Below are 60,948 nucleotides of genomic sequence, written 5' to 3'. Positions count from 1 at the left end.
AGACCATCGTGATAAATTATATCCTGACACCACCAAACACAATACAAACTAGAATACTTTTTTCCTTTTGGGAAACAGAAGTTGGACTAGAAAAGCATGTTTGAAGTGCAGAAACAATGTTTAAGAAAGATGGCAATTTAAACACTGTTGGCAACTAGCTATACAAGCCATTTGGATATCAATAACATTGCAGTCCTAGCATGTAGGATCTGCAGTAAACATGTAAGAGCAGATCCATATTTGATAGAGTCATAACACATTATACGTAACTGGCAGTCTTTCAAGGTACAATTATTGAGACTAAATCCAAGTTCGTGACAATTTTAATGTGCCGTTTTCAACATATCCCCTTCCGTAAGATGAAACTGTATTGGGGCACTTTTTTACAGTACTTACCGTGGTAAGGTAAAATCACCACATGGTGGTCAAAGTGTGGAAATATCGATAAATGAAATCTCATAACTAAATTAAACACATAATTAGCATGCCATAAATTGAACTGCCCTCTAATAAAATGTGCCCTAAACCAATAATCACTTTGAAATTCTTAAGTGTTGAATATACCTCCACCATTTTTCTTTTATTACAAAAATAGTCATGATCAGCTGCAATCACCGTGACTATGCATTTGATTAAGGTATAATATTCATAAACAGTTTAAGATATAATATAACAGAACAAGCAGGAAAGTCATCTTATTTAAAAAGATACAGTGCTAAATATGCACTACCGAAGAAAGCAAATCAGCAGCAGCAGAGCACATCACTCAAATACATGAATTCGCAAAAGTTTCTTCCAACAGAGAACTTATGTAATGTTATACCCACAAATCAACAGACCTCAGTATTCCTTTTTCCCAAAGTTTTTGCACCAGAGTTGTGATGGAATTGGACGAACAGGAAGATGTGGCCGTTCCTGTCAGGCATACAAATTGTTAGTGAAATAACCTTTTCTGGAGCAAACATATACAAGACCCATGCACATTATTTGCAACTTTGAAGGGAAACTAAGACAGGACTACAACTCTTAAGCAATGAACTTCTCCTACCTTAAGTAATTTTATTTTTTTTGCATCTTCTATCAGTTTCTAACTCCCCCAAAGTTTGATAATAGTTAAAGAGAAACATTGATTTTTTTAATTCAATGAATACGAAAGGTCGGTTTTGTAGCTTCAGTTCTCCGGAGATTTAAAATAAGAAGAGATATACAGATTCAGCAATAGAGCTTTAAGAAGCAATATCATAAAATTTCATTAATCTTTATATGAGCAGCAAGAAGCAATAGCATAACATTTCAATAGCATAAAAAACAAGGAATTAGTTAAAGGAAAGTAATAAGCAAACAACAACAAAGTAGGCAATCAAGAAGCACTCCAATCTCCAAACATATAAGAATCTAACACGGTGCTACCAGCATACATAGCAATATTCCATCTGATTGAAAGTACTGAAATGATAAATGGACTGATTTGTAGGTGAAAATCCATGACTTTCATTTCTCCCTCCCTTCAATTCATACGGATACATAAATGTCCTGTTCCTACTTCTACTCCTTTTATTTACAAATTTAAAAACGCGCATTCTCTCTTCCTTGATCCCTTTACTTTTAAATCAAACAAAACCCAGTTAACAGAAATGTTATTGTCTGTGTTCAATGGTTGTAAACTGTAAAGTATACCAGGATCCTCATGCCAATTAAGCGGACAATTTATTCCTTACTTAGTCCCCGTGACTTAAGGGGTGACTCGGTTGTTAATAGAAGTGGAAAGGAGGGGACGCATGAAAACTAAGGAAATGCAGGTAAATTAGTGAGGCTCCTGTTTCAATTAACCGAATTGTTGGTCTAAACACTAGCACACAAGATTGAAATTCTAATTGCCATCAACCAGCTACATTTACCATGAACCAAACACCCCCTAAACAATTCCCCAATTCTAATCAACGATCCACTTATTAACGTGTTACAGATCCCTAAACTCTCACCAATTCAGCAGAGTCACATAATCGAAAGTAATGCCACACAGATAGATAGATACATAGAAAGCGAGGAGGAAAAGAGGACCTCGAGCTTGACGGAAATCATGGCGATGGGAATACAAGTGATGATGATGCCGACCATAGCAATAGCAGTGTTGCGTTTCCAGTGAACGGGCCGACAATTGGGCCCACCGGGCATGCTCCATACTTTTGTTCTGAAGTCACCTGCTGCATCTCCGCCCATCTCGATCTGATTTACTCGAATGTGACGTTGTACGAGAACAATGAAGACTGGTTAATTTGGGGGAACTGGACTGGACTGCCCTAATTCGGATATGATATAGGGTCGGGTATTGTGATGAGGCCATTGTCAACACGGCGACGTTTCAAACAAAACTAATTTTTCTTATTTTCTTGCAAACGTTTTAAAAGAGAAGTTCTTTAGCATTTAAAAAAAAGAAGAGAAGTTCTTTGAAATACAAAATTTAATAATTTAAAGACTTATAAGAGTATGTCTGGTTTTCATAATAGTCATTGTTTTAATCCCGTTTTCAATTCTAAGTCAAAATATCTATTTGCATATTAAGTTAAATAAGAATTAAATTAAATAAATAATATAAATATTAAATAAATAAGTCATCAAATTTATTTTTAATAACTCACCTATGATGCATGTATTTCTTTGAAAAAACAAATATACATAATACATTTGGACTCTTATATTGTGTTTATCAAAAACATTTTATGTCGTATAATTCTAGTCATGACTAAATTATTCATGCACATTTAAAATCTTGATGTTGGATTGGATTTCGGAGCTCAAGTACCATTGCAAACCCATGCAAGTGCAGGACAAGGCTGGCCGCGGTCTGGTCTGATTCTTTTTGCTCTAGTGATTGGAAAATGTAGTTGAAACAAATAAATCATACCGAGCTTCTATATAATAACCGTATCATCTAAAATCTTAAGTTAATTCATCATCTCTGGGTTGTGTCTCCAGAAATCGTCCATAATTTCCGAATACTCTTTGTAACCTGTTAATGCCAACTTTGAGCTTGTAGTATAGTAAACAAAATCATTTATAGATACTGCAAGCTAACTGGTCTCATTCCAATGCTTCCTATTGTTACTTCAAAACATTTTGCAGGATGTTGTATAGACCTAGTATGTAACATGCCCTGTTAGCAGGAAACAGTTTTAGCAGGATGCTCGCAAAGATGTCATTCGAGTATCAAAGTTTATTTTACAGGTATTCAACTGTTCAAAATGCCCTTGGCCATACTTCTTATAAATTATAAATTTATAATCCATACAACTTCTAGCTGGCTGGAAAGTTTGAATTTTGAAGAATAGATAAGGTGGAAATATGGTTGCTACTGAATCCTTTCTGCTGCTTTCCAGTAGAGGTGAAACTGAATCATGACACTAACTAACATTCTCAAGTGGCATGCTGAGCCAGAGTTCGACTGAGAGTGACCAGGGGATGATTCTGGTGGGAAGCTAGAGCGATGCTTGGGAAAGGATTGAGTTTTCTGAGATTGACAGATAGTAACATGCTGTACATTTGTGTGATGGCATATCTGAAGTCTTGGCCAGAAACTCAGTCTTTTCAGGACAACAGTAACAAGAAATTGTCCTTGAGCAATTTCAGACTTGCATTATTAGCAGGGTTTGAAAAGGCGAGCTCGAGGACATCTAATAGATGTAAAATTATGGTTCATATTGCAAAATGGCACTTGAGCAACTGTACTTATCAGACCCCAGGACAGGCCTACAAATTGACAGATGGGACCAAAAAAAGAGCTCTTCTGGATGAAACGTGTGATCCGTCTGTTCCATAAACTTTCTGTTAACATTGCATCCACAAATAATCTTCGTTGGTAAAACAAAGAGCATATTAACATGAGGAGGAAAAATAAAACCAGAAATCCACTACTGTGGATGGAGTATAGATCTAAACTTAATTCAGACCTAATGCTCTTAATTACATTTACATCACCTTGCTGCAGAAACTCTATCTCCTGTGTGTTTCTTACACAACTCTATAATTTACGTACTTGTCGTTATGTTGTTAAAGTGTTACTGATACACACTTAAGCACAAAACAAGACACCTTAATTATCACAAATATAAAATCAACTCAGATTAGGATTTTAACTTATATTAGGATTGGATCCTTAATAGAAGATTATGTTATCCATATGGTATGATATGATTAAGCCACAATTGAATTACTGGCAATCAGCACAGAAGGTCTGAAAATAATCTTTCTGCTATTTGACACATGTCTCCAGTTTGCCTGTTTACTACTGCTTAATTAGATGCCTTAAATCTTTGTGAAGAGGCGTTAATTAAATATGGCTTGGGTAGTTATATATTATTGGTGCCAGATGATGGATTATTGTTAAGTTTTGGCCTTATGTTCTTTATTATAGTTGTCTATATTCTTTAAATAATCTTCCAAGTTCCAGCCAACATCTAGCAATCATAGACAAACAATCTGAAAACTTCTATTTCCTCATCTCTATTACTCTGCAGGAAGAGGTTATATATTCATCACGGATTACTAAAATTATGAGCCTACAAAGATCTGCTTTCCGGGTTCTGTTCTTCATTATCATAGTAACCTCTCAAGTTGTCAGCTGTCGGGTTCTCAGAGCAGCTAATCAGACGCGATCATTTCTGCCTTCCTCAGAATTGCAGCACTTAAGCAGTAGTTCAAGTTTTGAAGATTTGACCAACAAGAACATTGATATTACTCACACCTACACTGCTTCGAAGAAAGTTGTGCCAGGAGGACCGAATCCACTCCACAACTGATCTTAGCATACAAGCTGCGGCAATGGATGCAAAATTTTGGTATATGTATCACTCTATGTAAAAACAAGCGTGTATAAATATTGTATGGTTTTGAAGAAATGGCATTAATGGATCTCTCTTATCTTTATTTTGCAAATTGTTGCAAACTTGCAAAGGAGGGGTAGATAAAACAAATATTTGCGTAGCAAAATGGTGACTGGAGTCTGAATTAAAGGGATAGTCTAAAATCAGAATAGGTTGTTTTTCCAGCAGGATGTTCTAAAATTGAACTCTGCAAGTGAATATTAGCCATAGCATGTACAACAAAGGTATGTAGTATGTTATATTGCATATTCTTTTTCGAATCCTGAAACCAAACCATAACACTAGAACTGTTAAAATACGGTCTATCAATAATCAAGATGCTAGTAGAAATGCTTGATTGGATGATATATCACTAACAGAAACGCCTCTCAGTTTATGCATACTAATGAAATCCGGTATTCCAACTCATGGACACCGACGAACAGATGACTAAAATAGGTAACAGCAAATGACTGTACAGATGAGGTGAGGCTCCTGAAAGAGCACGTCTGGAACAGGGACTCCTACCAAATGAGGACGTTTCTAGGTTGTCCTTTCTTTGGAGTTAAATTATTGTTTCTTCTCTCTTCATGTATAAGGCCAGGCCTGCAACAATGACATCGCAACAACTGCATCAGTGCTAAGGCATACAAAAATCGCCACATTATATAATGTCTAAGCATGTAAATACGGGAGAGCTTAGTTGACTTCCTCTGCGATTATATTAAAATCTGAAATTAAAACTAATTAACTCGTATATTCTGCAACAAACAACTTAGCCTGCTCTGTTGTTTTAAGTGCAAAGCAGCCACAAACTCCCCAGAAGTCTCGTATTCGTATTATCACTAATTCTTTTGACAAGTTTGGGTTTCGGATTAAATTTTGCATTATAATCGAAGCAATCCAACTGTGTCGATGGAGACAGATATCTACATTATTATACATGGGGCAGCCTGCGACATGACATTCGATTATAGCTTAGTAAGGGTTTGACAATTTGGAGTTTTCTATAATGTTAGAATGATGTTCTTGCAACTTTTCTGCCAGTTTTTATCTAGACTGTTGCATACTATCTATTGGAAACTTGGAAGCATTACGATTAATGTATCTTACATAACTTATAATAATCCGGTGAATGAGTTAAAAACTCAAAAACACCAAGTTGTAAATTCTTTCAAAAAATATGGTGCAATCTTATATGTAACCGTTGCAACTCGAAAATCAACTGCTTTCAACCAGTGTTGCAACCACATATGCAACTTTGACCGTATTTTTGGAAGAAATTCTCAAAACAAGGGGGTATTTAGATAAGGACTTGATGTTTTACAGTTTCCATAACCTGAACTGCAGAACTCAACAAAATGTGGTATCTATCTCTGTGAGATTCAGCCATTAAGGTACTAGAATTAGTTCTTATTCTGATATTAAGGACACATTTTCGCCAAGGGAAAACCTTCAACTTCTGAATTTTACAATGACACCGAATGTCAAGTGTGGATTCAGAAAACTGACAACTTCATCAACTCGCACTCGCCTTAAATCAACTCAGAACCTTATTTGTTGAAATATGTAACATATATAAATAATTACGCGTGTTTGGTGACTCCGCCACATCCCCTGTTTGCAGTTTTTCATAAAGATATACAAACCGAATTCAAGCGGCAAGCTAGAAGAAGACGAGGATTTCTGGATTTTTTTATAATATCGTGATCTGTAGCATGCGTTGCCGCACAACTATGGGATCCTAACATGCCGTCACAAAGTAGACCTCGTATTAAACTAACAAAAATGTCAATACATGCCGTCACACAGCAGACCTTCGTATTTAAAACTCGATCAGTTATATCTAGCCTGACTAGAAGCGGCTAAATGCTCAGCATGTGTTGTTTGGTGAAGGTTCCTCCATGGTGAAGAGAAACTGAGATATAAAATTTGTTTGCAAATGAAAGTCAACTGAGAAATAAGCTTATTGTTTGGAATAAGCTTATTTTTCCAGAGCTGACTTTATAGTCGGCTATTTCGTTATAAATACTCTTCTCTGATCCATGTACTTTATACACCAACACATATCAGAAAACTTCTCAAGCCTTCTAGTTATACTTTGTCTGAAGCCATGAAAATTCAATATTCTTGTCGCTGGATTATAATAATTGTGGTCATAATCCTCATCTCACAATATCATACTTGTAGTTGTCGGCATATTAACCATAATAACCATCCTTCTTCCAGTGATGAACGATTAGAATCGACAGAGGAAAGAAGAATAAGAACCAAGTTCTTATCTGCATTTTCGCGATATTTTTCAGCAGTTCCTGAACATTATGCACGGCGAATGAACGAAGTTGATGGTCACCGACTTTACGTCGTGTCGCGGAGAATTGTGCCTTGCGGACCTAATCCACTTCACAACTGATTCAACCTCGGCAACACCTCCATCTGAAGAACAAAATTTTTGTCCTTGGTACCTTTTTCTTTGTTATGCCAGGATAAATGTTTTTGTTATAAACCATAATAGTATACTTATATAAAAGATCGAGTTTGCCATACATTCAAGTTCATATCAATGCTTCTATGGCTGGAGATCAGGCCAAAAAGCAAGAAGTATATGTTTGTAAATCAGTTATCTAGTTCTCTTTTTGTTGGAAGCATTAGAAGGAACAGAACAAGTACTACAAGATTACAGATGTTCCAAATATACAGAAGTGATGTGTTTCAACTTATGATTTATTTTACCTTTTCTTTGTCGTGGTCTAGCTTCTCTTTAGATTGTATTTCGAGATAAAAATTATATAAAAAAAATCTTTGAAAAAATTTATCATCTAATCGGAATACAAACAAAAAAAAATCAGAATACATACAAAAATTTCCAGAACATTTAGATATAAAAATTTTAATGTCTCATAAGAGATTATTCATAAAATCTCTCTAGTGCCAAGAAACCTAAATTTATGTTTTCTTATAATATGTTCAAATCATCGTAATCTATCTTTTTTATCTTTATCCAAATAACCGTAACTCAAAATTAATTATGAAAAAAATCAATCGACGGTATAACTAATAAGGTGCGTCGTATACTAATCTTATCATCCTCGTCTAAACTCTAATCTCAGTTCTTGAAATCACAATTTTATAAATTTTTCATTTTAGTTTTAATATTTTTTTTGTCTTATAAAACTCCTGAAACTTCTATCCACTTTAATTATTGATATAATTTAGATTATCTTTCGAGATAAAAATTATAAAAAAAATTCTTTGAAAAGAATTATCATCTAATCGGAATACATACAAAAATAATTGGAATACATACAAAAAATTCTCGAACATTTAGATAGGAAAATTTTAATGTCTCATAAGAGATTATTTAGAAAATCTCTTTACTGTCAAGAAACCTAAATTTATGTTTTTTTATAATATACTCAAATCATCGTAATCTACCTTTTCTATCTTTATCCAAATAACCGCAACTCAAAATTAATTATGAAAAAAATCAATCGGCGCTGTAACTAATAAGGTGTGTCGTATACTAATCTTATCATACTCGTCTAAGCTCTGATCTCAGTTCTTGGAATCACAATTTTATAAATTTTTCATTTTAGTTTTAATAATTTTTTGTCTACTCAAAATTAATTATGAAAAAAATCAATCGACGGTGTAACTAATAAGGTGTGTCGTATACTAATCTTATTATACTCGTCTAAATTCTGATCTCAGTTCTTGGAATCACAATTTTATAAAATTTTCATTTTAATAACTTTTTTCCTATAAAACTCCTGAAACTTCTATACACTTTAATTATTGATATGATATAACGAGTGATGTCGTCAATTATCTCAAGAAACGATAAAATTTATTAAAAAATAATAAAAACACAAAGTCTTTTTCAAAAATAAAAACAGAACTAATCGATAAGTAAAAAAGTAAATAAATGATTACCGGCCTTGAAAGTCGGCCTATTCTTTTCTTAGTGGACAAATATACCCTTTAATTTCTAACTGCTGCCGAAGATATCTCATTTAACTTCAACGACTTCTCTCTTCCCCTTTCTTTCTTCGCGGCTAGGGTTTCGACAAGGTCCTCTCCTCTTTTCATTTCGTTTTGTACATTTAATCTCTTTGAATTTAATTATTTTTTTCGGATTTCTATCATTCCAATTCATTTAATTTAGTTAATCATTATGTCTTACAAAATGTTTTTGTAGTAGTTTCTGAATCAAACCCACACAAATTGGTGTTTCATTTCTTATGTAATCTGTTTGCCTCATATAATTGCTTAGTATTGTATTTGCTAGATGATTTGTTAATTAGTCGAAAACAATTTGTAAATAACGTTTTTATCAGAAATCGCATTAGCTTGTTGTTTCGTGTGAGATTAATCGGAACTAGGGGCAATATAACCTGACTGGCGTAATATTATTTAGCGATATCTGTATGTATGTTTTTTCCGTTAATTTCTTACTCAAGCGTAGCGATTAGCATTACTCTGTCAGTGCATCTTTTACTGTGTTTTATCGAATTCCTTTCTATTTTTGAGTGTTAGTTATTGTTGTATGCCTGTGTTTTATCGAATTCCTTTCTATTTTTGAGTGTTAGTTATTGTTGTCTGCCGTGTTTTGTATCTTCTGCTACGTGCCTCCTTCCCGCCTTTGTTTAAAATTGTCCGTTCCCTTTCATTCAATGTGTCTTTAAAATTGTCGTTATATGCTTTTAATGTTGATTCAAATAGTGGCCCTGCTATGTAGCCTAAACCGTACAATATATTCGTAAGCAATTGACGCATCTTAGTATGTGTTTAGTGTTTACTGTCATTTACTCTGATGTATTATTCACGTTGACAGTAGTTACGGTATAGTCCTTCGGAAACTTTACTTCTACTGTACTAAATTAATATACACACAGTAAACACTTTTTTTCCATTGCAAACAACATATAACACTCTCATATCTTTTGAGCGAAGTTCTTTTAGTTCTCTTTACCCATATTCAAGTGAGTATTTAGCTTCTATGATACATACAAAATTAAAATGTGATATTTTACTCGTACATATAAAAATCTCACATCCATTAATTTTGTTTCTGAAAACAGATTATTCTTAATCACTTCACTGCAATTGCAGACTTTACAGGGTCAACGGAGTACAAGAATGAGGTAATTCTCTCAAAAAAAGAACTTATAGATTGTATCATTTTTTTTTGTAGTGTTTATCACTTCGCACATATGGTTTTTTACAGTGTGATAATGTTCTGTTGAGGAGTAAAAAGTTGTGCATTTTTCCTTAAGTTTGGGGCATTAATTCAGGAATTGTTTTGATCATTGTTATCAAGTCGACAACTAGTCGTCGACTAGTCGACAAGTCGTTTTATAGAAAAAGTCAAGCAACGACTTATTTAGTTTGGCGACTTTTTATTTTCAACATATCAGTGTCTCCCTCATCTTTGTATCATTTCAACTTCACATTATTATTTCCTTCCTGTCACTACTTTTTGGCTTCAGGCTATGTAATCTTTGTATCATTTTCAACATATAAGTATATCCCTAATCTTTGTATCATTTCAACTTCACATTATTATTTCTTTCCTACCACACTACTTTATAGCTTCAATTTATATGTGAACTAACAATCTGCTACGTCGTATACATCTCACTGTTGCTTATTATCTTTTACTTTTGATTCAAACTATGAATAGATGTGCGTTCAACTATATTTTATATATTAAATCTAGTAAAAATATGTATAAGAAGGACTTGTCGACTTTTTACGACTAGTCGGGCGACTTGTCGACTAGTCGATTCCAAGGTATCCGGGCGCTGATGCTCGACTTGGCGCCGTAATAACCTTGGTTTTGATATGTTATATGTTACTATATACATATGTTTGTGATTAGTTGCTGCTTGACCTTCTTATATCATAAAATGTTGGCTACAATGCATGTCGTAGGAAATCAGGTTTTTGAAAGCATCAATGAGCAGAAACGTTGGAGACAAAAGGAAGAGGAATCCTATGTCTGAAGTCAACTAAAAAATATGACTAATATGAACATGATATAGATGAAGGAAGTCATTATTTTATATGTCTAAGAGAATCCAAACAAAAAGGAAGCAAAATATTTGACATAGTTAAAAGATTTGAAAAGTTCATTTTTTTAATACGCATATGAAATTACTTTATCTGTGGATTTTCGAATTAACTTGAAATCAATGTTTGACATAGTTAAAAGATTTGAAAAGTCCTTTTTTTTTATATGCATATGAAATTACCATATCCGTGGATTTTCGAATTAACTTGAAGTCGATGCATATTCAGAAGTATACACTAGCATTACAAAAAACTTCCGATCTCTGATGTCTGGCTGCCGTCACAAGGTCAGATGTTCCTTTACCATTTTGAATGTTATATTAATGTTATATGATTTTTGGTGCAGTAGAGGCAGGGTAAGATGGAATGAAGAAAATCTGGATGAGATTGAAGCAAACAAACCTGTGAGGCAGAAAATTACAGAACCAAAGACTCCATATCACCCCATGGTTGATGATGATGGTATGTTTCTGATACATTTCTTGTGCACATCTGCTCATGCTTATCTAGGTCCATTTACACTTATACTCCTTCCTTCTCACGCATTGTGTCCACAATTAGATTTCCACCTTTTATTTAATCATACTAAATAAAGTAATAATTACTAAAATATTGTATTGTTTTTTTTTTAATAAACTACATATTTATCACTTAATTTACCATATTAAGTGAACTGAATGTGGACAAGAGTTTCGGGACAGACAGAATAAGAATTGTGGCCGCAATGAATGGGATGGAGGGAGTAACAAATTTTCACTTGACACGATGTCCAGGGAGGTCGGGTTTATGTTGATGTCTATAAGCCTTTGTCCTATCTATGCATTTTTAGGTGTTTTCTCTCAGCTACTCCACTTATAAGAACTCGGTGCGTGTTCCTTCAAATCCCAGATTTGCTCTCCTTCCAGTCAAATAGTTAATGGGAGACAATTTCCTCCTCATATGATGAGAACATGGGTGCCTGTTGAAGAAGGCAAATCTGAAATATTGAATAGGAGAGAGATATTCTATTGCCCATTATAGTGTAGACTATTAGGTGGTGTTATAAGAAAGAGAAATGAGTCACCTGGATCAAGACCCGGAAAGGGTCAGTGGTCACTTTTTGCATGTGTCGCATGTCATATAACTATAAGACATGTATGGGATAAGATGTGAGGGTTTTTCTAATACCTTTAACTATGAAGATGAAAAGAAAAGTATGAACTTCAGTAATATGACTCCCCCATACGGCTTGCTAGTCAGCAAGTAAACAGACCACTTCAATAGACTAATTAGTAGTTGATGGAAGGTTAACATAGCTGGTACCAATACTATGTACCCCAATTGTGCAATTTTGTATGTTGTCACCTAGCCAAAATAGCCTTGAACATCATGTGAAGGCAGATCATATGAATAAAAGGGTCAGAATTCCTGCTTTGTTATTTACATATATAATTGGGCATGTTAAACAAAGTCTCTATTTAGTAAATTCTTAAGTAGATGGGGTGGGAGTAGGGGTGGCAATCGTTTCGTTTCGTATACTTTCGTTTCGTGTATTTTCGTGTTTCGTGTACTCGAAGGTGAAACCCGTATCCGCCCGTTATTAATTTCGTGTACCTAATTTGAAACCCGTATCCGTTTCGAATCGTTTCATGTATATTTCGTGTACTTTTCGTGTATATTATATATAAAAATATTAATATATTTTTTAATCAAAAAATGGATTTAATATATATTTTCCTTTATAAATTTATTAAATGTGAATGATATATATTATACTTGTATACAATTCTTTATAAATTTGTTAATGTATCCACAATATATATCCACACATACGTATAAATATATACTTTATACTCAATTATATATTTAATATATCATTACATATATATAATAAATGTAATCTACAAATATTTCGTGTACTTTCGTGTATTTCGTGTACCCCAAATGAAAACCCATATCCGACACGAAATCTATCGTGTAATTTCGTGTTCGTGTACTTTCGTGTTTCGTGTATCGAAAATCAAAACCTGTATCCATTTTTTTCGTGTCGTTTCGTTTCGTGTTAGCGTGTTACGTGTCAAATTGCCAGGTCTAGGTGGGAGAGTGAGGATTAAAACCCCGTGACCTTTGGTGATGTGGGAAGGTAGGGGAAGGATCCTTGCGACTACACTTTCAATGAATCCTTGCCTCATAGTATAGATAAGTGGTATTCATATGTTCTTAAAGTATTAGAGTTGGATTTATGATTTGAAATCGTTTCCTTGTTATTATGAACCAAGAAGGGGATGGAGGTTTAGCCTTTGACATTCGGCTTCCCTGAATCTATCTATATCTGTATAATAGAATATTTATATCTGTCTATTTCTTAATGGTTTTAATAAAAGGTTTAAAACAGCAATTCATCCATTAAGCACTATTGGAGGATTGTAAGTGTGTTATATCTCTTGGTCTGCGACTAGGTATATTATATTGAGTTTGCGTAAGCTATTTCCTTTGACAAGTTCCCGTTTTGAAACTAATTGAGCTGAAAATTACTGATTATAGCAGGATCTTTATCTCCTAGACGAGGCAGTTTTGGTAGTTTGGAGGAAGGTTCTGGGGATGCGATGCATGCAGATGCAATACGATCTGCTTTGAATGATGTCGCAACTTCTAGTGGAAATAGCTCCCGGCGCACTGGGTGGACATCATCTGAAGATGAAGCAGAAACCATGGATGAAGATTTTGAAGGTATTATCATCTATAAATATTCAATGTATGTCATGGTGCACCATCTGGTTAAAAATTTGTGTTGCAAATTCATATTATAATTGTCTATTGGCCAGTCCTTTGAACAGAAAAAATATCCGACTGTCCTTCAATAATTCCTCCTGTTGATCATGCAAGTAGGTCATATGAATGTTTAGCTTTTAGTATGTTTATAGAGTCCTATAGAATAAAACAATATTTTAGTATAAATATATAAGATGAATTCTCTGTAATTTGAATAGTAACTCGAGTGATGCCTTTAGCAATAGTAAAGTATTTTCACATGTCCTGCTGAATTCATTAAGGTACTAAGTTGATGAAATTATATAAGGAAGCTATTTAAGTTTGAAATATTGTTGATCGAGCATTATTGGTTGTACTCTTGACATCTGGTTTCCCTAACTTTGCCAGACACTGATTCAGAGAAAAAAGATAGCTTTAGGGAGCACAGGCGAGCTCATTATGACGAGTTTCGGAAAGTGAGAGAACTCAGGCGAAAAGGATCTTTAGATGAAGAGGAATCCGACGAGGACGAGAATGGTCATGGAAAAAATGGCAAGGGCGAGACTACATCTTCATTGACAACTGCTGATGATGAAGACATGACAAATGGAAAATAGGGGGATCTTCATGCCTCGGTGACATGAATGTTGCTCTCATCTATTCTCGTAAAACAGTCCTGATTAAGTGTTATACAATCGAATTTTTTTTTTCCTTCCTTTTGTACATATGGATGAGCTACAAGGTTCATTGAAGTAATTTTCCTCCCATCTCTTTGGTGCGATTGTTTTGCCAAAATATGGTTTTACAGTAGCTCTATTAAGTTGGGACTTAAAGCATCTCCAAGGGCAATATGTATAATGATTGGCTATATTGATTGACTATATAGATTATGTAAATTTTTTTTTCTCAAGGGGACATGTATATGCTCCAAAAGGATTATCTATAATTTTGCTTGTGTAAAATTATACTTAAGGCTCACTTGGTTTGACAAATATAGCCAACCAAATATGGTTGGTTATATTTTTGTGCTAAGGGGTGGAGGGGTGGAGGGTTGGAGTTGTATACTTTTTAGATAATCTCTTTAAGTTCAATCTTGATGCCATATTTACAATTTTAACTAAGGGTTTTTGGGGCTGGAAATGCTCTTAGAAAAGAGATCTGTGAAATCTATAAGACTAAATTTATATTATTATTAGAGAATCATGACTAAATCTATATTATTATTAGAGTATCTTCAATCATGAAGGCCGGTTGGAAGACTTCTCAGCTAAAAGTTGAATTGGCATATCAAAAAAAAAAAAAAAAACCACCTCAAAAAAATAAATAGATTGAGTGACAGGATTTGAAAATGAGATGCTACATGAAGATAGTGAGGACGTTTCTTACTCAGAATAAATACAAAAGATAGGATAAGGATTGATGTCACCCCGGGTGAGCTGAGCCCACATGCTTATCTTCTGCTCAGCGATATTTGCCCGTTTCTTAAAAAATCTAATTTCCGTAGAAAATCTTTTTTCATCGGTCTAGTAAATCGTTTTATGTAGTTGCATTAATATTTCCTAGTTAACGTTGTCCAAAATAAACAGACGCCTGATGTGTGTGTATCTGAAAGAACAGAGATAAGAAATGAGTGAAGCCAAGGAGGCACCAATGTCTCAACTAGGCCTACAGATTTGCAGCCAGATCGGCTCAGTCTTCACCCAACCCACCTCAACCCCACCTCCACTAGACACCCTGGTTCACGAGCTCAGTAACGCAGCTAAGCGTGGCGCAAAGGTCTTCGTATACGGAGTCGGCCGAGAAGGTCTGATGATGAAAGGCTTGTGCATGAGGCTAGCTCACCTCGGTCTCTCCGCTCACTGCATTTTCGATATGACGACCCCTCCTATTTCTTCCGCTGATCTCCTCCTCGTTTCTGCCGGACCGGGTTTTTTCTCCACCGTCGAAGCTCTATGCAAGATTGCTAAAGATAGTGGCGCTAGGGTTGTTTATGTGACGGCTCAGCCGGAGGCGAGGGCGGCGGTGGAGTGCGGAGATGTTGTTGTTCATGTGGCGGCGCAGACGATGGCGAATGACGGCGCTGATAGCAAGAAAAGGGAGGTGCTTCCGATGGGGAGTTTGTATGAAGGAGCTTTGTTTGTGTTGTTTGAGATGGTGGTTTTTAAGTTAGGAGAGTGTTTGGGTCAGAGTCCTGATGTTATACGATCTCGCCATACCAATTTGGAGTAGTCATTAGCTTAAACACTACTCCATTGTTGATTATAAGTTGGTGTCCTTGCGTGGAAATTAAATAAATATCGATCCGTTGTATATACTGTGGTCTTGCTTAAAATATATAATAATATTAAATATCTAAATAATACTTCTTTTGTTTCTCTATTCTTTTTACATTACTTGATCCTTATTTTAAGGAGCATATAAAATATAGTTTTAAAATTCATATTTTCTCATGAATATTTAGACATTATATTTTCATTCATAAACTAAATTTATACTTCCTCCCTTCCGCTCATTTTCTCTAGTCTCCACTACTCGGTACATGGCTACTATTACATTTCGGACCACTATTTTTATTTTTTCGAGACGAGTTCGCCACCAATTATGGCGGCGCTATAGGCTAAGATTTGTCCCTTTCTAATGTATTTACCCTTATGCAAGTGTGTGTCGTATCTCCATTTCGTTCTCAAATGTATATAGTTGAGAGCACTGAGTAAAATTTGGTGTTTGGTATTTTTATTTATTTTTAATTTTTTTGCTAAATGGTATGGTCATACACCAAAAAAATGTAATCATTTGTTTTTATAACTAAATCCAGATGTCCAAAATGAGAAGGGAGAAAAATCAAATGCTAAACTAGCTTGATTTTATGTTTACCGTCATGTATAGTTTTAAGCTTTATATTGTTCATCAGACCAACCGAAAATTTTCTCTTTTTCGAGTAAAAGATGTTTTTACATATTTAGAACCAAACAAGAAGTTCATTGAAGATTGCAGTAGAGCCGGTGCTGCTTGTGCCACCAATGGCACTTTTATAAAAGCCATATCCAACCACATGACATGACCAAACACTGAAACACCAAGTTAAATAATTAAATAAACAATAATAATATAGAGTTGGTCATTGTCTTCATCACTTTATCCATCTACATATTCCAAATTAAAGAACTCACCTGATATAGACACTCGACCTGTATTATTCTCGAATACATACTCACGAGATAGGACAAGGAGAAAAATATCTCCTCAAAATATCAGCACTTATATTTACCTTAATTGGCCCACTAATTACTTAATTAATCACCGTATCTTCAACTTGATTCTCGAGTCACTTTTGGTATTAGCTGAGGATAATTGACCTGGTATTTTATCATTAACTGCTTAATTAAACATTATCGGTTTTTTGTGAGAAAAAAAAAACATTATCGGTTTATAACAAATTAACTGAGTAAACGAGCGTGTCAGAGTCTTTTCTGATACAATTGAGTAAATTCCTAGGGATAAATTTTTCAAAAGATAAATTATGTCAGCAAGTAGGAAGGAAGTAAATTCTTAAATTTTTAAATAATAATATAACAATATTCCATAGTAAGGGGATTTAACTTTTTGACACATACACTAAGATGTAAAAATAATAACTAAATTTGATAAAAACTTTCAATTCTTATATTGAACAAAAATTTAGACTATAAATTTTATAAAAATAATTATATTCAATATAATTTTTAATATATTAAAATACATGTAAAAAAAAAAATGAATACTAGGGGCCATTTGATGATCGTATCTTTCGCTGGATACGCTGATTACTTTTAGGATCTTCAAAGATATTTTATATAATTGATAAATACAATGATACAAGTGTAAAGTTTCGCTTTTGCACCTGAGGACTCAAACTATATGCGCTATTAATGATATTTTAATGTGTCACCTTCATCTTACAATAATAAAGATGTGGAGTATTTTTAATGTTTATAGTTGTATTTTGATGGAGGATTGTTCTAAAGTTTTTATGGAGTCTCCCCTCTTTTTCTCGAATTTTCAATATTTTATTGGTTTTATTTTTCATTAACATAATTCACTTGCTTAAAATTATTTATATATCTGTCATGTTATTTTGAAAAAATAATATTGTAACATATTATTTGTAAAAAATTAAAACAAGATTCGAATAGACAGGGTTAGAGCATCTCCAATGGCGTTGGTTATAATCGTTGGCTAAATTGGACTCATAAGATATTACTTAAAATTTGCTTAACATCTAAGACATTGTGTTTCAATGGTATTGATCATATTGGCTGATTATAGTTTAAAAATAATATGTTATTAATATTTAGATTGTTGTAAATAGAATATATTAGTTTAATATGATAATAAATGATGTGTAATCTTCAACAGATTTTTTTACAGAAGTTCGACAAATATAGTCTTGCTTGGTTATAATTATAGAGGGGTTGGGTGAGAATGGATTTTTTTTTGAGAGATTGACGTTTAATTATGTTTAGGTTACTGTTCTAACGATAAAATCTGCTGCGTCTTGCAACAAAATGAGCAGTATGGGCACGAGATATTTTGTATCAGGCAGACAGGCATACCATAATTTATATATTTCGAATATCATTACTCCCTCCGTTTCCTTTTTCTTTTCTTGTTTGTGATGTCGGTACTGTTCATAACATGAGACAAATTACTAATTTACATCTAATCCATAAAACTAAATATAGTCATGAGTGATCTTGTTGGATTCGTACTCACGAGTACTTTAATACAGTGAAGTTTTATATTTAATGCTACTACGAAATGAAAGATATTAACAATCAAAAATACGTGTTGGCAAACGTAAAAAGTACAAAAAGTATTTAGAGACGGAGAGAGTATTTATGATATCTCTACACGTGAACTGCAACCAATGGACCAATGGATGAAAAGAAGAAAAGCTTAAAATGAAAAGAGAAATATTCTTTGATTTTTCATTTCGAAGATACAAATAGTAGATCCGAAAGCACATGCATGATTCAATATAAACCATTCATAATTCATTAGTAAGATGCTAATAATCATAATCACCAATCTGCTACTATCATCTAAAACCAAATTGTGGATTAACAAATAAATAAGTAATTAAGTAGCTGGAGCTGCATTGAGTTGGTGCTCTTTCTCTTCATTAGGAGCATCATTCTCTCGTCTGCCTTCGTACTGTGGAACAACCTATACACACACATCATAAATACACATGATTAGGTAACATTTAACATCCTAAATTATCAAATCACAACGTGGGTTATATTAATGATGTCTTAATGGAAGGAGTTTAGTGAAAGAGCTTAGGTGCATGCATGACAGTTTGGTGATGCATTAACAAACCTGATCTTGAGTTGGAGCATTGCAAGGGCGCAATCTTCGTGTTCTCTTGTCACTTTTAACTCTTGTTGACTCCAAAATATCTGCAACAGTACTCATTGTTAGGTACGATTTTTATCTAAAACATGATTTATTTATTTTCTGACATTGCCGTAAATTTAATAAGCATTTCAATCCTCACCTAAGTTGTGTTATTACGCCATATATCCAAAACGTAATTTGAGATGAAAAAAGACGTGCTTCTTCCTATTATTTTCTTAAAAAGAAAATCTGAATAAAATTTTAATATCTATATTATTATTTTGAAAAATAATATGCAAATTTTTTTTTTCAATCATTTCATACTCAAGTTATATACTAACAACAATCTAGATTCAACTACACGTGAACAGATCAAACCCGAGTTCTATGACATACAACTCAGATACATGTGCGACACGATACAGTTAATTTTTCGAAATTAAGATGATTTATAAAAATAAAAAAATTTGTCGAAATAATAAAAATTATATATATATTTGTACAGGAAAAAAAATCATTTATCGAGATCTTACGAATACGAGAGGAGGTTATATTAGTACCGGAGGTAGAGTATCTTCTGGCGCGAGGTGTAGTCCGATGATCAAGAGTCGAATCCGAACCATCCGGTACATCACGATTCTTAGGAAGCGAATTAAGCATGGATCGAACAAACGAAGCTTCCATCGAGTTCAAATAATCCACGTGTCTCTCATTCGTCCAAACTTTACTACTCCCCTCGTTCTTAACATTGCTTCGAAATTTCGATGTCGCCGATGACGATAAATCCCCGTTACCCATCACCACCCTTGAACGATCTGTTTAATAAACTGACAATTTTTTTCGAAAAAGAAGAGAAAATATTGGTTGTGGGGAGAGGCAAGAACGAGCCGAGCTTTATATATACCCACACAAACACAAGAGTTTAAAAAAATATCTAAAAGGTAGCTTGATATTTTGACGTTAGGGTCTCGGAATGAACAGAATGCTACATAAAAATCTGACTTTACTACACCCAAAGAAAAAGATATTTATTCGACGATGGTTGATATTTTTGTGATGTTTACCAAAATGGCCTCAGTCGGGATCTTTTATATTCAGAAGGACCTATAAAGGGAGTCAAAAGTGGAAAAGGAGAGCTCTTTACAAGTGTGCAAGGGAGAGTTTGACCCATGTGGACAAAAACTAGGCCACACCGTTTAAATTTTAAAATAGCCATCCAAAATATCAATTTTATACCATGTATAAATGTCTCCAGAGTCCAGGCCATTACAAAATGTACTTATATTGCTGCTCAAAAGCACAAATATATACCTATAATATAAATTTTGTGTTGATATAAACATTTATATAAAATATAAGAAATTAGATGATATTACATATTTATAAATAAATAAGAAACTTTTATATTAAAGAAATATATTTATATGATCGTATATAAATATAAATATTTCTATATATATAATTAGCAAAATAATTACACATCAAAAGGTGAAACTCTAAAATATGTTTTATGTTAAATGTAAAATCTACAAAAACACGATACGAAAAATATATTGATATGTTTCGGAACGTGTATGTGCAATTTAGGTACACCAATTTGTAAAGAGGTGAGAAATAATTTAATATATACCTATATATGTATATATGAACTGGAATACAATTTAATATTAAATAATTAAAACATGAAAGTAAAAAGTGCGTGGTACAAAATCTCGGTACACGACATGATTGCTATGTCGGCAGTCGGTCGACGTATACATAATAAAAATATGGGCCTTCTCAGACACTGCTCCATCGATATAAGATTTGGGCCTTTGCTGCTATTGCCCCCCTTATACTAAGAGATGAGTGAAGCTTGAATGATGTTTCTATGTTTTCCTTACAGGTAACTTCAAACTTGATCAAGTGATCCGTTTATAACATAGTAATATTTTTCATTTTATAATATACAATTTTGATCATGTAATGTCTATACATGTATATATTACCTGATCAAAATTATATATATAATAAAATAAAAATATTATAAGCGGGCTGCGGACTTTCCAGAAACTTCACATCTTTCCTCTAACTCGTGGCACATGGTCTCTTCAACCATAGCCTGCACGCCCCCTCATCAGCGTTAAGATGCAACCGTGACACCTCCAAGGCTCCAACCCTAGTACGTGACACTTGACATCCAACCCTTGTGCGTGACACTTGACATCTAGTGCTAGCTTTGTCTCTGGTCACTCCAAGAACATCTCCAATGCAGCATCAAAATGGTGTCATTTATGAATTGGTTGACATTAAATTTGATGTAGTTTTTCGCGCCAAATTTAGAGTTGTTTGAAATGCCCATTATATCCTCACATCTATTAGACAAAACAAAATTATTACTTCTATGTCTCATTAAATTTGTTTTATCTTATATTTTTTATTCTTCAATTATAATCGTTTTAAATTTTCTTCCTTTACTATTTAAGCCACATCTTTTTATTTATTTCAAAATCAATAAATTTATATTCTTATATAGAAATTTTGTTTTTTAAATAAGTTTGATTCAAAAATAAAATGCACAATATCATGATTAAAAACATAAAGTTGATAAAAATAAAAAGTTACATGATAATAAATTATCAACTTGTAATTTAAAATTCATTTTATGTGTAAAAGTTTATTTTTGATGTAGGATTATATGTTGATGGGGCGTCATGGGCGCTAGGCCTCTTCAACATAGCTCAACACTCTGGCCTCATCAACATTGAAGCCCCACTCTACAAGAGTGACCCATACCCTTTATATCTTTGTTCAACATAAATTAGTGTGAATTGTATCATGTAATTTCGACTAATATTGCCTTCTTCATCATGAAACGTACTTCATCAAAGATCAATTTTATGATTCTTGATCCGGGGCAAGTGTTCGAAACACAACATTAGGTTTAGGCTTGCATAGTTAATGTTGACATAATGATCTTGTGTCAAATATATTAGAAAAATAGATCCAAATGACATCGTGTTAGACTTTATCGATGACCTTGTTATTTTGGTATGCAAATTTTTCGATAGCTTCCATTCCATATGCCGTATTAATATGATTCTCTCGATTGTCACACACGTAAGTATCAACAGGATTACAGGAGTACGAAATCATATGTCGAGTCCCCTATCAAATAAGTAATATTTGTGTTAAAATTACAACAAATCATATAATATCCATATCATTAGTATTACCACTAACAAACAAATAACACAAACTGCAATAACAAATTACTTCGAAAAACCGATACGAGTGACATTAGCGTTACCACCAATAAAAGACTATACAAAATTATGCGGGTGTTTGGCTGGAACTTATAAGTCCAGCTAGGGATGGCAATCGGTCGGTATGGTTCAGTTTTAGAGAAAATCGAAACCGGACCGAACACTGTTTTTCAAAACCGAACTCGAACTGAACCGAATCGAAACCCGAAGTTTAAAAACCAAACCCGAACCACCGGTTTTCGGTTTCGGTTCGGTTTTAACCAAAACTGAAAACTATATAAAAAAATTCTAAAAAAATATATTTAAAATATAGGTTCATAAACAAGTCTTTTATTCAAAAATTAACATATCCTCAATTTGTTACAAAACATTCATGATTAAATTAGCAATTACAATAATTCATAATTAAAGAGAAGCTTCAATTTTTTAAGTATTAGTAAAGTATTATTAATTCAGCTTTTTAAAATCCTTTTATTAATTTAGTTTATTAAAAATAAATGTAAGTTAATTGCTATACACAATAAAATAAAATATTATATTCTAATATAAGATTGTATGGATTTTATTTTATTTATTTAGTTGAACAAAATTTTTGATGATACTTTTCTTTTGTTCAAATATTATTCAATACTAGATTATGTTTATTTAATTATAAGAATATGTATTTAGTATTTATAAATAACTTTGTATCATATTCAATATTTGAATAAGTGATGAAATATTATTAAAAAAAAGATAACAGTATAATTATTCTTTTTTACACGTATCTTTTCATCTTTTGATAATGACTATTTTTATATAAATATGATATATATATACACATATATACATACATACATACATACATACATAAATATAAACATATATAAACATATATATATATATATATATATATATATATATTGTATATCGGGTTCGGTCGGGTTTCGGTTTGGTTCGGATTCGAATCGGGTTTCGGCTATTCGGGTCGGTACCGGTTCGGTTGGCCTAAAAACCAAACCCGTACCAAATTCAATCGGTTTTTAAAAATAAAAACCAAACCCGAAACCAAACCATAAAAATCGGGTTCGGTAAAAACCATTCGGATCGGTTCGGTCGGATATCCGTCGGTTCGGAAAATTTTGCCATCCCTAAGTCCAGCTTCTGAATTATACCGTTTGTGTCATAAGTCGAGAAGCACTTATAAAAAGTTAGGAATGCTAACTTTTGTTTCAAAGCTTCTACATATTTCCCAAACACTTTAATCACTTATAAGTCTCATCTTGCTTCTAACTTCTACTCCACTTATTTATTTTAAGCAATAAACATTTATTTTAAACTCACCCAAACGGCCCATGTATACTCAAAAGAAGCCAGTTTTTAATAATAAATCGGTACGCTGTATTAGTACTCGTATATAGAATCGGACACATGACAATTCTGAGGTCGTATATTTTTCTAAATTTTTATCATATCATGTACTCCCTCCGTCCCCTTAAGTAGAATATATTGGACGAAAAGGACACGGCACGGACTTTAATACTCCTGAAAAGTGTAGTTGTGAACCAGAATTTGGCTCATTAGCAAATCAGATCCACATGAAACGTGTTAGTTTGTAACCATGATTTTCAATTAGCTTTCAGTTCGTAACTTTGGCCCGCATATCCATTAAAAATTGCCATTGACTTCAACTGTTTGAGAGATGACAATGTGTATATTAGTTTCTAACAGCTATTTTACCCCATGTGTCCTGTGACCCTTTAAAGTTTATGTATTATATTTTGAAATTATTTCTGAACACAAACAATGATGTAAAAAGATTTAAAATAATTTTTTTTTTTTTGAAATTAAACGCATTGCATTCAACCAGAAGAATCAAAAGAAAAAGCCTCCAACAAACACGTTTTTAAAATATGTATTTAGATTTAGAATCTGAAAATTTATTTATTTTTACATAAACGATTTAACTTATTTTAAAATTTTAAAATAAATACATATGCAGTAAATGTTATTATTCGTAAAACACTTAAAAATTATAGTAAATGTTAAAAATTATACAAGTAATTTGAATTTAGTTTTCGAATTAAATTTAAATTTTACCTGCTAAATCCAAGTGCGATTCCAATTTTTTCGGTTCAGATTTTTTGTTTTTATAAAGATAGGATGGTACTAATACTTATGGTACACAAACATACACATATCTGGATTTTGAAATTTTTTGGGTCCCGCCTGAAATTTTAATCGGATAAGATTCATTTCTAGCCACTTCAGGGAAAGGTGGACATAAATTTATTGTCTCCTTCGGACCCACCTTTTAGTTTTTCCTTTTTAAAGGAAAAAATGGTTCAGAGAAAAGTGTCCATTTATAGAAAAATTAAGGTGGTGTTTGGCTACGGCTTTTAAGCCGACTTCTGGGCTTATAAGTTAGAAGCACTTATTTCGTACTGTTTGTGTAATAAGTCAAGAAGCACTTATAAAAAGCTAGGAATGCTAGCTTTTGTTTCAGGACTTCTGCTTATTTGCCAAACACTTTAATCACTTATAAGTCTTGTCTGGCTTCTAACTTCTACTCCACTTATTTATTTTAAGCAATAAGCACTTATTTTAAGCTCAGCCAAACGGCCCCTAAGTCTCGGTGTCATATTCTCTCACCTTCTCATTTAATTTTATATATTTATAAATTAGTAAGTATTTTAATATTTTTGTAAAATATAATTCTATACCATTTTAATATTATAAAAATATCCCAGCTTTTGCAACATGTTAGTAGTAATTGTATATAAATATATTATTTGAATATTAATTAAATCTTTTATAATTATATCAGTTTGTAATAAATTGGTTCAAAAAAATGAAAAATGATATTCAATTATATTAGAATTTAATAGATACTTTTTCACACCAAAAATATATAAAACATGCAATATATGTAGCAAACAAAATCAATTTGATGGGTTAAAATCAAATTGAATGATTCAGGTTGGTCAAGTGTATACACCTATTTTAAGGTGTTTAATATATTTCAAATAACCACAACTTTTAAAAAGATAAAATGGCGCATATTACTTCTGGTGAGTTTTTTAAAATATAATTAATAATATCAAATTTATTTATCTAGTTGCGAGTGGAATTTTTTGCATATATTTATTATTTCCAGTTGCATACTCTGCATTCCATTTTCGTAAACCATTCATACATGTGAATACAAGAAACCACTGTTGTATTACCACTTTAGTGCGGCACATAGGAAAGCATTCAATAATGTCCCAACCTCTTATCCACTGCCACGTCGTCCGTTGAAAAAGCAAGTTCTAGAAAAAACCTCAACTAGTATCTTCTCGTTCTTTCCCTTCCCTTTCCTCCTCTCCTCTCTTCCACATTATTCTATTTCCTCTTTTCTCTCCATTTCATCTCACTCTTATTTCAAGAACTTTCTAGAATAATCACCATAATTATGCTTCCTAATCCTCCCAAATCACTCGCCACATCTTCCCTAATTACTTGAACCGGAATCTCTAGTTAGTTTACTGTTCTATTATGGCTCCGCCAGAGCGTAGTGGCGGAGAATCCACGGTGGCCGAGGCGGCCAGGTCTCTTCCGACGCCGTTTCTGAATAAGACGTACCAGCTTGTTGACGATGGGGCAATCGATGATATCATCTCGTGGAACGAAGACGGATCTACCTTTGTTGTGTGGAATCCCAGTGAATTTGCGCGAGATTTGCTTCCCAGATATTTTAAGCATAATAATTTCTCCAGTTTTGTTCGTCAACTTAACACCTATGTAAGTAATCTCAGTTAATATGAATCGTAATTTGTGTATATTAACAAGTAAATTTTTATCGAGATATAGATTTTTTTTTTTATTATCAACGTAATTTTTCAGTACCTGAATACTCTTTGCCGATTTAATTGACAGGGATTCCGCAAAGTAGTACCTGATCGATGGGAATTTTCGAACGAGTACTTTCGCAGAGGAGAAAAGCATCTTTTAAGCGACATTCAGCGTCGGAAACTCGCGAATCTAACAGTTTCAGCATCTCCACCAGCTGCTCCTGCTCCAGTAGTAACAATCGCAGCTCCTCCAATTCTCCCAATCTGGACCACCGCTGCCGATTCCGGCGATGAACAAGCGATTTCCTCGAATTCATCTCCGGCAATCATTCCTCGCGACTCTAATTGTTCGAGCTCTGAGCTTATCGGAGAGAACGAGAAGCTCAAGCGCGAGAATTTACAGCTCAACAATGAATTAAGCCAGATGAAGAAGCTATGCAACAATATTTACGTAATGATGTCCGGTTACAGTAACAATAATCAAGCTGAGAGCAGCTGTAAGCCGCTCGATCTGATGCCGTTGAAGCGGTTATGCGATGATCGTACGGCTGAGAATGGGAGGAACGAGGTGGAGGAGGAACGGCTGAGATTGTTCGGTGTTCCGATTGGAAATAAACGTGTGAAGGAGAATGAAGAGATGGTGAAATGTGAGCCGTTGGATGAGGATAATAGTGGTGAAGGTGTTGATAATCAAGATAAGCGGTGGGTTGGGCCGTGTCAAAACAGGCGTATTTCATTTGATGATTAGAATAGAATAGAAGTAGTTCCCATTAGACACAAACAAAGTGTTGGCGCACGTGGTGAATGAGCCTCGTGCGAAGCTATGGAAGCTTCTGTAACTTTTGTATTACTCCTACTTCTGTGTTATGCATTTAATATTTTGAGATCCTGAGTAAAGACTGATACACAAGTTTTACTAGTATTTCTCAAGTAATTAATGTAAAAGTTTATAAATGCAAATTGTCATTTTTTCCTGAATTCTGGTAGGTGCGATTTGAGCCTGCAAATAAAGGCTCGATAAGATCCAGGGCAAAGTTGGTCCGCATGCTGTACCATACGCATTACTACAATAGACGGCTATCCAAGGTCGCACAATAAACATTAAATTTGTTGAGTTTAGTGATTTTTATCGATAAAATTGGTGTAAATGCAGAGGATGTACCTGTATTTATGATTAGATGCTCAATAAAAATGCACCAAACTCATAGGAGAAGCACTTATTGGGATCGTTTGGTCAAGGTTAAAAGAAGTGATTTCTTACTTAAAATAAAAAAGTGGAGTAGAAGTGAAAAATAAATAAATTAATAAAGTGTTTAGAAAAAAAGCAGAAGCTGTGAGAAAGAAGTTAGCATTTTAAGAGGCCGTTTGGATTAGTTTAAAAGAGGTGACTTCTTACTTAAATAGAAAAAGTGGAGTAGAAGTGAGAAGTAAATAAGTTAATAAAGTGTTTGGAAAAGAAGCAGAAGCTGTGAGAGAGAAGCTAGCATTCTCAGTTTCTTAAAAGTGTTTCTACTTTTTTACACAAACGGGTGAAGAAAAGTAGAAGTCAGAAGCAAAAGTCGCTTACGGTTCCCAAACAGGCCCTAAGTTTCCTAAAAATGCTTCTACTTTTTTACACAAACGGGTCAAGAAAAATAGAATTCAGAAGCAGCTTCAGGTTCCCAAGCAGACCCATTGTGCACTCATGGACACACAAAAAACCGTTAAACAATATGCATGAGTAAACTCTTTTCCACTCTTCTCATTCTTGGGTTTACACAATTTAAAACAAACTACAGCCTCTTTCTGAAATACACACTCACTAATATCAAGTAGGTCACTCGTTTCGTCCAAATATATTAATTGAGTCACTGATTCCCAAATTGACTCAAATGAGACACTCATTAGAAAAATTTGTATCAAATATATCATTCTATCGTTAGTCGAAGTATTGAAAGTATTATATATTGAGTTTCACACATTTTTTATGAATGGTATTACATTCAAATGAAAGGTTCCGAATTCTACTATTTTCGCTAATATTTTCAGATTTTTAAAATTTTATCAACTATTTATTTTTAATTTTTTGATTGATTTATTTGATTTAAATAAAAATAAATAGGAGATAAATTTTTAAAAATCTAAAAATATTAGCGAAAATAGTAGAATTTGGAATCTTTGTTTTGGATGTAATACCATTAAAAAAAAATGTGCGAAACTCAATATATAATATTTTCAAAATTTCGACTAACGATAGAGTGATATTTTTGATACAAATTTTTCTAATGAGTGTCTCATTTGAATCAATTTGGAAATCAATAACTCAATTGATACATTTGGACAAAACGAGTGACCAACTTGATATTTATCCCCTTACTTATTTGTGGTAACCCAATGGCACCCATCACTGAATTTAAAACCATGTTGTCCATGTACTTCAATATAAAAGATCCGGGAAAAATACGATACTCCCCCATCCCATTTTAAGTGTCCACTTTGCAAATTCCACACATACTAAGAAACAATTAATGTAATGTCTTTTCCATTATCTTCCCACAACTAATCAGTTTAGTTTTCATACATATTAATTACGCACTTCATTAATTACTTTGTATTAATCACTTCAAATGTATGACGCTTTGACTTTTTGCGCGTAGTTTAAAATCCTTTGACTATGTACTTATATTTATTATTTTTGAAAATTTATTTTTTAAATAAAAGTATATAGTCAAAATTTTAAATTAGAATTTTTTTAAAAGAAATGATGTTTCTAGGTGCTTGGTCAAAACACTTTGAAATATGTGTAAAAAATCAAAGCGTCATACATTTTGGAACGGAGGGTGTACATTCATAATCCCACTAAATATATTTATGAGGGCTTGTTGGTTGTATTTAATACTATATTAGAAATAGTATAAATTTTACATGAGTTATAGAGTGACATATATTTTGGGATTATTTTTTTTTTGATAAAATGGACACCTAAAATGGGATGGAGGGAGTACTTGTTTATTACTCCCTCCATTCCACTATATTAGACGTTTTTTGACTAGTTTTAAATTCCATTATATTAGTCGTTTTTGTATTCTCACTGACCTAGTTTTACTCACCTGCTTATCATTAATGGCTTATATTGACTTGTTATAAAAAATTTTAATTGTCATTCTACTTTCTTTAATGTCACCCACCCGCACTCTTTTATCTCCTTTGTTTCGTATAAACTCATATGCTCACCCACTCTATTTCTTTTTCTTTTTTTAAAATACTCTATTTCATTCTTATTTTTTATAGTGCTCTATTTTGAAATTATTTAAAATATGGATTTAACCTTTTTTTAAAACTTTGAGAATATAAAATAAATTTTGTTAAGCAAGCAAATTCATTAATATAATAAACCCAGGATCTTTACAAGGCCAATATTAAACAAATTCTTGCAACAACATCAACTAAAGATGACGATATATAACTTGATTTGATCATATTTATAGTAAATATAAATTGTAATTAATTTCAAATTAACTAGATTATATTAGAACGATCATATATAAATACAGAAAATAAAATAGATTTTGTCTTTTCTCAAAATCTTGAGAACTTCAAAGTATATTATTTAAAAGTGATTATATATGAATGAAACTCAACTTTCAAATGTAACTTGTTTAAATATAAGAAAGTGATTATATAGGAAAGAAAATTAACTTTCTTAAATACAAGAAATTGTAGAAAATATAGTTTTAACCTTTTCTCAAATTTTTGAGAATATAAAATAAATTACATAAAAACCTGATATAAAAACATTGTTATATTATAACTAATTTTAAACTAAATTATTTTAGAGTGATTATATATGAATAATAATTAACTTTAAAAAAGTAACGAGGAGTTTCTTCATGATTAAATATTTAAGTCAAAAATATAATTTATGTTACTCATCAGAAAAAATAATGTAACTCATAAACATATTTATCCTTCAATATGAAATAATATCAAAATAACACATAGAACCAAAATTTTAATTTTGTGGAGGGAATAGAATTTTATTGGAGGGAAGAAAAATTTTTGTTGGAGAGTTTACAGAGGGGAAAATGGATGAGAGTAAAAGAAAAGTAATAGAGAGAATTTAATGTTGACAATTCCTGTAAGCAGTAACATGAAACCTAAGCTGTATTTATTAAAAAACAGGTCATAGCTTCACTTCTAATATGTGTGCAAAATAACAAAACGACTAATATAATGAAATGGAGGGAGTAGACATTGATAGAAGTTCGTCCGGGTTCTTTATTTGTCAGCATATGTATACAATTGATCTATTGACTGAACACAATCATCTGCGAACCTCTACAATTACCACTAAACATCAACCTCAAACCTACACCTGAACTTGGAGATGCCCTACTTGATTCCTCAGCTTATCAGCAACTTGTGGGCAAACTTATATACGTTAACGTTACTACAACTAGTCATGACATCTATTGTACAACTGTTGAGCCAATTCTTGCAAAAATCATCCACTTACCTACAAGCTGGCAAAAGACTTCTTCGTTAGTTAGATGCAAATCCTTCTCAGGGTATACTCCAAGTTACATCTGGAGCTGCACAATTAACTACTTATTATGATAGCGACTAGAAAAGTTGCGGAGTCACTAGACGATCTACTAGTGGATACTGCATCTTCCTTGGCTCATCACCCATCTCCTTAAAAGCTAAAAAACATGTAGTGACAAAATCCTCAGCTATAGCGGAATATCGTTCTATGGCTCTCACAACCTGTGAAGTTACCTGGCTTTCTACTTTGCTCCATGATCTAGGTATTATTAGTATTACAAAACTTCCTCCCATAGTCCTCAAATTTGATAGTTAGGCAGCCATTTCCGTAGTTGCAAACCTTGTTTTACACGAGCGGACCAAACACATTGAAGTTGACTGACACTATGTGCGTGATCCAAACTGGTATAAATTCAGATCTCCAAAGTGACTATCTATTCAAATTGCTGATCTCTTTATTAAAATGTTACTGGTATTTCTTCATCAAGCGCATGTTGACAAGCTGGGAGTGACTCTGCCCAACTTGAGGGGGAGTGTAGCAAGACTACCTCTACATTCTACATTGTATTTATAGTGATGTCTTTGGCTGCATGTAATAGTAATAATTGGCAACTGTCAAAATCGTTATTGTCTTTTACATTTTATGTCTGCTAATATAAGGACCGCTGCCCTGATCATCATGAGATTTTGTGATACGAGGTGGTCGCTAACAGTCTCCTAGCATATAGGAGAAGACACTCTCTTTATTTTGTTTTTATGACATTATCTCTAAGAATTGATGCAGTTCATCTCTCAGCCATTTTGATTTGTTACCTTCTCCTGCAAATTATCATTGCATCAGTGTATTATCTTGATTTAGTTGACAGGATGCTTCCGTTCCTACCTTCGTCTCAAATCTTTTTCATAAATCGGTTATTGAAGTTAATGAAGAAGGCACAGAAGCTGCTGCTTCAACCAGGCATGGCTCGGTTTGCGGATGTGCTCAGAGGAAGAAGGTTGAGAAGGTGATTGACTTTGTTGCCGAACATCCATTCTTGTTCATAATTAGAGAAGATACTAGCAGCATTGTGCAGTTCATAGGACTCAGTGCATAATCCTTCGCGTAATTCAACTGCTGCCGATGAGCCGTTAGACTTGAGGCATCATTGGGTAGCATCAGTGTCTATGAGCAATATATAGGTCAGAAACGTTTTTAAGTATTTATTCCGTTTCCTTCCAAATAATTGATTTATATTAGTACTGCTTAGTTTATTTTAGACAATGTAGCCAAACTTAATCTTTTGCTTTGCTTTTCTTGAGAATTACTGTGTTGATTACGTTTCATAGCTTTCTTAATACTCCCTTCGTCCCAAAAAGAGTGAGCTGGTTTGACTTTCACGGAGATTAAGAAAAAAGTTGTAAGTTTAGTTGAAAAGTGGGTAAAGTGGTGGGACCTATCAATATTTAATAATAGATTTGAGATAGTGGAGGAATGTAGTGGGTATAATAGTGTTTATTTAATAAAAAGAGAGTATAAAATAGAGAGGTAGTGGGTGTAATAGTAAAAAGTAGTGTTAAAAAATAGTAAGTATGATAAGTTCATTTTTTTTGGACGTCCAAAAAAGGAATAAGGGTCACATAAAATTGGACGGAGGGAGTAATGATTTGCTTGATGCTGAAAAGAAACGGAGTACTAGGAAAATTTTGATTTTGATTCATGGAAGTTAGTCAATTCAACCAAACTTTCATCGAACAGCTAGAAAAATTGGATTTGATTCATGTATGCTCTTACAGTCTAATACTGCTGAGAAGGATTTGTTGTTATAATTCAAACATACTCGGGTGAGATCAGATAAGAGCTCATGCTTAACAATCAAGTTAAGCGACAACCGACAAGTTTGCATCTGATAAGCACTCATTCCAAACAATAAAATTACCAAGTCATCTACGAAAGTCGATTGAGCACAACAGTGCTTACTGAACTATTCTTTCAGTCGATGCAAACTAAATAATGGAAATTTTTTAGAATCAGGAGATGCAAACTAAATAACAGGATTGTATTTAGATGTCAATTGTTGGCATACAGCAGGCTAACAGCTACAATTTGCGCCTATAAGTAAAAGCCAAACACGATTAGGGTTTAATGGTCCATATGGTTATAGGTACCATACACATTACAATGCTTAACAAACTACGCTAGCATGATAAAACTAATGTACTACTACCTTTTCTGGCTGACTTAATACCGATATATACAGACATGCAAAGAAAGAACTCGGTAAGAAAATTACTAATAGTATAGTGTTACTCTTCTGATATACCATTTAAGACCTTCCAGACATTATGCATGGTAGGGCGATCATACGGATTATCAGAGAGGCATACAGCAGCAATCTGCAACACCTTAAGCATCACTGGCTTTGAATCTGCATCAAGTAGAGTTGAATCAAGTACATCAACAGCCTGGCCTTTCTTGATCTTTTCATAGACCCAACCTACTAAATTCCCACCATCAACATCTTTAAACTCGGGCCCTGTTGGTTCTTTACCAGTGACCAATTCAAGAAGAATCACACCATAGCTATAAACATCTCCCTTCGTTGTTGATCTCCAACTCTGTCCATATTCAGGTGGAATGTAACCAAATGTCCCAGCAATGTCTGTACTAACATGAGTTTCACAAGCACTGATGAGTCTTGCTAATCCAAAGTCTGCAACTTTTGGCTCGAAGTCTTTGTCTAGTAAAATGTTGCTGGCCTTTATATCCCTGTGAATTATGTGAGGGATGGATTCACGATGTAGAAAATCTAGACCTCGTGCAGCACCTACAGCTATTTTTAACCTTTTGCTCCAACCCAAAACATCAAGTGCTCCAGTTCGATTCCTAAGCCACAGATCTAAGCTCCCGTTAACCATATACTCATAAACAAGCAGCTTTTCTTCGCCAAACGAGCAGTAGCCAAGCAAAGAGACAAGATTCTCATGCTTCACCTTTCCCAAAGTCTCCATTTCTGCCAAGAATTCTCGATTGCCCTGTGTTTTGGATTGGTTTAGCTTCTTGACTGCTACTATTTTGCCGTCAGGTAAAGTGGCTTTATAGACTGTTCCAAAGCCTCCATCGCCGATTATGTTTGTCTTGCAGAAGTTGTTGGTTGCTTGAAGAACATCTACCAACGTAAGCTTAAAGAGTGGCTGCTCAAACATTGCCACGTTGATGCTTAGAGGCTCTTTTGATCTGCTGCTACTCAAGAAAAGGAGATTCTGATTAACAGAACTGTTTAGCTTGCTATCTTCACTTTCCTCTAAATCACTCTGCTTGTTGCTTCTGTGAACCCATATGTATAGGACAATAGTTGTAAAAAGAGTAGCTAATGCGCCACCAACAACAATCAGTGCTACAACCCATATACTTGTCAACCGTGATCGCTTATGAAAACTCTTCAGGGGGCATCTTAGACCAACTAATCCTCCACAGAGATCCTTGTTCCCAGCTACAGTTATATTCGTGAGGTTTTGGCAAATTCCGATTCTTGGAATAGGCCCTTCTAACCTATTCTCCGCCAAATTGAGAGTAACTGTGTTTTCAAGGCTACACAGCTTCTTTGGAATTTCTCCAGAAAGACCATTGTTCGAAAGATCCAGATACTGAAGCTGCATCAGATTTCCAAGATCAGAAGGGATCTCACCGCTAAAGCTGTTGCCATGAAGATCCAAAGACATTAAGTACGACATATTCCCTATAGACTGTGGCAGGCTCCCTGTAAACATATTATTACTCAAATCCACAACTTCAATTCTGCAAACCATTGAATCATGAAAGAGCTCATTGATATGACCCGAAAGTTTGTTCTGCTGAACATAAAATCCGACTAAATTTACCATGCTTGAGAGAGTAGAAGGAAGCTCGCCACTAAGCTCATTGTAGCTCAAATCAACATGTGTAAGCCCCTCCAAGTCACCGAGTGCAGATGGAATATAACCTGAAAGCTTATTTCCAGTCAAATTCAGTTTCACAAGACTGCTGAGTTGACCCAAGCTTTCTGGTAATGTTCCAGTAAGCTGATTCTTCCCCAGGTACAAGCCCTGTAGTTTTTGTGAGCTTCCCAGTTCAGCAGGAATAGTGCCTGTGAATTGATTACCATATAAATCCAAAGTAGTGAGATTGCTTAACCTAGACAGTGACTGAGGAATCTGTCCAGAAAGCAGATTTTCACTAAGTAGAAGATCCACAATTACTGAACAGCTCCCCAGTTCCTCAGGTAATGAACCATACAGTCTGTTGTGTGAAAGATCATACACTCCATGATGCTGAATGAAACTTGAATCCGGGATACTAATCTGCCTGAAATACTTGGAGGGCTTGGAAGGAATCGGTCCAGAAAGGTTATTGTACGACAGAACTAAGCATTGCAATTGCTCCAAGTCTGCAATCCCCTCTGGAATGGACCCATTTAACTGGTTGTTGCCAAGATCCAGTGTAGACAGAGAAATGCAATTTTCAAGCTCAACAGGAATAGAACCTTCCAGAAAATTAGAATTCAGCCCAAGAACGGAGAGGGAAGTAAGATTCCCGATTTCTCCAGGAATAGACCCACTTAACTGATTGTTACTAAGAACAAGCCTCTCAAGAGAACCAGCATTACCGATCTCCACAGGCAAGGTACCCTCTAAATGATTATTAGCAGCTGAAAACTCCAACAGATTCATAGAATTCCATAGACTCATCGGAATAGTACCTGTAAAATTATTCGAATCAAGGTCCAGCACCATCAAAGGAAGCTTTGACAGATATTCCGGAACAGGGCCGACAATCTGGTTATCAACCAAAACCAATTGAGTCAAATTACCACAATTCACAAACGTGTCCTCAATCGTCCCAGTAAGCATATTACTGTCAAGATCAATCTCCGTAAGCGCACCAGAATTACACAACTCCTTTGGTATCACCCCTGTCAACAAGTTGTTGCTCAAACTAATATGATCAAGCAGTGAACAATTCCCAATTTCCGGAGGAATTGGCCCCGAAAACCGATTACTCGACAACAACAACGAATCAACCTTGTCCCACCTCCCAAGCCAAGAAGGCAAGGGCCCCGAAAGCTGATTCTTCTCTGCTGAAAGAGACAACATCGGCAATCCCCCAAGCTCCTCAGGCAATGATCCCGTTAACAAATTAAACGAAAGCATCAATGTCTTCAAATTCCGACAATTTCCAAGCTCAGATGGTATAGAACCATTAAGCTCAGCATAAACAAGATTCAAAATAGTCAAATTCTCCAACTTCCCAATCCCCCTCGGAATCGAACATCTCAAAGGATTATACGACAAATCAAGCTTAGTCAATGAACGCAGCTTTGATATCGTATCAGGAATCGGCCCTCTAATTAAACACGAAGGCGAAAAGAAATTCTCTAAACTCGAAAGCTCCCCTATTTCACTAGGCAACTCCCCCGAAAACTTATTAATCCCGATATAAAGATCAGTTAATTTTTTCAACTTGCTAATCTCAGGAGGAATGTTACCGGACAATGTATTATTCGAAACATCGAAAAATGTCAACGAATTTAAATTGGTAAAAAGGGCGGGAGAAAGTGAACCTGATAGCACATTGCCGCTTAAACCAATTGACTGTAATCGAAACAAATCTCCGATTTCTTCGGGTATGTTTCCGGTGAACGAGTTGCCTGACAAGTCGAGTTGCCTCAGTGAACCCAGTTTCCCAATCTCCGGGGGAATTTCCCCTGTCAAACAATTAGGACCGAGTTTCAATATTTCCAGGCGAGTCAACTCGCCGAGTTGACTCGGTAACTCGCCGGACAGCTGGTTGTTGGATAGGTCGAGTGTGGTGAGAGAAGTGAGCGAGAAGAGTGAGATAGCGAGTGGGCCGCTGAGCGAGTGAGTCGGGAGGACGAGTTGAGTGACCGAGTTGTTTACACACGAGACACCGAGCCAGTGACAATGTGAAGTTTTAGTGGTCCATGAAGAGACTTGTGCTGGGTTTTTGAGTGAGTGTTTGAATGTAAGAAGTGAGTCTCGCTCTGCGAACTCGGTGGTTGTAATAGCGTGGGAACATAGGAGTTGTAAGAGAAGTAGAGAGAGAAACAAAGGAGCCATACTTACAATTCTAGAGAGAGGAGTGGAGTAAAATGTGAGAATATGTGTGTGTGCCTGTGCATATATTTGGAATGTGTGTGTGTGGGAAATTGAGGTAATAAATGGAGAAAGTTGAAAGCTGGAAGATGAATTTGAAGGAGGTTTTCAACAATGGTGGAAGATGCGTAGGAAATTGAAATGTGGCAACGCTGTCGTTTTGCGGAGGTTTATGGATATATGCCCCGTAGGATTTTGGGGTGGGTGGGTCAATGAATGTGAGGTCTAATGTCCAAAATGCCCGTCTGTGATTGGGTTAAAAACCATGTAACCAAACATTCATAAATTATGGTTTTTACTCCCTCATTCTCATTTTAATGTACTGTATAGTCTTGCTTCCCATCAATAATCATGTATGATACTCCCTCCGTATCAATTTATAGGTCCATTTTGAAATAAACACGCATATTAAAAAAATAATTAGTTAGATAGAATCTTATCTCATGTATCATTAGTTTGTACATTGATAAGGGAGAAAAGAGTTGAGTTTCAAAAAAATCACAATAAATATAGGGATTTAGTGCATTGAGAAATGAGAATAATGGATAAATTTGTATTAAAAAAAGAGAGGGACAAGTATTTTGGGACAAATTTTTTTTCCAAAATGGACCTATCAATTGAGACGGAGGGAGTACTCCCTCCGCCCCATCTAATTATTTACATTGGGATTGGACAGACAAGTTAAGAAACATGAATATAATACTTTTTCTATTTTAAAATATAAGTTGTTTGATTTTTTGGCACACAATTCTAAATCCTTTGACTGTATAATTAAAATCATTATTTTTAAAATTTTCTTTTTTTGGATAAAAATATATGATTAATATTATAATTTGGAAAAAGAAAATTTTGAAAATAACAATTTTAACCAGTGTTCTAAAAATCGGTCTAGGCGGCCGCCTAGGCGGTGCCTAGGCGCTAGGCGGCCCCGAAACGCCCCGATTCGGTCCTAGGCGGTGAATTAGATGTTTTTTTACAAAAATCGGTCCTAGGCGGTCAACATCCCGCCTAGGCGGTCCAAATCCCGCCTAGGCGGTCCAGGCGGCCAATAACAAAAAAAATAATATTTTTAATAAATAAAATCTTAAATTATAATTATATTATAAGAAATTAAGTATTCACTTGTACTTAACTTAATATCTTATAAAAAAAGTAAAATGACTAATATTTTTATTTAATATTTCTTACATTATTTATAAGAGACTGATTGGTATATATTTATTTAATCAACGATTTTGTATTACATGTATTAAGTATTTATTTTATATATAATATTATATTGTTTACCGGTTTCACTCTACTAGTAGTGAAAAGTAGATAAAATTATTAAATACATTTAATTATAATAATTTAAAAATAATATATGTCCGATTAATGCTCCGATTAATCTTTCCGATTAATCCCCGTTTTACCGATTAATCGCTAGAAGGTACCCCGACCGCCCTGGGACGCCTAGCGATTTCTAGAACACTGATTTTAACTAAGCGGTCAAAAGACTTAGAAGTGTGTGTCAAGCGGTCAAGCGACCTATATTTCAAAATGGAGGGAGTGGGAGAAAGAAAAGTGGGTGAAGTGATTGACCCATTGATTTTTAATATATTAAAGAGACATAGTGAAGTAAAAGTAATGTGAAAAGAGAGGAAAAGTGGGAAAATATCGGATCCATTAACTGTTTTAGGAAAGTTTTGTAACATAAAAAAGATGGGTGTGATGGAGGGAGTATGTATTAAAATCAAATCAATAAATTTTTTTTGAATTTTTTAAATTTTGATTTAAAATAATTAGTCAAATAATAACTTTTTCAACTTCAAAGTCATGCAAACATTTGAAAGCACTTAGTTTTGAAAGGAAAAAAAAACTGAGTTTATTAGATATAAAATTGTTGATATTTTTATAAAATTAAATCGGTTTTTCATATAATTTATGCTATTTTAGAACACATATTAAAATATAACAATATTGAAGTTCAGGATAAAAATATTCTAAACTTTTCTAAAAGAAATTGGTCAACTGACTTGATTTTAATTTGAAATCAAGATCAAGATATAATTGTACTATGCAGGAGGAAGTACACAATATAATGATGGTCTTTAAAGTACACACTGCTTGACGGTCAGAGAAGCTAGACGAACTTCTCCCATATAACTTGCATGTCATTTCCATTCATTTTCTTGTCTTTTTTCCGTAACTTGTTTAAATCTATTTAAACCACGCACCTCTCTCCTAATAATTTTGTTTGCAGCAGAAAACCTTAGTCCATGTATATACTCTCTCTGTCCTCCTTTCGTCCCCGTAATTGTTTACGTTCGCTGTTTCAACGCATGTTGAGACTCCTGTAATGTATAGTTTCATAACTTTTTTTTCATTTTTTTTTAATTTTAAACATCAAACTTTTATTCAAAGAAAAAAATTAAAAAATATATATTATGGAACTATACGTTAAATGAGTAGGGAAAAACATGCCAAAAAATAACGTAAAGAAATGAGGGGGACGGAGGTATAATTTTCTCTTAAAGAAACCTCGAATATATTTGGTCGAATTTATACCTCTTTGTTGTCACAGTGATCTCAAGACCGGCCATTTCTGAATGGTGTAATTGCTTACATATTTATCAATTAACCAATAACATCATTTCATCATATAATTCGGATTTTGAGATTTGAGAAAAAGATTCTGATGTAGCTTTTCATACAGTATACAGATGGTGCAAAAGATAAAAGCAAAACAGGGTACAGTTTTCTACTGATCGAGCTGAAGATATGCCATGCAAGTAGTGATAGCTACGTTTATTTTTTCACTATTTTGTATGCACACATCATTGCTTTGCAAAATGCAGATACAAATGAAAAGAAGTCTTGCTGAACAAATACGCCCAGCAATAATGCAGTACGAGTTACTTGTGGCTGTATACATTTCCATTTATATGGAAATGTATGTGCTTTGTGCAGTGAGGTACACAGTAGGGGAAAGGAGAAAGATTCTCCCCTCTGTTTTTTTCTTTAGAGTTATCTAGTCTGTGAAAAACAGAGGCTCTGATTGATTGATTGGTATCAGATTAAAGCCTATTGACTTATCTTAACATAAGTAGTGGTATAAAATAATTAGCAGTGGCGCGGAATTGAGATTTCATAATATATATTGTTGTTTTTTTAGATTGGTTGAAGTTTTAACTTTGAATTTTCTATCGATATTTAAAAGTCAGTCGGGAATGTAGTATAGACCGCTTGAATCGGCTCCCCACAAGTTTCAAGATTTGAATTATGTACGAAATGAAAAGAGAGAGGCTGCAAAAACCACAATGCATAATGATGGTTTTGTGATATTCTTGAGGACAAAAGCCTGCCTGCAAAATCAGGATTCTCCCCTGATAAAACTTCAAATTCTGGAAAAGAGTTTGGCTCAGTTGAGATTCCGAACAACCCCTTCAATAATTACAGTATCTGCCTATGCATACATGTATCATGTACTCACAAAATAAAAACATGCTTCTGCTTTTGACTCACCACACTTGTGTTTCTATTGCCTTCTCGCCCCAAAAAGGAAATTTTCATTGAGCTTCTTTTATAATTTTTTTAAATAATGTGAGCTTGTTTCAGTTTATTATGGATATAAGCTGTTCTGGTATTAAATCGTAAAAATTGAGCTGAAAAAAGTAAAAATTACTCCGTTGAGCTCGTATGGTTTTAGAAAACGAGTCAACGTTGGAATGTGAAATTTCAGGCTCAAAAACTGAGACATCGAAACTGGGCTGCTCTAGGATTAGATGGATGGAACCTGCTTAGACTACACGCCTAAACTATTTTTGTCTTTTGAAATGTACAGCAAATTGAAAACAAGGGGTCACGCCAAATCGCCAATTGTAGAGTGAACTGATGACACGTCCAGCGATTTCATATAGTAAAAACTTATCTTGTGGGTTTGTGACATAGGAAATCTCCTATAATATCGTAGCAGGTGATATGCGACAACACAACATACTTATGTTCTGGATATAAGCTGTTCTGGTATTAAATTGTATAAAATCACGTAATTTGTTGAAAATAATATATACACATGCTTCGCCCATTTTCGTTTCCGTCCTAACCAGTTTGAGCTATCGACTGAAAATGTAATCGCCTTTACTAAATCAAACATCATACTCACACAAACGGTGAGAATATAACAAAACTCACACAAACGGCGAGACAATAAAAAAACCAAACCAAACATTATTTGCATTGTGCATGAATCCATACGTTATCAACCCATCCACGCCAACCGAATCAGGTTGGAATTAATTCTTGTGCATTTTTGGTGCCGTGGACGATAAATAATTAAAAGTTATCTCATATGCGAACCAAACATTATTTGCATTGTGCATGAATCCATACGTTATCAACCCATCCACGTCAACCGAATCATGTTGGAATTAATTTTTGTGCGTTTTTAATGCCGCCGACGGTAAATGATTAAAAAGTAATCTCATATACATTATTGATTCTCCAGCAAGGCACATACTATAAATGATTGAAAGGTCTTTCAAGAGTGTGTCCTAACAAATATTTTTTATTTAGGCAGAAAATTTTGATAAACGAAGGCTTTTGTGCATGAAACGTTATTGTTAATAAAATTAGAGTCATAAAATCCGTCATCTAACTAAAGAATGGTTGTTAGCATATACAGACACTCGAGAGATCACTAAAAAGTGGTTATCAGCATGATCCCACTAAAATCTGAATTGAATACGTGCTCTTCATTGCATAGTTGATAACTTGATATTGATATGTGATCTACTAATGAAATTATCTCAAGGGCTGAATCTAGTGAGTAATTTCCGAAAGCATGAACCAGTTAAATTATTGAGGAAACTTGAAAATCAACCCAATAATTAATGCAAATGGAGGGGTGGTGGAAAATAAGTGCAAAACTCAGAGAGTAAAGATCGTGAGCAATATCGTCATACATAGCCGTAATGCGTAACTTCGTTGTCATCCAGATCTTCTTTTATGTACGTACGAAACTCAATGAATGCACTGTAGTTAGATGTTTGCATATCAGATTGCTTGAGCTTTGCGTGATAGCATTCAATTCCATTCAATACCATAACCTCTGTGACTGCAAATTAGTGCACAGTATCTTGTGAAGTTTTTAATGCCCAACTATTTTTCTATAGTAAGTTCAGTAATTTGCTGACTCCTTACACTGGATGCATGGACAGATTACTGTAAACTTTGATGAATCAATAATTTTATTAAATGTAATATATTTTTAATTTGGAAATTTAAATATCTTAATTGATGAATAAAATTCTACACTCGTTAAGGTGTTTAAACAGTTAAATTATAAAGCAAATAGAAATTCTTGATTTGTTGAGTTATCTATATTCCTCCATCCACTCATTTCTGTATATTTTATTTACTTTTTGCCACGCACTTTAATATTTCTATAAAGTCCAGCAATAAATTTTCCCTTTCTAAATATAAATCTAAATATTAAGTTTTATTTAAAAAAATTAAAATTAATTTATAACTTCATATTTTACAATAGTATTAAGTTGTGTGCTGCGTCTCTCCTCAATATATACAATTGAGGGGATGGTGGGAGTATGCGCATAAATAATTAATATTATTTAGTAGGGATATGTTAGTTAAGCTAAGATATATCTAAGATGAAGAACTATCGATGTAAATTGAAAATGAAATCGATGTTCAATTAAGATAAGATTTTTTTTTTTAATTTTATTATATCTGATTAATGTTTAATGATATTTAGAGAAGCATCGGCAAGCCTACAAATTACAATCCCTTGTAGGCATGTAGCACTGATAATCTGGATTCTGGATGCCTATTTATGCAACCACATCCATGATTACTTTCGAAAATGCCCAAATCAACAAGACGGCCTGATAGATCATGGACCACACGTCCATTCTTACACATTCTACTACGTCGCATTCTCAAGTTGTTTGATCAGCCCACTGAACATAGCTGTAATGATTATTTGAAATCTTGAACTATTACTCCAGCCACAAATACTGTTTTTTTTTTGAAACTATACTGTTTTGGTTAATCACAAAAATGATACAACTATATTATATATATATTAAAGTGTTATTTTATATACATTTTTAATTTTGAGTAATAATGAAAAAAATCATGATGAAATGAGAGGTATATTAAAATATATATATATTTTAAAATATGTGTAACATTGAAAACAAATGTAAATAAAATGAGAGGGATGGAAATAAATTTCACTATGTAAATGAGTTAAACAATGTGTGATCAGTACTCGTATGGAGTAAAATATTGTAACCGGTAAATGGACTTAATAATAACCAAGTCGAGCTAGGATTTTCATATTTGTACTAAAAAGTTGCACAAATTATTGGGCTGGGGAGGTTTTTAAAAGCTCGAAAAACATCAAACAACCGACTAATATAGTATATTTCAATATGTAACCACCCTAAATTTGCAAATACCGACGATACGAACTAATTCAGAGCAGTTGCGAATTATTTGTACACCTCTAAGCTCTAATATGTCTACTTTGCCAAACACTACAATATTTCCTGTAATAAAATATATAGCAAAGCCATTCATTCAACTTCTACAGGCTGTATGGATGTGTTTATCTAATTCAATCTTGCAAACTGCTATGAATGTGTCTTCTCTGTTTCAAATAGTAAGCCACGCTCAGAATCATTCACATCGACAGAAAACCATTATTCCAAACATCAGTCCAGGATGATATATTCTTTTCATTTTGCTCTGAGTCCAGACAAATGCCTCTGTGATATAATCTTCCATTTGGTTCCAAGTAATGAATGAAATAATATGGTACAGGAGCAGCAAACACACAACTTCGGCTGCCTTACCAAAAAATCATCTGCATGAGATAATAGTTCAGGAAGATACCAGATATAAGGCATTTATGCGTTTATTTCAGAGTTGCACCGCTGTTCCCTGCTACAGCTTCTTCTGCTCCAGAACATGCTTGAGCAACTAGTTTTCTCCAATCTTATTCCTGACATTTTATCTTGGTCTATTGATGCAGATTGTGAACGGGGAGATTCATCTCGCGCTTCACCCTCCTCATGCTCAAATGATGGGCATGTTCCCTGATTGCAGGTGCACAAAGGAAGGGCAACTGAAGGAAATGGGCTACAAGTAACTGGGCAAAAAATATCTGAGGAAACTGAAGCTACACGATTCTTTCGGATCTCAGGAGCACATGCTGGTGTTGACTGGACGAAGTCCAGGGAGTGTTCTCGAGAATGAAGCATGCAAGGGGTACATAGGCTAAGCGACGTATTCAGCTTCATTTCTTTTGTAGGGGATCCTGGCAATTTGCAAAACGAAATGATTCCATGTCTGCACAGTGGACATGGAATTGACCCTGGAGGACCTAAAAGTTCAGAAGCAAAGTTGCTTGTCGAGCAAAGGTAGAGCGCACATCGTACACAGAGTTGATGCCCGCAACCTGGAAGTATGGGATGGAAGCACATATCTTTAATAAGAAAAGAAACACAAATAATTCAACAAACTATTCAGATAACAAGTACTCAAAATTGAATCCAAATGGTGCCCGCCTCTGATACAAAACAGGACCCGAAATGCTCAACAGAGATATGTTGTAAAAAAGGGGAGCAAAAGCATTTCATCATTTATCTAACAGTCAAGCTTCTCACAAAAAGAAAATTCTGTCACAGTGTATTATATCTGCGCGGGTTTTAAATTCATGAATAAAAGTTTAAATGGGTAATTCATTACTTGATAGAGGACATGTATATGAGATAGCAGGATAAACAGCAGAATTCCAGCTATGAAATCCGAAAAATATTCCTAAGATGGCCATTCTCATCCCTAATTCTTTACAGAACTTAAGAAACATATCCACAGGATTCCAAGGCTGAAATTTTATGAAGTGCAATAGAAACTTTCTTCTTTTATTTAGCAAGTAAAACTTCTTTTTTCTTATCTAGTATTATTTCAACTGTAGTATTTTGAAAAGAAAATTATATACAACAGATTCTTAAAAAGGGTAGGAAAGGGTAGACCTTCAGCAGCGACCGAACATGCTCCCTCCAAGCAAACAGCGCAAACGTCAGTGTCATCAGAGGTAGTTGAGGACTGCAAACCAAGTTCTCTGTAAAATGTAATAAAACAGTATTATTAGTAACTGTACTCACACGTTTTCAGAAGTACTCCAGATTAGAACATAAATTTGGTCACTCAAGTTTCGGCAAGTATCTGACTTAACACAAAAGTAATACTCATAAAGTACTGCATATCTATAGCTATAATTATTAATTCATGGCATTGCAGAGCAGTCTACTAGATACCCCTCTTCCCTTGGTAACAAGAGGTCAGGCCAGGGTTTGAAAAAACCCATAAAATTTCATACTGCACAAACATTATTTATTGAAAATCATAAAACTTTGGAATCAAGTGAAAATGATGGTAGCATAGAGGGAATCTATATATATATATATCATGACATTTACAGATGACTAATTATTAGAAGTCTACCTTGCTATATTAAGAACACTCATGAGAGGCAAAGATAAATAATTTGAAGGGGGAAATACTGGAAGTATCTGCTCAGAATTCGGTGCCAAAAATGGCTCAAGCCAATGACGCCCCCACATTCTTGCAACGTCAAGAGGGAGCCACCTGAAAGGGAGAGGGAATTCCATAAATTATCCAAAATGGAAAGCATAAATAAAGCTAAATTGACTTACCCATTGCAGTTCAATGTCAACCGACTAGCACCACTTGCTAGGAGGATCTGCAAAATTATGATCTAAAGGTCAAACCAAATACAAGTGTTTGACGTACTTAGGGAACACACATATATATAATATTACCTGACAGCATTTCAAGTTTCCGCCACAAGCAGCATAGTGCAAGGGTGTGCTCCCCGCTCCTACAAAAATTTCAGTTATTACACACTGAACGCATGATCACAACACAGAAAGCACATTCATTATCTAGGAAAAGCATGTACCTATCAAATCCATAGACGTTCCATAATGAAATGTAACAGCAGAAACGTTAGCTTGAAGATTTAGAAGGAGTTGTACACAGTCAAAATAGCCATTTAAAGCAGCCATGTGAAGAGCAGTGATACCACCATCAGCTGCCTTATTTACAAACTTTGCCAGCGCACTGCCATAGGATTAACAATTACAATGGATTTGGAAGTTAAATTAACTTAGGTTTCTGGAACATATTGCATAAACAAAATCAAAGGATTTAAAAAATTAGTTATATGGCAAAAAAGCATTGAAGGTTCTTTGTACTTCGATGATGGATAATAAGCCTACAGCTCAGCCAGAATTTGGCAATGAGGGCTCTAAGAAAGCGGCATATAAACTAAACTAAACTCTTAAACTAAACTAAACTCTTATACAAGATAAAAGGGAACAACTGACTCACAAACCTTTGGTCATGTTTGCCTTTAACAGCGGAAGCACTCCTCTTATCACCCTTCACTTGAGAATTCAGACATTCAAAAGGAGAACTGGGAACAAAATCAGCCACAACAAGTCTGATGCATCTAACATGCCCGTTAACAGAAGCAAAATGTAGCGCCGTCCTCCCACTAAGATAATCCGCTCTAGTAACCTAAAACAACAAAATATTATACAGAACACATCACACATAATTATAAATTCATAGGTACACTAAACCAAAAGAAGAAACAATAAGAGAGAAAAACTCACATTGCATCTAAAAAGCATGAGAGTCTGAACAACCTCCCAATGCCCATATCTACAAGCTTGCATCAAGGCTGTCTATCTCACAACAAAAGAAAAACTAATAAAGTCAATCACTTTACTCTCTATTGCACAACTTAATCATCATATAGACACAAAAAAGAGTGGCCTTAAGCAAAAAAGCTGAAAATTTCCACCTGACCACAGTAATTTCTTGAATTGACATCAGCTCCAGTGTCAAGTAATAGAGCAACAATCTACAAATATAATCAATTTACCATATAAACACACACAAATACACAAAGATCACAAACATAAATCAAAGGGGTCCTAGAAAAAAGGGAAATTCAAAAAGGGGTAGCAATACATACATCAATATGGCCTTTAGCAGAAGCAAAATGAAGAGGAGAATTAAGGCCACCAAAAGTAGAGTACTTGGCTAAGCAAGGATTGCAATCAAGAAGCATTTTGGCCTCCACAAAATCACCATCTCTAGCTGCAGACACCAATCTTTCTCCTGATGCTGAGCAACCCAGAGAATTACCCATCTTTAAACACACAAAGACACACACTTTTTGTGTGTAGAATGAATTATTATATATAAATAAGTTATGGGGTTACTTGTTTTAATGGGAAGAAGGGTATTAGGTGAACTGTCGTGTGAAGAAAAAAGATGAAAACTTGAAAGAAAATATATAAATATATATGGGGAAGAAAGAAGATGACACAGAGTGAAATGAATAGTAGTAGTACTAGATTATAGAGGAATATAGAGATAGATATTTGACTGATTTGTTTGTAAGTATGTGCCTACTTGACAACAACTGGATCAGTTTTGGATTATAGCAGCACTGGCGTGTCCGGATTTTATTTTTTATGTTTTCTTCATCTTCTTCTTTTTCTTTTTCTTATTCAACAAAAGATACTGTGAACATACTTGGGGTCTGAGTCCAGTCATTTCAAATGTTGCATATTATCATGAGTTCCTCACACGACAAAGTATAAGTCCAATTTTCTGTTTAATTCCAAAAGTGGGTTTCCAAAAGTGGGTAATCACCGATTAATTTTGTTTCATAACTCGTCGAACTGATTAAGTATCTGATTATTCAATTAATCATTCAATTAATTCCTGATCAATTTAATTAATTTCTGATTAATCCTTATTCCGTTACCTCATCGATTAAGTCCGATTTCCGCTTTTGATAATATTGATTTTCTGATATATATACACATAAATTTGTGTTGTTTTAATAAAAAATAACTTGAATTTACCCGGTAAAATCTAATATAGAATTTGATCAATGATCCACCCTAACATGTGTGATTTATTTTTTTCTTTTTCAGAATTCTCTATCATATATGAAATGATTATTATTATCCTGTTTGCCTCAAGTACGTGATCAAATATTTCGAAAAACAACAAAAAGTATTTTATTTATACATTCAATTTAGAGTGCAGACTGCAACTCGCATGCACAAAGTCCCGTTTTCATTTCATTATTAACTCAAAAATCTATTTTACTTTATCAATAATTTAGAGTGTTTTTGTTTCCCTTTTCTAAAATTTCTGATATGTTGACATATTTGAAATTCCGTTACATTTTCACTCAGATGGTAAATGTAAAAGCTGAGAGAAAAGCAATGGCATCGCATGGGTGAGACTTGAGAGGCTGCTAGTGCCTAGTGGGGTGAAGTACTGAAGTGTGAACAAAGGCTTTACGCCCACTCGGGAGTCGGGACAATGCAAAGTATTGCGCGTGGACTGTGGGCGGTCTGAGTTTGCTTAAAATAAGTGGCTTCTAGTTTATAGTAAAGAAATGGAGTAAAAATGAGAAAAAAGTTAATAAAATATTTGAAAAAGAAGTAGTGAGAGAAGCTAGTATTGTCAGTTTCTTAAAAGTGCTTCTACTTCTCTACACAAACGGGTAAAGAAAAGCAGAACGCAGAAGCACCTCGGCTTTTTATAACAAACACCCCCTGTGTGTTTTACACTCAACACTCTTTGTTGCTCATGTTTATAGTATAAATAAAAAGATTGATCCGAAAAAAAAAAGAATATGAAAAAGATTGATCCGACAAACAAAAAAGGATTGATAAATCATAAATGATAGGTAGCAGACCAATTTCTGATCACTGTGACTGTGCGCTACAGATATTTGATACCCCTGAGTGTTCAGCAAAATAGGATCATAAATAAAAAGGGTGAAACAGATTTAATTAATAAAATTATAAAAGAATATTTAATTAGAGACTAATTAAATTAATCAGAAAAAAGTCAAATATTAATCAGTTTTGCAGATCACCAAATAGGAACTAATTAATAATTAATCAAAATTAATCACCAATTTAGAATAATGACAAAAACTCCTATTTCCTCTTGTTATACAGGATAATAATGCTCGGATCATTTTTGAATACTTTTTCAATTCCTTGGCATAAATTTTCATATTTACTATCATCCTTTCCACAAATACTTTATGTTGAAAATGGCGAGTTTTAATCTCCATGTGTTTAAAATCTTAAATTGGAGTTTCTGAAGCCCTACCATCAACCAACCTTTTATTGAACAGAAGAGAGCCACAGAGATTTTGTTATTAATCTTCAACATCTGCCAGACTTTGATTTCCATAAAAGTTGTGATTAGAGTTGGGTCAATGGTTGGTGCAAGTTTTATTCTCACCCATGCATAATATCCACACATGACAAATTCTTTTCTTGTTAGATGGAGTAAATTCTTTGGAGGCTAATTTGTCAACCTGGAAACTTGACTCATCATCATTAACCTTAATCATGCTCATTAACATGTTTCTAAACAGATTTACTTATTCTTCACCAAATCAAACAAACAGATTTGCTTAATCAACATGCTCAAACAAACATTACCACTTGAGCAGAATCACCATCCAAGATCTCCCATATTCTTTTTAGTTGACTCTTCTTCTTATAATTAATTAATTACAAATTAATAATAATGCTTGGGGGTTTAGGTAGGAAAAAGAACCCCCTAAAACCTGGATTAATTTAGTTTCTTTTAATTTATCAACCTGCACCTTCTTAGGCATGCAGAAAGCAACTAGTCCGGCTCCTTTTAATATGATATACTAGTTTTTTACTTGCCCAATTAGACCATCTTGTTTACTTAAACAAGTTTAAGGTCATAGGTTGTATTAAAGGTTCATTATACTTAATTAATTACACTAGGCAAGTGGTAGTAGGAAGATATCATAATCATCTTCCAATAAGTATGTTTATAGCTATAGGTAGTCCTTGATAGCTGTGTTGATCAGTACTCCCTCCGTCCCAAAAAACGTTTCCCGTTTGAAATGTCGGCACTGTTCATAACATGAGACAAATTACTAATTTACGTCTAATCTATAAGATAAAATATAGTCATGAGTGATCTTGTTGGATTCATATTTATGTGCACTTTAATACGGTGAAGGTTTTATATTTAATACAAATATAAAATTAAAGATATTAATGATCAAAAATGTGTATTGGCAAACGTGATAAGTACAAATGGGAAAAGTATTTAGGGACGGAGGGAGTAGTACTCTTTTACTGAATGTAGGAGTTGACAAATTGTAAACAACTTGGTCTGCAGTCTTGCGTTTATTGGTTAGGGTCATTAAACAAGTTAATCTAGCACTAACATTTCCAGGATTAACCAGATTAATTAAACACCCTTGTTGCATGCCTGAGAAAGACATTGAAAATTTGAAATGTGAGTCTGCAGAGTTATTAAAAACAAACTAAAACAAGAAGATTGAAAAGATTGAGTAATTATCATTATACTGACAGTAATATCAAAATGCCTTTGAGCCAAAGACAGAATGCATTGGCTAACCAAACTATTCATTATCCGCAATGGCTAATCCTCAGATTCAAATAGTATTGTTATAGGCTTATAGCTACCAATCTTGCAGTAGCAAATGTTCAGCAAAAAAAATGTTTGAACAGAAAAAAAGCTCTGAACAGGTTACCTCTAAATTTTTATGCATAGACAAGGGTGCTACAATATCATTCTAACAGAAAATCAGCTAATTCTGATTTTTCAAGTTTAACACTAAACTAACTCATTCTAGAATTTTTCATGTCCAGTTTTTTTTTTTTCTTTCCACTCGACATATGCTACTATCATTCGTATGCCGACCAGATGCGTATTCTCCCGGGCCACACTAATCATTTGGCTTATCATATTTCTCCGAATTAGAGATATATTTAAAATCCCCGGGGTGCAAAAGCAAACACTCCATGAGCTTGGCAAGTTCACAGTCCTTTTAAACTGTGCAATCTTCTTCAACCTCATTTTAAAAAGATTCTACGAAAATTCAAAAACTGAGGGGGGTGGGGGAAAAGCCATGCCTCTGATAGTCTAATTATAAGAACATTGTAGAAATAGATATCAGATTGTGGTTTTTCTCCCTTGTTTGTTTTGCAAGTCTAATTATTTCATTATTTGTTCATTCAAATAATCATCACAGCAGGAGCAACCGAACTGCAAATTATGGAAGAATGCAAAATAAACCTCAACAAAGGGATCAAAAGTTTAGACTACACCTGCATTGACTTGTGTTGTGCCACAAACATTTGGCAATAAGGCAAAACAAAAGGCTTATTTGTCCTTGCAAGAACAAGCAAAGTTTATCGCAAAAGTTGGCACATTAAGTACCTATAGGCCATAAGGCTATTAAATCCACAAGCACAACAGGAATATCTATATGACTGGGACAACAGAAAAACATCACTGATCAATGAGAAAGTATGTCACTTCTCAGACCAACGAAGTCAATACCCGAACCACCATTCATGCCAGGTGCCAATCCTAGAGCCATGAGCACCTGGCACACAAAAATGGATACAACTCGGTTCGTTCTTGACTCAAAAACAACCCTTCACTTCTACTATTGTTTTACCGAACTGTAACAAAACAAAAGTAACATGGCATGTGATGCCATGTAGCCGATGATATCTCCTCAATCACAGCCAAGGACATCTTTAATTCCCTGAACTGCACGAGACATGAGGGTCTTCACGGTGTCAATTGACTCCTCTGTGAGCTTCGCCATAGGGAGGTTGTTCAACAATATTTGAAAACTAACAGTCAGTAGAGATCCACTGCTGGTGTTATCTTCTGGGACCCCCCCATTGCAGCTGCTTCCTCCTTCGGACCTGGGGACACAGTCTGGAACTACTGCAAATCCAGATGGCAACAAGGCAACAGAAGAAGAATCTCCACCATTCAAAACCAGGGTCATAGATGACATATCAACAGCTGCATAAACTATGAGCGACCCGGATATATCGGTGGACGTTGCTTGGAGCCGCAACATGTTATTCTGATTCATATCATCAGTAATGCCCTGCATGAATGTGCATAAAATAAATCATTCACAAACAAGGTTGACTAGAATTATTTTCAACAAAGAATAGTGATACAGTGTATGCATGTCCCATGTATAACTGGAAAAAGTTTTCTTATGAACCTATAATACTGCAAGGTATCATATCTTCCTTTAGAGTTGCTGGAAGAAGACTAGAATGCATAGGGAACATAAATTCCACCTTTAAAAATTAGAAATAGACTTATCTTCTGACCAACATGCAGAACTAAGTGGAGCTTATTTGTCCATTTAAAAAATAAGTGATAACAGGTGGAAAATGAGTTGTAACAACTATTTAGCCAAGGCAATAAGGCATAATATTGTTTATAGAGGCAACATTTACTAGATAGGAATAGCTACTCACAGTCGGGCGTAAAACAGAAATGCTTTTGCCGTAATCAGCTTGGCCCTTGGATATGCAGATTATTTTTTCCATAGAACCCCCATGGGATAAAATATCCCATCGACTTCTATGTTCTTCATCCTTCAGCATACCAAACAATTGATGTGGCTGTACAGGCATCCGTACAGACATCGTGGCACTCAAAACCACCTCAGAGGGTTCTCCAGGATCAGGAATACCCTTTCGTACTAAGAACCTGGAATCATCACCCATATTCTTAAGTTGAACAACTTCCCATTTGTTTCCTGTTGCACAAACACCAGCACAGAAGATACGATTCATTCGCTGTGCTAGCTTTGCCAAGCTCCTTCTACCATCTGGAGTTATAACTGTTGCACATGGACATGAATTAGAATAAAGTGACAAACATGTTTGTCAGACACATTGAAGGAAAGTTCTAATGAATGACCTGAGTGATTCTCGCCAGACACTGTAGATGACATGATTGCATTCAAAAAGTCACAGTGCTTTTGAAGATGTGCCATCCACCTTTGCGCACCATATCCCATGCCACACCTGATCAAAGGCCTGTAGAGGGAGTGTATCGCACTCTCAAAATATTCACAATGTTCCACCCAGGTAACCTGTAACATAGCTTTTATGGTAAACAAGTGTTCTAGCTGTTTGGTTGAGGTAAAATCTATTATGATGGAAATAACAAATAAAAATGATTTGAGTATGTTTAGTTTCTTAAGATGTGAAAGAGGTTTTTGGATTAATCTCTAAAATTAGCCCTGCCAAAATATTGATTTCTAAGACTTGCATGGCAAGAATTTTGGGAGGATCAAGCGCAAATCAACATTCAGATTGATTAGCGTCAATAAGTTAACAAAAGAAAGCGCAAAATGCATCATTAAACGGCTTTAGTAACCTTTTTAACAACGAATCTTATTAAGTTCTAATGAGTCTAGAGTCTGTATTATTAAATACTAATAAAGCTACAGTAGTATATAATGAGACTGTATCCCAGTCATACAACCTCATAGATAGTATACAAAGGAATAGAAATATCCAAATATTGCTGATCCACAACTAACATAATATGAAAATAGCTAATTAAAACACTCAGGTTTCAATATTGCAGAACTAAAGCGTTGATTCACTCTCTTCTAAACTGGCAATATAATAACTAGCTATACACCATGCAAAGTAGCCCCGGTATTTAAAGATTATTTTAAGTAATAAAAGTTGCAGAATCATCTCCACCACCCACCACGAGGCAGTAAATAATAGTAGAAGGTTCAAACTTTCTGCCATAGTTTTGCTGTATATGTTTCATACCAACTAAAATATTACTTGACAATACAAAACCAGTATTACAGAAAATATATACATTAGTTTCACCATGAAGAGGTATTCAAAGATATATAGTTTGCTCAAAAGCCTTGCAGGGGCATGAAGAGAAAAGTATTGAAAAACTAGAGTAATGCACATAATTTGTTTTATAAATAGGACGAAGTATTTAAAGAAATAAAAATTGCATATCACTATATCAGCAATTACCTTGGAACAACCATTGGGCATATCTTGCAGAATACAGCCTGAAGGAAGCCGCCTACAAGGTGAAAATGTTTGTGAACCTACACCTTCAGAAATGTTGTCAATGGACACATCAACTACAACCCATGCCCCGTTGACATGTTGCCTGCAGAACCGCAGAAACCTCATTTGGCGAACGGGGACCAGTGGTGATATAACTTGGATCTCTGCTTGCATCTATAATGCATAGTTTAAAACTCATTTTTAGTAACCAGTATAAGTAAACAACTGTAAACAAAAGAGAAACTAATATATGTACCAATTGCAGGGCACAGTTCTTGGTTCCATTGATGCCGCCAGAAATCACCTCTAAAGTAGAGCTGCTTCCAATCATTTCAGAAAACATTTCAGCCCATTGATCCTTCAAACATGAAGAGGTGTGAAACAATCCAGAAAGAATTGGTAAGTACTTTTACTAAACAGTACACGTGAAAGAGGAATTAAAAAATGTATGCACCTTTCTGTTCAAAAAATAGCCTGCAGGATATAAAGTCTCTAAATGGCCTATTGGCATCTTAATATTGTTATCATTAATGTTAATAATTGACTCACACTCACACACACACTTAGCTCCAGAGGAGACTTAAACCCTAAACCATTTAACAATAGTGGGGGATAATGCGGGGGGCCTGGGGTAAAGCACCTATGATATCTTAATATTATGTTTAGGCACATATACTTAGAAAATTATCTGAATATAATCTTCAAGTGTATGTGCCTAAGAAGTTAGCTAAATTAAGAGTATAATATACATTTACAACAATAGATGCTTATTAAATTGAACAGCTTACCGCATTCATCAACACCTCAACGAGATCAGTGCTCCTTATGGCCAAGAGGGAGGTAGCCCTTGTACCATCAATACATGCCCTTGATGTTATGTCAACACAAGGAGTGATCACTTTCATGTACTCATCAAAATTCAGCCTTTCCCCACTTCCCGCTAAGCTTCTGAACCAGAGACGAGTATCGTTCTCAGCCAGCTTGATTATCTCATCCGTCGCAGTCGAAGCAAGCTCAAAAAACATGGAATCCTGAAACGAGGGATTGACAGGATGCATGCCAATCAGTGGCCTGCTCATAGGCCCATCGCCCCAAGAATCTGAAACCGCATTATTAGGATTAAGTCCAATGGATAAAGCTGTGTGTACATTGCCTAGGCTCCCCAAACCATTTCTTCTTGCTGCAACTTCCAAGTTAGTGTTCAACATTGGAGGGGAAGAGGTGCCACCAAAAGAGGACAAAGGTCGGACAATTTTGTTTGTCCAAGCACGTGCACGATCGAGTTCATCTTTTAATACTGCATTTTCAATTCTAAGATGCTTCTCCTCAGTGGATATCTCCGCAAGCAATTGTTGTCCACCGCATTTACCACAGATCAGGTTCTTCAGGGCTTCCTTTAATGCCAAATTCTCAATTCGCAGATTATCGTTTTCTTGCTTCAGAGACAGATTCTCATGACGCTCCACTTGTGCCTGGTACAGGTGAATTTATAGGGCATTTGACATTTAGCAGCTTTAAACTATAGAACAACTTATATCTTAAATTACCTTCATATGGGTTCTTTTATTTTGAAACCAAAATTTGATCTGTCGGTGTTCCATGTTCAGCTTTCTGCCTAGTTCCAGCCTTTCTTTCTCATCAGGATGATTATTTTCCTTGAATACACTAATACACAGGATTACACCTCAAATTTTAATCACCTCAAAACTATCCTGAATATAGACAATATGAGTAATCAGAACTATCCAGAAATTTTGATAACACTTACGCTTCGAGCTCTTGAATTTGATCTGGCGTGTGTCGGTGATATTTTGCTCTCTTACGGGATTTATTTCTTGACTGTTCCTGCCCGTCACCTGATGCAGCTTCCAGATTGTCACTGCCAGACCTGCTCATGTTCGCATCTTCCCTGGTCCTTGCCATTGCACCAGGATCAGAACTTCCCCCTACGTCACCGACACCATTTGGACTCTCCATCTTGGGTTTCTACAAGACCAATACACAAGGCTAATAACAAATTAAAACAGTATGCAACTAACATATAGTAGTAAAGACTAAAAAGGGGCCACAAAAAGATAACTGCAAAAAGTACAGAAGTATGCTAAAGTGAGAATGAGTTTATGATTTATATATACAAAGAGATGGATGTGCATATATTATATAGAGAACATAGAGATGCATACATGGGCAATAGGGAGGCCTCGAGGGTTAAACAAGGACTTGTAAAAATGCGTAGCCAACATTTGATGCTGAGCAACAGCAGCAGTGGGCATGCCACTGGTGCAAGGACTATCAACTAACAATCTGGTATCCCTACCATTGCTACTGCCAACAAAATCCCCAGAACCCATCGGGAGAAAACAAAGCTCTTTATTTGTGTGTTCAGAGATAACTACAACATAAACACCTTGTGTGCTCCACAATGTGAGTTTTTACTCAAGAATCTGAGCCTTTACATGGTTATATATACCAAGAGTCTAGTATTAAGAGTTCATGCACATATTAAATTAATATATTTATCAACTGAACTCAATCCACCAACTAAAAACCACAATATCTAGTAAGAACTAATTGAAAGGGGTTGGTGCAATGCAACCAACAAACCTTGTTACTGATATCATATCTCTATGACTTCATCTGTAACATTTACTATCATATCTGTATTGTCAAGCTAATGCTGTTTGACTCTTTGTTCCACGATCATCAGCAAAGAAAACCATAAAATAAGAAATATAGATAATTATTCGTAATTTCGAAATACAAATACATTTATTCTATATATATGCGATTCGATTCGCTACTTGAAGATATTCATGTCACTGTGTATCAAACTAGTCATGTGATTTTACACACAGTAGCCCAACATTTATATCAAAAGTGAAGTCAGGATCTCGGATCGATCACTCCTAACGAGCAAATAAAAAAAATTACTCCAAACGAGCAAATAAAAAAAATAATAAAGTGCGGATACTAAAAAAATCACTTTACAATTTCTGACCATCTATGTTGACTCTCGTCATCATAAAAACACAATCCATGAGAGATAGAACAATTAAGCCTTGCAATTAAACAAAATCTAAAAACAAATAAACAACAACAAGAGCAATAAATAAAGAAATAAAGGAGTACTCTATTGAGCAATAAAGAATAGTGCATGTAAGAAGAGGATGTAAATACAAATTTAAGGATTGGTGGACCAGGGAACCATCCTTTTCATTTTAACCTTAACCTCTGTGTTCTGTACTTCTGCATACGTGCGGGTGGATACTTGGGGATTATAACACAAGTGCATAAACAATGACATACACTGATACACAACTAAATAATCTATAATAAAATCATGTGTATATAACTAAGAATAGCAAAAAATTAATAAAGAGATTTGTTACCCCAAAGCAAGAGCTGCAGAGTTTACCTTGAGTAGTGGAGTAATGCACGAAAACCAATGAACAGTGAACCTTTTCTCTGTGTTAGCAGAGAAATGGAGAAATGAAGAGAATGGACTGCTTCAGAAACTTAAACAAATGAGTATTGCTGCGGCGGCGTTGTAGACTAATCTTTCTTATTTATAGGGATTAATATAGGGATTAGGGTCTTTATCGGGAACTATCGGGAACCTTCGGGATCATGTCCGAATTTTTTATATTTACGTTTTTATAAATATAAAGGAAATGTTTTTTTATCAGATTTTATTAAATTATTAGCTGTCAAATTTTATCGTTTATCTTATTCCAAAGCTTGAAACATAAAGCCATTTCAAAAAAAGTACCGTTGTATATGGAGCGTGAACCCGAGAACTAAACTCCAGTTGTAAAAACTATTAAATCTTGTACCAAAATTTATAATTATACATAAAAGTATTTTTCTTATTTCTTTCAATATCTATTTTATTATTTATTTGAAATATAATATTATTTTTAGTCAAAACACTATATAATAATTCACATATCTCACACACACGTGCAATCGATGTTAACCAATAATATACACAATTTTCCAATTTCCCCCATTCTAATTTGATTACACGAAACTTCTCAACTTGTGAACTTCAAATAATATATTTTATTAATATTTTTTATAATCCAAGTGTGTTTGAAAACTGTATATAGAAACAATATTACATATAACCTTTTATTATATTAAAATAGTAAAATATTTTTATCGATATAATATTTTTTACATACTTAAAAGACACAACTTTATCATATTCTTATATAATTCAAAATTATATTTAATTTTTTACAAAATTTTATATAAACTTTCACAAATTTAAATTCTATATACATATACATATATCTCTCGGTGTGTGTGATTGAAGGATAATATAATTATTAACAAAAAACATAAATAGTATATTAAAAATATTCCAGCAAATAAATGTTGAATATAAATATATTTATATAATTCCAATGGTTTAACTAATAAATAAAATATTAGGATATGTATTATCAACTAGTATAAAGAGAAGTGATTAAAGAATTATAAAAAATACTTTTTCTAAGATTTTTATTTGTAATTTTATTTTTATAAAATATATATGAAAATATGATCCTCAACTAAAAGTAATTAGTAAATTTTTTTTCTATAAGATTAACAATCCAATGCACCTTTTTTCATAAAAAACTATTCAAGAAGGTTTTATAATAAACAGGGATCCTCATTTTCTCTGGGCCATATCAAGCCCATAATAGTTTTGAAGCGGAAGCTGTAGTTTTCAGTTTAATTATGGTTAGCATAATAAGATTGGTATTGACACATGTACTATTTTTTAAGACTCAATTCAGTTGGTTAATAATTTTCTAAAAATTTGAGAGGATGCATGCTGAATTAGAGAATTAGCTAACATGGTACATGAAAGCTATCTGCATAAAATTAGTTTCACATTCATCCCCAAGCATATCAACAAAGCAGCAAACAGGTTGGTCAAGGGAGGTGCTTAATGACAATGATAGGATGGCTGCATGATTTTAGAAGATTAGTGTTAATGACGTTTTAGTGGATTAATTTTTGAGGTAAATCATGATTATTTCTTGTGAGATGGGTCAGAATCTGAATCATATAATATATAGTGGCGTTGACAATGTTTGTATTAACCGACTATGCTATGTGCTATATGACATCTATCTGGAATTACCAATGCATGTTCAGCAAATCTTCAGCTTAGCATGAGTATGACCTTCACTGAGTGCAATTTACTCCAAAATCATCATGAACTGTTTTTAATAAGAGGTTATCCACAGGTAACTAATTATCTTCACTTCTATCAGCATTATAATTCTGGAAGATTTTTGACAAGCTATGGAAGTAATGACATTCAGGTGCAATAAAATTTCCCAACTCAAGCGAGTATTGTTTCAGTTCTTTCTAAGATGGCATAGCACTGGATACCCCCACCCCTGGTACTCTGAAAGTCAATGTGCATGGCACATACTCTCTCATTCCATCAGAAAATGAAAATTAACAACTCTGGTATCAGTGCTGTTTACATGGTGTGTTTCGTCATGTTACAGTAGGTAACATCCCTATCCTCTCGAGGTTGGGGATCAGCTGTGGGCAATCTACCTCCCCTCTGAGGCTGCGAGGGTTAAGGATCACACCTATATAATTCTGGAGATCGACAATCTTGAGGCATATCACTTATCATGAACTTTCATTTGGGGGCTCCTCCTGGTGTCTACGGCTTGGTTTCTCAAATCGACATCTTGTTGAAGGACATGCATTGGACTTGTGTCATTGCTTATGCCTTCCCAGCGCGGAATCACATGTTGCTCGCTTTCTTGCTAGGCTTGGTAAAGATGTATCAGACATGCTGTATACTCTTGACAGAATGATAGGCTCTTTTAAGGAGTTACTTGGTTGGGACATGGTATTGGAGTAGACCATCCAGACTGGGTTCTGATTCCTGATGGAGCTCAAGACCCGGTGAATTTCGATGTTGTCTTAGGCATTGCTGATCAGATGCATGGCTTGACTCTAGAACAGGAGGTGGTGCAGGGTGCAACTGCTCATACGGAAGAAGCCATTCCAAATGGTATCCCAAATGTTCAAGCCATGGAGAATGGTGGCATGCATCCTGGTGCTCAGTTCATAGCGGCAATTGGTGAAGAAACGGTTGGTGATCATGAAGAATCCTACCCGTCGGGATTGGTTGACGGCTCCTTTTCGCAGGAGACCCTCCCATTGAAGACATAGATTAGCTTTTCCAGTTTGTAGTTTCAGTTTTTAGGATATGAGCTTCAGTTGTAGTTATATGTTTCTACCGGATGCTTAATAAGTTAGGTTCTCTAGAGTGTGTTCTATTCTCGTTTCTGGGTTCAGTCCTTGGTTAGTACCTTTCCTCACTTTCTCTTTGTTGGAGATTGAGTCATCAATAAAAGCCTGCTTATCAAAAAAAAAAAAAACATTTTTCACAAGAAAGGAAAGTCGCTTTTTGGTTAGATGGAAGCTGATCGTGATTGCATTTGTATTTGGTTGCAAAAGCGTATTTTGAAGAAAAATTAGAGAATTTTAATATTGCATTTCTCAAAAAAAGTTTGTTGTAACATTTTTTTAAAAATATTATATTTTTCAGAAAATACAACTATAATGAATTTATGCAATCTATACAAATGATATTAAATATATACTAGTCTGCCACTTTAGGACATTACATTTCGTAGTAACCTACAGGCTACAGCTACTACTCTTCTTGAGACCCGCCTGCAAACAACGTGGACGTTACAGAGTTTTACACATTGAACACACATTGAACTATAAGTGCGGTGGAAGCAGAGATGCACAAAAGATCTGTTCGGGCCAGATCTATATCGGGCCAAAAAAATCCGGATTTTTTTATAACCAGATCGGGCCGGGGTTTTTTAAAAATCGGGCAGGGCCGGGCCGGGCTTTTCCAAAAATACTTGGCCTGTTTTAGGCCCTCAGACCGGGCCGGGCCAGACCGGGTTTTTTTCGGATCGGGTTTTTCAGATTTTTTTCCAATCGGATCGGATTTTGGATTTCAGAGTGGAAGCCATCACTTCGAACCTAAACCTAATTATCCTTAAACTCAACGATAGTTTATTTGTTTTGATTTGCTCTTCTATAATTGAACAGATGAGATTTGTGGGATTGACGTGATAGGATATGGATAAATTATTTAAAAAGATGAAATAAATTTCTAATAATTTTA

General features: G+C 34.4%; 9 protein-coding genes and 1 long non-coding RNA gene across 14 annotated transcripts; 3 read left to right on the top strand and 7 right to left on the bottom strand.

Annotated features, from left to right (window-relative positions):
• Nucleotides 1-670: 670 nt before the first annotated feature.
• Nucleotides 671-2,302, bottom strand: LOC108220627 (uncharacterized). Its single transcript, XM_017394441.2, has 2 exons — nucleotides 2,062-2,302; nucleotides 671-915 (listed from the first exon to the last, which is right to left on the bottom strand). The coding sequence occupies exons 1-2, from the start codon at nucleotides 2,218-2,220 to the stop codon at nucleotides 841-843; spliced, it is 234 nt and encodes a 77-aa protein (XP_017249930.1). The 5' UTR covers nucleotides 2,221-2,302; the 3' UTR covers nucleotides 671-840.
• Nucleotides 2,303-8,815: 6,513 nt separating this feature from the next.
• LOC108219881 (protein phosphatase inhibitor 2) lies at nucleotides 8,816-14,571 on the top strand. 3 transcript variants are annotated; one of them, XM_017393439.2, is made up of 5 exons: nucleotides 8,816-8,930; nucleotides 9,941-10,003; nucleotides 11,278-11,393; nucleotides 13,458-13,640; nucleotides 14,070-14,571. In XM_017393439.2, exons 2-5 carry the CDS (start codon nucleotides 9,999-10,001, stop codon nucleotides 14,276-14,278), a joined length of 513 nt encoding a protein of 170 aa, XP_017248928.1. In that variant the 5' UTR covers nucleotides 8,816-8,930; nucleotides 9,941-9,998; the 3' UTR covers nucleotides 14,279-14,571. The 3 variants fall into 3 exon arrangements, with proteins under 3 accessions (XP_017248928.1, XP_017248926.1, XP_017248927.1); XM_017393437.2 differs by having other exon boundaries at nucleotides 13,455-13,640; XM_017393438.2 differs by having other exon boundaries at nucleotides 8,830-8,930; nucleotides 9,972-10,003; nucleotides 13,455-13,640.
• Nucleotides 14,572-15,097: 526 nt separating this feature from the next.
• On the top strand, nucleotides 15,098-16,056 carry LOC108220546 (uncharacterized). Its single transcript, XM_017394347.2, has one exon. The coding sequence runs from the start codon at nucleotides 15,288-15,290 to the stop codon at nucleotides 15,888-15,890; it is 603 nt and encodes a 200-aa protein (XP_017249836.1). The 5' UTR covers nucleotides 15,098-15,287; the 3' UTR covers nucleotides 15,891-16,056.
• Nucleotides 16,057-18,596: 2,540 nt separating this feature from the next.
• LOC108222086 (uncharacterized) lies at nucleotides 18,597-20,010 on the bottom strand. 2 transcript variants are annotated; one of them, XM_017395977.2, is made up of 3 exons: nucleotides 19,574-20,010; nucleotides 19,023-19,102; nucleotides 18,597-18,866 (listed from the first exon to the last, which is right to left on the bottom strand). In XM_017395977.2, the coding sequence occupies exons 1-3, from the start codon at nucleotides 19,836-19,838 to the stop codon at nucleotides 18,780-18,782; spliced, it is 432 nt and encodes a 143-aa protein (XP_017251466.1). In that variant the 5' UTR covers nucleotides 19,839-20,010; the 3' UTR covers nucleotides 18,597-18,779. The 2 variants fall into 2 exon arrangements, with proteins under 2 accessions (XP_017251466.1, XP_017251467.1); XM_017395978.2 differs by having other exon boundaries at nucleotides 19,601-19,973.
• A 5,416-nt stretch (nucleotides 20,011-25,426) lies between these two features.
• LOC135152924 (uncharacterized) lies at nucleotides 25,427-26,292 on the bottom strand. The gene is made up of 2 exons (XR_010292227.1): nucleotides 26,153-26,292; nucleotides 25,427-26,043 (listed from the first exon to the last, which is right to left on the bottom strand). It is a non-coding gene; the product is annotated as an uncharacterized LOC135152924 (long non-coding RNA).
• Nucleotides 25,802-26,986, top strand: LOC108219770 (heat stress transcription factor B-2b). Its single transcript, XM_017393278.2, has 2 exons — nucleotides 25,802-26,047; nucleotides 26,183-26,986. The coding sequence occupies exons 1-2, from the start codon at nucleotides 25,802-25,804 to the stop codon at nucleotides 26,843-26,845; spliced, it is 909 nt and encodes a 302-aa protein (XP_017248767.1). The 3' UTR covers nucleotides 26,846-26,986.
• A 5,657-nt stretch (nucleotides 26,987-32,643) lies between these two features.
• Nucleotides 32,644-36,942, bottom strand: LOC108220107 (leucine-rich repeat receptor protein kinase EMS1). Its single transcript, XM_017393782.2, has one exon. The coding sequence runs from the start codon at nucleotides 36,712-36,714 to the stop codon at nucleotides 32,905-32,907; it is 3,810 nt and encodes a 1,269-aa protein (XP_017249271.1). The 5' UTR covers nucleotides 36,715-36,942; the 3' UTR covers nucleotides 32,644-32,904.
• A 6,210-nt stretch (nucleotides 36,943-43,152) lies between these two features.
• On the bottom strand, nucleotides 43,153-47,261 carry LOC108223912 (E3 ubiquitin-protein ligase XBAT33). Its single transcript, XM_017398383.2, has 10 exons — nucleotides 46,823-47,261; nucleotides 46,649-46,708; nucleotides 46,458-46,529; nucleotides 46,175-46,359; nucleotides 45,740-45,900; nucleotides 45,600-45,658; nucleotides 45,474-45,520; nucleotides 45,262-45,405; nucleotides 44,790-44,878; nucleotides 43,153-44,212 (listed from the first exon to the last, which is right to left on the bottom strand). Exons 1-10 carry the CDS (start codon nucleotides 46,997-46,999, stop codon nucleotides 43,662-43,664), a joined length of 1,545 nt encoding a protein of 514 aa, XP_017253872.1. The 5' UTR covers nucleotides 47,000-47,261; the 3' UTR covers nucleotides 43,153-43,661.
• Nucleotides 47,262-50,956: 3,695 nt separating this feature from the next.
• LOC135152964 (homeobox-leucine zipper protein HDG1-like) lies at nucleotides 50,957-53,075 on the bottom strand. 2 transcript variants are annotated; one of them, XM_064094413.1, is made up of 3 exons: nucleotides 52,648-53,075; nucleotides 52,200-52,567; nucleotides 50,957-51,814 (listed from the first exon to the last, which is right to left on the bottom strand). In XM_064094413.1, the coding sequence occupies exons 1-3, from the start codon at nucleotides 52,829-52,831 to the stop codon at nucleotides 51,428-51,430; spliced, it is 939 nt and encodes a 312-aa protein (XP_063950483.1). In that variant the 5' UTR covers nucleotides 52,832-53,075; the 3' UTR covers nucleotides 50,957-51,427. The 2 variants fall into 2 exon arrangements, 1 of the variants encoding a protein (XP_063950483.1); XR_010292336.1 differs by lacking the exons at nucleotides 52,200-52,567; nucleotides 52,648-53,075 and adding an exon at nucleotides 51,938-52,075.
• Nucleotides 53,076-53,412: 337 nt separating this feature from the next.
• LOC108222316 (homeobox-leucine zipper protein HDG1) lies at nucleotides 53,413-55,333 on the bottom strand. Its single transcript, XM_064094004.1, has 5 exons — nucleotides 55,328-55,333; nucleotides 54,569-55,252; nucleotides 54,037-54,138; nucleotides 53,742-53,954; nucleotides 53,413-53,502 (listed from the first exon to the last, which is right to left on the bottom strand). The coding sequence occupies exons 1-5, from the start codon at nucleotides 55,331-55,333 to the stop codon at nucleotides 53,413-53,415; spliced, it is 1,095 nt and encodes a 364-aa protein (XP_063950074.1).
• Between the last annotated feature and the right edge of the window lie 5,615 nt (nucleotides 55,334-60,948).

The sequence above is a fragment of the Daucus carota genome, chromosome 5 (genome assembly GCF_001625215.2).
Source record: "Daucus carota subsp. sativus chromosome 5, DH1 v3.0, whole genome shotgun sequence".
NCBI classification, from domain to species: Eukaryota; Viridiplantae; Streptophyta; class Magnoliopsida; order Apiales; family Apiaceae; genus Daucus; species Daucus carota.
This window is presented reverse-complemented; position numbering and strand designations above follow the sequence as displayed.

Coding starts and splice junctions, on each gene's coding strand:
- LOC108222316 (XM_064094004.1), bottom strand. Junction 54,139..54,568: donor TTGAGGTGTTGATGAATGCG/GTAAGCTGTTCA, acceptor TCATGTTTGAAG/GATCAATGGGCTGAAATGTT. Junction 53,955..54,036: donor AGAACTGTGCCCTGCAATTG/GTACATATATTA, acceptor TATGCATTATAG/ATGCAAGCAGAGATCCAAGT.
- LOC108219881 (XM_017393437.2), top strand. Junction 11,394..13,454: donor CCCCATGGTTGATGATGATG/GTATGTTTCTGA, acceptor TACTGATTATAG/CAGGATCTTTATCTCCTAGA. Junction 13,641..14,069: donor CATGGATGAAGATTTTGAAG/GTATTATCATCT, acceptor TAACTTTGCCAG/ACACTGATTCAGAGAAAAAA.
- LOC108220107 (XM_017393782.2), bottom strand. CDS start 36,714: ATGGCTCCTTTGTTTCTCTCTCTACTTCTCTTACAACTCCTATGTTCC.
- LOC108219770 (XM_017393278.2), top strand. CDS start 25,802: ATGGCTCCGCCAGAGCGTAGTGGCGGAGAATCCACGGTGGCCGAGGCG. Junction 26,048..26,182: donor TTCGTCAACTTAACACCTAT/GTAAGTAATCTC, acceptor TTTAATTGACAG/GGATTCCGCAAAGTAGTACC.
- LOC108220627 (XM_017394441.2), bottom strand. CDS start 2,220: ATGGGCGGAGATGCAGCAGGTGACTTCAGAACAAAAGTATGGAGCATG. Junction 916..2,061: donor TGATTTCCGTCAAGCTCGAG/GTCCTCTTTTCC, acceptor TATGCCTGACAG/GAACGGCCACATCTTCCTGT.
- LOC108220546 (XM_017394347.2), top strand. CDS start 15,288: ATGAGTGAAGCCAAGGAGGCACCAATGTCTCAACTAGGCCTACAGATT.
- LOC108222086 (XM_017395977.2), bottom strand. CDS start 19,838: ATGGGTAACGGGGATTTATCGTCATCGGCGACATCGAAATTTCGAAGC. Junction 19,103..19,573: donor TATAACCTCCTCTCGTATTC/GTAAGATCTCGA, acceptor GTACTGTTGCAG/ATATTTTGGAGTCAACAAGA. Junction 18,867..19,022: donor ATGCTCCAACTCAAGATCAG/GTTTGTTAATGC, acceptor GTGTGTGTATAG/GTTGTTCCACAGTACGAAGG.
- LOC135152964 (XM_064094413.1), bottom strand. CDS start 52,831: ATGTTACAGGTTACCTGGGTGGAACATTGTGAATATTTTGAGAGTGCG. Junction 52,568..52,647: donor GTCTGGCGAGAATCACTCAG/GTCATTCATTAG, acceptor CATGTGCAACAG/TTATAACTCCAGATGGTAGA. Junction 51,815..52,199: donor TTTCTGTTTTACGCCCGACT/GTGAGTAGCTAT, acceptor ACATTCATGCAG/GGCATTACTGATGATATGAA.
- LOC108223912 (XM_017398383.2), bottom strand. CDS start 46,999: ATGGGTAATTCTCTGGGTTGCTCAGCATCAGGAGAAAGATTGGTGTCT. Junction 45,901..46,174: donor AAAGGCAAACATGACCAAAG/GTTTGTGAGTCA, acceptor ATCCTATGGCAG/TGCGCTGGCAAAGTTTGTAA. Junction 45,406..45,473: donor TTGACATTGAACTGCAATGG/GTAAGTCAATTT, acceptor TCTCCCTTTCAG/GTGGCTCCCTCTTGACGTTG.